Raw genomic sequence first — 70,522 nt, forward strand, 5'->3', positions numbered from 1 at the left:
ACGGTGGCTTGGCCAATGGAAGAATGCTGTCTACACCTGGGGTTAAATTGGCTTAACTATGCCCCTCACGTGTGGATTTTTCACACCGCTGAGTGATATAGCTGGGTCGATCTGACTTTTTAGTGTAGACCAGGCCTCTCGCAATTTTATCACAACTCCCATGATTTTCTTTAAGCCTCTTTAACCTTTGGGTGGGCTAGAGCAGCAGTTCTCAACCAGGCATCCAAGGCCCCCTGGGGGTTCCTGAGCAGGTTTCAGGGGGTCTGCCAAACAGGGCTGGCATTAGACTCATTGGGGCCCAGGGCAGAAAGCCCATGCTGCCCTGACCTCAACACCCGGGGCTGAAGGGCCCCATGCATTTGCCCTGCTTGCTTCCTGCTAATGCCGGCCCTGGCTTTTATATGCAGAAAAACAGTTGTGGTGGCACAGGTGGGCTGTGGAGTTTTCATCACATGTTGGGGGGTAGGAGGGCCTCAGAAAGGAAAAAGGTTGAGAACCCCTGGGCTAGAGTTTACTTCATTGGCCTTCTCCAGGGCGTAAAAAATCCAGCTCTCATAGAAAAGCACCTAGAAACCCAGGATTCAGTCACTAAGGATTTTCAGCAAGAATTGCATATGGTCAACCTCCCCACATTCAAGTCCAAAATGAACAAAAGGATTTAACAATTTTTAAATACCAACTTTATAAAAAATAAAGAAATAATAATATAATACTCAATTACTATAACTTAATTTCTACAACATAACATTTCTACTTTATAATCCACATACTGTTGAGATTGACAGTTTTGTAATAAATATATAAACCTTAGATTACTCAAACTGCAAGAAACTGTAAAGGACTTCCCATTCATGCTGTTTGCTTTCTCTTTGCATTTCAGTTCAGACAATGAAAAAAGACTAGTCGGTTACACATTAGTAACAAATCAGTTTCAAGCCAATTGCACCTTCTGGTTTTCAACTCCCTAGACACCAATGCTGGTTGCAAATACTGCAGGGGCTGGTTTATTTGCTTATAACCACCCTCCACAAAAAAATTTCCACTGGAATTTAAAAAGACAATTTTTTTTCTATTGATATGTTGTAAAAATTATTTAAAAACCCACAAAAACCTAACAATTAATAGCAGAGGCAGGATTTGATCTAACAGTGTCCCTATAAATAATTAGGGAAGAAAAGTATATGTATAGTGCCTAAAGTAATGAGACATCCCATCGTGGCTGGTGTCTCTAGATGCTACTGTAATAATAACCATTATTATATAATTAATAATAAATAAAACTGAATTAATATGGAATTAATGCTAATATTTAAAATCAAATTTATACAAGTTAAGAAGGAAGGTACTTTACATCTGGGGTCAGGCTTGAGTTATGAGAGATTACAAGTATCAGTTACAAGGTTCACAAGATACATACATAGTACAATTCAATTTAATTAATTTTAAACCAACAATTAAATTAATTAATTTTAATGAATAAATTAATTAATAAAACTGAATTAATATGGAATTGCTGAGATCCCATAAATAGTTATGCTCCTACTGTACATAGTACATACAAGCATTCAGTTCTAAACCAGTAACTGCTGGCTGGGGATTAGATTTCAACCAGATACAAGTCAGTGATGTCCCGCTCTCCGGTTTGATTCACCATCCTGACAGGTTTGTCGTTCAGTTTTGAGGTGCTGAGGAACCATCCTGGATGGGCAGCTGACTCAAAGCTGGAAGTGGAACCAGAACTGGTCTTGAAAAAGAGGAAACGCTCCTGATCCCCGGTCCTGATCTCCTTCATAGGCCCCTTCACCTTCTATGAGAAATAACAGAGGCCAGTTAGAAACAGGGGTGCTCTTTCCAAGGCTTTCATCCTGCAATGGGATGAATATGAGAAGGGGCTTCTAATTAGGACACAGAGCTAGCGTCTGCTCTCACTTGTGCCTATGCAACTATGATGTGGGTATCCCTGAGCAGAATTTGGTCCAAGGAAACACTGGGCTTGACTCTCCCCTGCCTTCCACTTTGGGCTGTCATTTACACCAGTGCAAAGTGGGTGTGAAATGCTGGCCCTCTGATTGTAATGAAAAAACCTGGTACACATAGACAGGAAACTCTGACCCTGACATCACAGGAGTTTCATACACCTGAGAAAGACTGTCCACCAAACAAGGAACCTATTCCTGCTCCTATTAAATGGGATTTCAATGTAAGAAGGATCAGTCCCAAAGGTAGACTACACAGAACTACACAGAAGCTGCAAAAGCATGGCTGCAGTTGTAAACCTTGATCACTAATGATACGTTTTTCACGGCAGCTGGGAGCAAGCCCACCAGTACTGTAGACAGGCTTGCACTAGCTCTGCTCAAACTACGACTTTAAAAATAACCATGTGGACATGGCAGCTCCGGCAGAGACTCGGGCTAGCCCCCTGGGCTCAGAACCAGGGGGTCGGCTGGGCTTGGAGGCCCAAGCTCCCCTTTTTAGCAGACTAGCTCAAACCCCGCTTGGGCAAGTCTGTCTACCCACACAAGGAGACTCACTGCCAGCTGCAGTATAGACATACCCCAAGGGCACAAGAGACAACATGATCTAATGAATTAGTGTGGTGCGATGGACTGGGATTCAGGAGACCTGGGTTCCTTTGAAAGTCACTTCTTATCTCTGCTTCTCCTTCCACTCTTTGTCTTCTGTATTTAGATGATAAAATCTTTGAGGAAGGAACCTTCTTATTACGTTACTGCACAGTGCCTACCACAACAGGGCTCTGATCTCAAATGAAGAATCAAGGTGCTACTGTAATAGCAATAAATGATAATAGTAATCATAAACAGTATCTGGGGAAACCAGTGAGTCCCATGTAAAGGTATCAATAAAAACTGGAGATGTGGATTGAATTTCAGTCACTGTGGAGTTTGTGATGATGCTAAAGATCTGCTAATCCCACTCACCTCCAGCTGCAGCACAGGGCTGCCTTCAGCCTTCACACAGCACAGATACAGATTGTTTTCCACAGTGTTACTTTCCACAATGTTCATAGCAACAGGACTGATGCGCTTTGGGGAGATGTGCGGTGAGCGATATAAATCCAGGTTTAATTTCACTGGGAAGAGAAAAGCAAGAGGAAATCCAGACTCAATTACAATAAAAAAAGCAGCCCGTCTGCCTGTGAAGATCTGGGAAGCACCATCACTTATAAATAGTGAGTGACGAACCTGAAATCCATGCACAATAGCTGCCATATCACTTTATCGGTGACACTGATAGCACTTTTAAAAATAACTGCACATCAGAGGTTCAGTTGTGCACTTTTACTCATCTGAGTAACGCCATCCACTTCAGTGGGACTGTGCCTGAAGACAAAATACTCTGAAGAAACAGGGGTTGGAAAATCAGATCTTAATAATAATCACGTGCAGAAAATGACATTAAAAGAACATTAGAGGTTGCAAAGTCAAGCACTCCAAAGGTAGGAAATGCCAGAATGCCTGTTGCAATCTGAATTCGGCCCCTGTGCCCATATCCATTATGATCGTATTTAATTACCTGATCACCTACTATTTTTTCCACAGGAGCCTTACCTCATTCAGTACGTAGGATGGACCTACTCTGAAGGTGAATCAGGGCTGTGAATAACCCTTGTCCAGCCAGACCTTACTTTCCCACAGGAGACTGCTGCTCAGGTAGAAGCTGATCAGACCACAGCTCCGCAGCAACCAGGAGGTGACTGAGCACCAGGTTGTTATGGACTGGGATGTAGGCAGTCTGGTCTAGTAGTCAGAGCAGGAGTCAGATTCGATGGGCGGAGCAGCCATACAGACTGGGGAATAAAGCCAAGGGCACCAGAGTCAACTGCCAGTTATCAGAACCAGGGGGTCAAGCCTGAGTCAGAACTAGAAATCGAAGCTGAGGGTCAGAGCCAGGATCAGATATCAAATGTCAGAGTCAAGGGTCAGAAGTCAGAGGCCAGAGCCAGGACTGGTCACTGAGGATTGGTGGCGAGGTGTGAGGGCAGGAACTGGAGGAGAGGTGAGGATCGAGTGTGCAGCAGCCTGGCTGGGGAGCAGGGCTTTCTTGTCAATTTCACGGCTTGGAACACAGTGTCTACACAGACACTGTGTCACCCTAACATCACCGACATAAGCCCTACGCCTCTCGTGGAGGTGGACTTCTTATGTCGGTGTAGTAGGGCACTTACATCGGCTGGAGCAAGGCTGTAGTGTACACACTGACATAATTAGGTCAACCTAAGGCCTGGTCTATACTACATAGGTAGGTCGACATACGGCAGGAGCAAAGGTAGGAACCAGGAGCAGTGCAGGAGACAGGCACAAGCAGGGTCCAATGCAGCCACAACAGGAAACCACCTTGTTTCTCAGACAAGCTTCCTGTGCTTCCTTCTGGCTTAGCATGGTTGGACCAAACGGTGGAGCCAGGAGAGCCTCCAATCAGGGCTCCCATGGGTGGAATCTTGGCTGAGGCTATAGCCCTAGTAACTCCTGGGCCCACATGGTTTCAGTGGACTCTGGGTGGAGGCCAGGATGCAGCAGCTGTCTGGGCCTCCCAGGCCCGACTTTGAGACCCGGCACACCATGCATTGCTCCTTCATCAACTGGGAGGTGAAGTTCGTCCCTTGCTCTCTTAGTATTTCTCTGGGGAGCCTCACTTGGGCAAATACTTCTGTGAGTTCATTAGCATCGACAGCCACCATTGCTGACCGGATGGGAATGGCCTCAGGGTAGCTGGTGGCACAGTCGAAGATTACAAGGATATATTTGTGCCCCACTGCAGACTTCTCTAATGGGCCCCCCAGATTAGAGGGTACCCCTACAATGAGTAGTGTTACTGGGGGGAACCTTTTTCTGGCCCATCCACTGGCACTCAGGGAATGATGCATAATAGTCCCACGCTTCTGGATGGACGCCCAGCCAGGAGAACTTGGTGGTCACTCTGTTAAGAGTCTTCTCTTGTCCTAATGACCCCCCACATGGTGCTGCATGGCCAGTTGAAGCACCCCTCTTTGAAACTTCCTTGGCCCTCAGAGCGCATTCTTACCTCCTCCACCTTGGGATCTTTCAATTCCTGATAGGTCTCCTCCTCTACCAGTTTGAAATGGGGCCACTGTTTCAACTGCTGAGAGTCTAATACTTTGTCAGCTGGGCAGGCGAGCTGCTCATAAACCCTACACAGGGTTGGTTCATTCCTTTCTTCTTCCACAAAGTTTACCTCACTAGACAGCAGGTCAAGGTGGAGAGGTGGCAGCGAGCCCCTACTACTCCAGCTGGGTTCAAGAGAATGGTCGTTCCCCACAAGGATGATCACTCTCCTGGGTCTTTGTCTTCCCTTGGAGCCTTCTCCTCTCAAGGCCCCTTCTCAGCCACCGTGGCCATCTCCTGCCTTCCTGGGCCTTCCTGCTCTGGCTTGGCACTTTCTATGGATGTGCTCCGCTACACGTTGAAAAAACAACGGAAGTCCTTGTGGCACTTAGAGACTAACAAATTTATTTGGGCATAAGTTTTCATGAGCTAAAACCCACTTCATCAGATGCATGGAGTGGAAAATACAGTAGGCAGGTATAAATATACAGCACATGAAAAGATGAGAGTTGCCTTACCAAGTGGAGGGTGGGGGTCAGTGGTAAGAAGGGCAGTTCAAAGAGGATGGATGTGACTTCTTCAAAAAAACTACCAACTGAGCCAGCGTATGACCACGTAGGCCAGGTCTTTGGCCATTCCTACCTGCACCGTTCTGCACAGTCAGTCATACTTCTCTCGTCAGGTAGGGTGTATGTTTCCATGGATGCACTGGAGGTAGATCATAACTCCAGATTTACCATTCGGCATCACCAGCTGTCCCCCGACTAAAGTCTGGCGACAGTCAGAGTCCATCAGTCCTTGTACTGATACTGCATCCATTTGCATGGGAACTAACATTTTCCTTGGGCCTCTCTTCTGAGCCCTGTTATAAGCTGCCCAGGCCTGACCATAATTACAGTCCATGAATGGACTCCTTTCTGAAATGGCCTTCCTGTCCACATACAGAATGGCCACCCGTGGGAGAAGTCGGATCCACTGTTGATATTCCCTTTGAATATGGCCACTCGGTTGCACCTGGATCCCTCCTGGCTGGCTGAGGGCAGGCTTCTGGGTTCCTCACTTGGCCTCTGGACCCCCTCTACTAGGGTTGGGTGTCCAAGTTCCTCTAGGTACCCTCAGCATGATGTGGGGGGTACATGAGGGCCGGGGGCACTCAGGGCTGACTTGGGACATCAGGTAACTCTCCACCAAAGCCTCTGCCTCTGCCAAGGTTTCCAGTCAATGTCTTAACACCCACTCACTCCGCCCACCCCCCGCCCCGGAGGAGAACTTGAGTGAACGGCTCCATGACGATCTTCTCTCCTACCTGGACCCCTAGGCATCCCTTGGGCTGGAGCCAATGCCAGCCAAGATCCTTCAGATTGTGGGTGACTGTCCGGGGTCAGGCTTTGGCTGGGAATTTCTGGCGGTAGAACTGCTGCAGGTAGGTTTCAGGGGAGATGTTCAGGTATTTCGGATGAGTGTAGCCAGTACGCTGCCTGGCCCAGCACGCTGTCAAGTAGTAGGCCAACAGGCTGGCCCAGTTTCCCTTGAGGCATTGGGCCGTGATGGCAACTCTCTCGAATGTGACAAGAAATGCCTCTAGGTTGTCTACAGGACCCGTTGTTGTCAGCTTTACCGGGATGGGTGGTACTAGATCAGCAGCCCCCCTCCATGGCTGTAGGAGCGTCGCCATCTGCCGGACGAGCGGCTGCTGTGCTTCTGCCATTTCCTTAATCAGCTGTTCCTCCCGCTGCTGGGCCACCTGCTGCTGCTGCTGGTTGAGGAGGACTCACTTCAGCAGTTTCTCCAAATCCATCTCTGGTTTTTGGTTTTACTTCCCCTCTTTCTCTGGCCTACCATCAGGCCTGGGACACTAGTGTGCCTGAATTCTCCACCAGATGTAACAGAGTCCCCAGAAGACCAGGTGGCCTAGTGGGTAATGCACCCAGTTTCCAGTCTCACACCTTCCAGCAGGAAGGGCTTTCAGTCCAGTTCCTTACCGTGGATGTGGCTTCACCTCAGGGTTTTCAATGTCCTCACCCTCCCCTTACTTGGCAGGGGTAGAAATTAGATTTATGCACCTCCAGCACCAAATGCAGTTGGCAAGGGAGCCCACTCCCCTGGGCACTGACCCAGGGCCCCATGAGAGACAACAGTGTCTGGAACTCTGGATTGCCCTCGGAGCTGCCTGCCTGGGTCACTTCCTACCATCCATCGCCCCCACACCTCCAAGTCCAATATAGGATTGCAAAAGAAAAGGAAAGACAATTAAAGCTTCAGCCCCAATGGGCTCAGCGCGCAGCCATCTTTCTCACAGGGTGGCTTCTTTGGCACCCTCAGAGTAGGTCCATCTTCCTCCCCAGCCTCCCTCTTCTGAGCTGGGTTGCTCCCTTGTATGTTTCCTCTCCAGTCGGCCCACGCTCCGGGCCCAGTATTACCCTTTAACCCCTTCTGGTCCAGCGTGGGGTGTGTACACCCCATCACACACCCTGAGGGGAGAACAAGAGGGATGAAGCCCAAAGAATAAGCGATTGAATCAACTGGTTGTGTGCAATGATATAGTGTGTAAATATATGTCAAGCAAGATCTTTTATGAAAGCCTGTAATGTTCCGAACTTGCTGGTAGTTAAGAGATCTGTAGCCAGGTTACGGCTGCGAATGACGCATGTGTAGAACACTGTAACTGTGGTGCAGCTGCAGCATCCCCTTGCCACAGGCAGTGAAGCAATAAAGCAGGGCCGGGCGCCTCCCCAGGCTAGCTGTTTACACAAAACCAACTTCAAGGACCCATCCATTGTCCAGCTAGGAAGACACAATGGTGGGCCATTAAAGTCAATGGAAAGCCGTCGAAGCCAAAAAGAAAATCTCAGGCCTTGTCTACGCTTGTCTATGCTGCCACTTTACAAGGATATCGGCCTCCATGACTGACGGTTACAGAGGGCGACTTAAGATTGTAGTGTAGACATGCCCTGTTTAGAAACAGGCCTGGTTTTGGGGTTTTTTATCCAGAAAGGGAGGACTAACATTGCAGTGGGGTGCTGTCCAGGAAACACTGGATCCTTTCTAGGACAGAGGGCACATGGTAACTTGGATTAGAAAAGGGAATTTAGCCAATGTAGACGTGTAAAGCCTGAGATTGCATCTTTACATTTGTTTCCTGTGTAACTTGTCAGCGTTTACTTTTCTGCACTATTCAATCTCGGAAGCTATGATTTTTCTATTCAATAAGCTGTTTGTTTATTTCTAATCCAGGCAGGTCTCTGGTGTCCAAACTGTGCAGAGTGTAGGTGTCCCAGAGTGAACTGATAATCGGGGGAGAGTTTCATGCCCTCGGGGTTGATGAACCAGAGTGGAAAAGTCCAAGTGTCTGTAATTAAGAACTCAGGGAGATGGATCTGGGGAGAATTGGGACCAGAAGGGGTAGCTGAGGTCACCCTGCAAGGAGTAACTAGGCTGGTAGAAGTGAGGGTGAGTCCTTGTGCTTGAAGGCCAACTACTGGTGTCAGAGCTCTCACTCATAGCAGCCCAGCATTAAGGGTCTCAAAATTACCCAGGCAGGCGGTGACTGACTCCCTCGCTGGTCTGGGTGATCCCCAGAACCTCACACCTATATCAGTAGGTAACTGAGCAAGAGGAGATAAACTGGGGGTGGGGCCAGAGGAAAGAAATATTTTGTAATTTACCTGCTTTGCTGATATTGGGGCCTTGTAAATGCACTGCCATCAGCTGGGCCTGGCTGCCGTGACGCCGCAAGACAAAACTCTTGTGTTCCTCATCTTGGACTGCGTACAGCTTGGAGCGGGTGTATTTGTAGATGAAGGTCTCTGCATGTGTGAAGGAGTTGTTGCTGAAGGACACGGGATCTGAAAACGTGGAGTGCATGACGACCAAGATCACAGAGTCACACACACAGCAACTGCCAGATTCAGAATTTACACCTGGCAAGAGGCACTTGTATCTGCTGCAGGGGCCCCAGGTTTCAAACTTGAGAGGCCTAATTCTCATCCCACTTAGCCCGTTGGGAATCTAGGAGCAGCTTGACTGAAGTCCATGGAGTTTGCATCAGTGTAAAATAGGTTTGAGGAGAGAATCAGGCCCTCCCCCTCCTCCCTTCCCCTCCCCGGGTTACCCATAGCACAAGAGCTGCAGAATTCCCCACAATTCAGTCACTAACAGGCCTGGCCCCTCTTATCTTTCTGTAGGGTCTTACACAGTTTGAAATCTCTCACTGGGACATGTCCCCCAGACCCTGGAATAGATGCACTGGTTAGTAAAGACAGTGCATCTCCTTTGCGTGGCATATTTGGCTAAGAAACTGGTGTACCTTTGCTTTCACTTTTCCACCTGCAGAGACAGCATCCATTGTGCGCTCAGTTCAATGCAGATAGTCAGAAGAGACACACACTCTGTGCTCTCTCACCGAGGCTTTCATTCTTTTTTGTACCCTTAATGTAGATTATAGGTCATCCTATGTAGGTTTTCCCACACACAGGAAAACTCTGTGCTGCTAAACATCATTAAGCCTGTAGACTGCACTGACTAAATTAATTCCTTTTAATTTTTCATGTCATTCAGTTTCTTCTGGAAAGGTCTGCTTCTGGAAAGCAGTGGAGTCTGATCTTAGATCTAAAATTCCCTGAGGCCTGGGAACGCACAGATTATCTCTACTCAAACAGCGTGCAGAAAAGGAAGCTGTCTATATCTGTACCTTCCACCAGCATCCTCATGAAGTCAATGTCTGTGAATGATCTGGCAAGCCGGTTCATCCTCCTTCTTGTCTCCTCTTGAGGCACCTCTGCAGCCCACCTGAAGGCCACCGAGTCAACTTGGTCAATGGCCTTCCAATGGCTGCCCAACTCCGACAGAGAGCGATTCTTGGGGAAGGGACAAGGACTGGAGTCATAGAAGGAGCTTTGTGGGGCAACGAAGCAGTGATTTCAACAGCCAGAAAACAAGATACATCCCCTCACTTCTCTCGTGCATGCTCTCATTCCGCTGCCTATGTGAGCTTCAACTAAGTTTGATCTAGATATGCCCCCAAGCCTCCCAGTCTAATCCACTATTTGGAGCCTTCCTTGTCCACAGGGACAACCGACCTTCATCCACAACAGCCTGCAGGGCTGAGACTGTTCCAGAGATGGGCCAGCAGAGCACCTTAACCTCTGCCACCAGGGACCAGGATGACTGTGATCACTGCAAAGCTGTAGCTCATGAAAGCTTATGCTCAAATAAATTGGTTAGTCTCTAAGGTGCCACAAGTCCTCCTTTTCTTTTTGCGAATACAGACTAACACGGCTGTTACTCTGAAACCTGGCTACCCCAGTTAACCCTTTCATAGAATCCAAGACCAGAAGGTACCATTGTAAGCCTCTAGTCTGAGCTTCTGTATCACACAGTCCAGAGAACTGCCCCATTTGCTGCTGCTCCAGAGTGTTTCTGAGCACAGAGCCTCAAGTCCAGCCCCGAGTCTTCCTAACACCCCTTTACTGCTCCTAAACCTTCCACATTAGGCACCAGTGTAGCATCGGTCTGGGGACCTCTTTGCAGGATAAGTGGGCTGCTCCTTCAGATTGGGCCCTGGTTCTGGTTCCTGGGAGGGTGGGAATCTGCACATCATGCTCTGTTGCTCTGGATTCTGATCTAGTCCCGGAACTGTTTGTTTCTGTCCACGTGGCTCTTTCGTTACTGTTAGTGTGAAAGGTGCTAATGGCTGTCACCTTGTAAGTCTAGCCCAAAGACAATCCCATTAAATCTCATGAACTCCCAGGGCTGTACCAATCACTCATAGACTGGAAGGAGCAAATAAGACCCTTCATGTAGCAGAGACAGCTACAAACAGTGGAGACTGCCCAAGGCACATGAAAGGCCTGAGAAAAACTGTGAGAGTTGAGGGAATTCCCTGATTGCAAACACAAGGGCTAGGATACTGGTTTTGCAGCCTGTGTGTAGGGTTTGTCTAATCCAGGCTAGCTATTCCTGAAAGTGGATTAAGCTAAACTGGAACAAGGCACTCATTCTGGAATAAGAGTGTTCTCACATGGAGTTAATCAGGAATAGTTATTGTGCTTTAAATTCACGCCCTACCTTAATCTGAATTAACTTTCAAGTGTAGACAAGCCCTTTCTTTTGTAAAAAAGGGACTGCTCAGTGCACAAGAAGCACATCCAATAAGTAAACAGGAAGTAAGTAATGGGTGGAGTGTGACTGTGCTCTGACTAACCCAGCGAACCCCTTGGTGACCACTTCACTACACCCTTCAAGGCAGAAAGCCTGGAGAAGCAGTCATAAGTGTGACTCTGAGAAGAAGCAGAGAGCAGATCTTCTTGGGCACAGAGCTCATTGGAGGGGCAGACTTGGGAATTTCTGAGCAAGGAAGCTGCCTGCTTCTTTTTGTTTCTGTGATGTTCAGGGAAACAGGACTTCGGGTCCATTCTTTGAAAATATCCCAAATTACACCAAAGAATATCCCTGACTTGTGTCATCCATTGCTCATCTTAACAGAAACAGCCCTGCATGCCCCCAAATATTGGCTACCACTCACGCCAAAGAGAGAACATTGCTATTTATTGTGGTAGCACCCAGAAGCCCTCCTTGAGAGTCGTCATGTGGGTGCTATACACACACATCGGAACACACAGGCCCTTCCCTGAAGCTAAATCAGAAATCACCCAGGATAGCGAATCTTACAATCATCTCAAAATTAAACTTGGCTCTTTACCTTCATCCGGCAGGGACAGTCAACTTCATGGTGGTAACTATGGGGGGAAAAAACAGACAAATCAAAGATAGCTCAGCATGATCTGTGCTAGCCTTGGTGAAATTGGTAATAAAAAAAGATGGTTTCTTCTTCAAGGCTTTATCCATGTGGATCAAATGGGATCCACACATAGTAGGGCTCAAAGAAGAACCACAGTGACTGTGATATAAGTAACTGTTCTTTTTATCATCCAAACGTTCGGGACATTTGAATGGAGTCATCATTAAGCACTGACAGGGAGCTCATTTCTGGACAAGACCAAATGGAGACAGCTACCTGTCCAGACAAGAAAGATACAAAGATGGCAGAGTGCCCTGAGAAGGTGGGCTTCTTGTAGGCGTGATGGGAAGAGCTTGGTTCTTCCCAGTCTGTAGCTGTAGGGCCTTCAATCACTCATCATGCCCAAGCATATTAAGGACAGGCAATTTAACCTTAACCAAAAGGCTCAAATTGGTGGTGTTTCCTTGTTGGACTCATGAAACCAAATTACCCCAATTAATTGGGTGCCACTCCCTGACTTCATTGGCGCTCCACCCACATCACCCAAGTGGGATTTGACTCTTGACTGCTACAGTGGCTAATTGATGTGCTCATCTAATGGTGCACTCAGCAACACTGTTCCCATCAAAGGCAATGGGTCACCTTCATTCCTATCCCTTCCCTGGGGGAAGGCTGTTTACAGCCTCTGTGCACAACATCTGCTCATGGATGCAATGCCAGATCCTAATCACAACTGCACCAGTGTAAATCCAGAGTGGCACCAATGAAGCCCGTGGAATTACTCCAGCCTCACCTTAAACTGAACTAAGAATCTGGTCCATAAACTCATCTCCAAAGGCAGCCCAACAACGACAGGGCAGACCTGAACCTCCAGTTTCTGAATGAGTAGGAACTGGTAATTACCTATCACATCCTATCAGCTCAGTGAGTGGGTCAGGTACTCTGGCCATTGCTGCTTCTGGAAGAGGAAAAACATTAGATTCAGCTCCAGGTATAATATTCATCTGAACAAGTGCCATCTAGCCCTCCTCATGCTATTTGGGAGCCAGCCCTGCAGGAAAGCCTCCTCTAGTTGATTGGCTTCTGATTCATAGAAAATCAGGGTTGGGAGGGACCTCAGGAGATCATCTAGTCCAACCCCATCCTCAAAGCAAGAGCTATCCTCAATTTCTGCCCCAGATCCCTAAATGTCCCCCTCAAGGACTGAACTCACAAACCTGGGTTTAGCAGGCCAATGCTCAAACCACTGAGCTATCCCTCCCACTGGGAGCTACCAGCCAGGCAACACTAAGTAACATTGCTATAACTAGAAATCAGGCTGTTCTCTGTTTTAACTTTTCTGTGGGAAACTGCCTCAAAAGACTGCACCACACAGACAACCAAGGGAGAAGAAAGGAAGAGGCCGCTGTCTGATGCACAGACGCCCCAGCTGAAGGGCACCACGGCAGAGAAAAGCGATGACAATACCTGTGTCTGCACAACTTCTTCGTGCAATTCAGGGTGTCTTCTGCTCCCTGTAGTTCTGAATGATTTCTTTGGAGTACGTCATCCAGCTTTATAGTGTCTCTAAAACTGGGAAATTCCCAGGGCTCAGTCTCTGATGCATTCTCTCAGATTGCATAATCCAGATGGGGATGGATCTCCCAGTCTATTCCACCAGGGTGAACCCAGGGCCACCCTTAGGATTTATGGGGCCCTATGCAGTGTTATTAAACTGGTGCCCCTATGCCTGACGGCAGCCCGGGTTCACATGTTTATTGTAGATAAGGGTGGTCTTTTGAAGGATTTATTTTAAAAACTGTATGTCTGAAGATCCTAGCATTTAAGGCTAAAGATGAATACTCAGATTGTGCATCTAAAAATCTATGCAAGGATTTTTTAGAGTTGTGATTTTATAATCTTCAGCAACACACTAATGAAATATTTTTAAACCAAATTTTAAACTAAGGTCCTGTAGGCTAACATGTTCTGAGTAAAAACAGATTCAAAATTTTTATGAAAGTTAATGTTTAAAATCAAATTTACACAAGTTAAGAGGGAAGGTACTGTACATCTGGGGTTGGGCTTGGGTTATGGGGGAACTGCAAGTATCGGTTACAAGGTTTACGAGGTACATACATATCACATAACCAGCATAGATCCAGATTGGGGTGTGGGAGTTTTTAAAGCGTCAGTGGATAGGTGGGCTCAGCTACGCCACCCATGGAATGTATTAAGTGTCCAAGTCAGTACTGGTTTAGAGAATAAGTACACGGGTGGGGTGCGTCCCTCCCTTCATCAGGGAAGGAAGTGGGTTATTTCCCTGGTTGGTGTTCTCTGTTACTCGACCTGATACTGACAGTGTCCTGTGATGTGTTCTGTGTAATGCACAACTGTTTTTGTCAGTAAATTCAGAAACTGAGAGTATATACCTGGGGGTTGTCAAATGCCTGTTAAATGGCTTCATTACCACTTGAATGGCTCTTTAACAACTTCAATATTGTGCTAATAGGTCTGGCAGGCTTTTCACTTTTAAGTACTACATCCCATCCAGAGGGAGACTCACCAGGCTGCAGCAGTCAGCTGTGGTGGGAGCCTGCAGGAAGGGTCAGAACAGGGATAGGAAGAGGCGGAAGGGTGGACACTAAGACCCAGAAGTGCTCCAAATTTTCTGGTGCCCTATGCAGCCACATAAGATTGGAAGAGGCCCTGGAGGTTTTTCGACTTCCTCTGTAGCATGGGGCACGGGTCACTTGCAGGAGGATTCTCTGCTCCTTGAAGTCTTTAAACCATGATTTGAGGACTTCAATAGCTCAGACATAGGTGAGAGGTTTTTCGCAGGAGTGGGTGGGTGAAATTCTGTGGCCTGCATTGTGCAGGAGGTCAGACTAGATGATCATAATGGTTCCTTCTGACCTTAGTATCTATGAATCTATGATTCAGAGGAAAGGCCACAAGGGGGCGCTGAAATGGTCTGGGCCAATGGTGGGCAACCTGCAGACCGCAGGCCCCATGCGGCCCACCAGGGTAATCCGCTGGCGGGCCGCGAGACTGTTTACATTGACCGTCCGCAGGCATGGCCGCCCGCAGCTCCCAGTGGCCGCAGTTTGCTGTTCCCAGCCAATGGGATCTGCAGGAAGTGGTGCGGGGCCGCAGGGATCTGACAGGTGTTCATCCAACCTGTTCTTAAAAGCCTCCAAAGATGGGGATTCCACAACCTCCCTTGGAAGCCTGGTCCAGAGCTTAGCTATCTATATAGTTAGAAAGCTTCTCTTAATATTTAACCTAAATCTTCCTCGCTGCAGATTAAGCCCGTTACATCTTGTCCTGCCTTCAGTACACATGGAGAACAATTGATCGCTGCCTTCTCTATAACAGCCCTGAACATGTCTGAAGATTTTTATCAGGTCCCACCTCAATCTTCTTTTCTCAAGGCTAAACAGGCCCAGTGTTTTTAACCTTTCCTCACAGGTCAGGCTTTCTAAACCTTTGATCATTTCTGTTGCTCTCCTCTGGACCCTCTCCAATTTATTCTCATCTTTCCTAAAGCACCCAAAACCGGACATAGTACTCATGCGAAGGCTTCACCAATGCCAAATAAAGGGGGGCATTTACCTCCTGTTTCTTACATACAACTCTCCTATTCATACACCCCAGAATCGTAGTAGCTTTTTTCACAATTGCATCACAGTGTTGACTCATATTCAATTTGTGATCCACTATAAGCCCCAGAGCCTTTGCAGCAGTAGCCAGTTATTCCCCTTGCTGTTGTGCTTTTGATTTCTTTCCTAAAAGTAGTACTTTGCACTTGTCATTATTGAATTTCATCTTGCTGAATTCAGACCAATGCTCCAATTTGACAAAGTCACTTTGAATTTTAAACCTGTCCTCCAAAGTGCTTGCAACCCCTCCCAGCTTGGTGTCATCTGCACATACTCTCCACTCCATTGTCCAAGTCATTAATGACAATATTGAATTGTACCAGATGCAGGACTGACCCCTGCAGGGACCAACTAGAGATGGCCTCCCAGTTTGACAGTGAACCTTTGATAACTACTCTTCAAGTGCAGTCGTTCAAACAGTTCTGCACCCACCTTATAGTGATTTCATCTATACCCCATTTCCCTAGTTTGCTTATGAGAATGTCTTGTGGGACTGTGACAAAAGCCTTATAAAAATCAAAACATATCACATCGATTGCTTCCCCTCAGCCACTAGGCCAGTAATGCTGTCAAAGAAAGACATGATTTGTTCCTGCTGACTATTCCTTATAGCCCTGTTATCCTCTAGGTACTTACAAATTGACTGTTAAATGATTTGTTTCAGTATCATTGAAGTTGGGCTGACCAGTCTATAATTTTCCAGGTCCTCTTTGTTCCCCTTTTTAAAGAGGAATCCTGTGTTTCCCCTCTGAGGCCAAACAAACGAACTCCCCGCAGGGTGATGAAGAGTCAGTAAACCAGCCTCATTTCTCAGTGAGTCAGGTTCACGTCTTTATTTTTGTGGCGTCATGAAGCTAAGTCACGAAGCTACTACATGGAACCTTCTAAGAAAAAGTGAGGCCAGGTCAGACTAGCTGTAATGGCTCTTTCTGGCGTTTGAATCTATGCAACAAAAATATGGTCGAGATCACAATTTTGAAGATAAAAAGTAAAAAGGCAGGCAGAAATAAAATCCATTCAGTCCTTCTTTATCCTTCATCACACAGTAAGGAAACAGCATGGGCTGTTTATTTCCTCATTGCAGCTCAGCCTCCAGGCAGATTCCACAGTGTTTCCCTTTGCCAAGTACATTTGCATATTTCATCATAGGAGGAACAATATGCAAAAACAGGAAGGTGAAGCAAACCCGGATGCTTCAACATGTCACAGACTGTGTCTGCATCAACTCTCATTGGGCTTCCCTGATTTCCCTGTGGCAGGCAAAGTAAAGAGTCGTGGGGGCCAGAATTTCCCCGGGGTGTAGCATGTCTCTGCAGAACCCATGATTTTGCTCAATGAAAATATTTATAGCTATGGTGAGGGCATACGCCTCTAATGTCTAATTACCAATTTGCACGATTTTGATTAAGGGTGTGGTTTAAAACAGTGCAAGTTTGCATATGAGTAGGAGTGGCTTATTTCCATTCAGCTTAATCTGAAAAGAACCCCCCCACTCCCCAAATTATTTAAATCAGATCCGCTTTCTTGTGTAATAAATTATAAATAATAGTAATAATAATAATACCACGCTCTTTTGTTGCACTTTTCAGCCATAGATCTCAAAGCATTTTGCAAAAGTGGGTCAGTAGAACTATCCCCTTTATATAGATGGAGAAAATGAGGCAGGGAGCGGGAAAGTAACTTGCCCACGGCCACCCAGCAGGGCAGTGGCAGAGTTGGAAATAGAACCCAGGTCTCCTGCGTCCCAGCCCAGTGTAGTTAAACCTAAGGTAAGGCCTGAGATAAACTTGGGAAACATCTGCGTGTAGACACAGCAAACTGTTCCTTTAAACCACCAGAGCAACGGGGAACGAAGAGGGATGGACAGTTTGAACTGGGCTGTGCTTGGGAAAAAGTTTGAACAATGGGACATGTGGATCCCCTGAGAGCTGAAGGGATCACTTGGGGCATATGGCCTCATGCATGATGGTTCAGTGCTTCCTCCTTGGCTTTGAGACACTGCCGCTCTGCTCTGCCCAGAATCCTCATCCCAGCCCTGTTACACTGCAGGGTGGGGGGAAGTTTAGTCTGGCCTCGACACATTTATCTAGGACAAGGGGAGGTTGCTCCAGAGAGGTGATCAGCTGGCTAGTTTTACTGCACACAAGGAAAGATCAGAGCGTACTGATCAGCAGTCAAAGCAAGGGCGTGTGTGCATAAAGAGACGTACAGTGCGCTGTCTTTGGGAATGGCTGGTTAGCATTTCAGGGCACTGATTAAAAATTCCAATAGTGTAGTGCCAGTTACTGGGCATGAAGCTTTTTTTAAGCCCAAATTTTGCTTTTCATTTGTGCTTTAGCAAGAGAGTCTATTGCAGGGGTGGCCAAAGCACGGCTCGCGAGCCACATGCGGAAGGGTTAGGAAGTATGGGCTGGATGAATGCACTATAAGGTGGGTAGAAAGCTGGCTAGATTGTCGGGCTCAACGGGTAGTGATCAATGGCTCCATGTCTAGTTGGCAGCCGGTATCAAGTGGAGTGCCCCAAGGGTCGGTCCTGGGGCTGGTTTTATTCAATATCTTCATAAATGATCTGGAGGATGGTGTGGATTGCACTCTCAGCAAATTTGCAGATGATACTAAACTGGGAGGAGTGGTAGATACGCTGGAGGGGAGGGATAGGATACAGAAGGACCTAGACCAATTGGAAGATTGGGCCAAAAGGAATCTGATGAGGTTCAATAAGGATAAGTGCAGGGTCCTGCACTTAGGACGGAAGAACCCAATGCACAGCTACAGACTAGGGACCGAATGGCTAGGCAGCAGTTCTGCGGAAAAGGACCTAGGGGTGACAGTGGACGAGAAGCTGGATATGAGTCAGCAGTGTGCCCTTGTTGCCAAGAAGGCCAATGGCATTTTGGGATGTATAAGTAGGGGCATTGCCAGCAGATCGAGGGACGTGATCGTTCCCCTCTATTCGACATTGGTGAGGCCTCATCTGGAGTACTGTGTCCAGTTTTGGGCCCCACACTTCAAGAAGGATGTGGATAAATTGGAGAGAGTCCAGCGAAGGGCAACAAAAATGATTAGGGGACTGGAACACATGACTTATGAGGAGAGGCTGAGGGAGCTGGGATTGTTTAGCCTGCAGAAGAGAAGAATGAGGGGGGATTTGATAGCTGCTTTCAACTACCTGAAAGGGGGTTCCAAAGAGGATGGCTCTAGACTGTTCTCAATGGTAGCAGATGACAGAACGAGGAGTAATGGTCTCAAGTTGCAGTGGGGGAGGTTTAGATTGGATATTAGGAAAAACTTTTTCACTAAGAGGGTGGTGAAACACTGGAATGCGTTACCTAGGGAGGTGGTAGAATCTCCTTCCTTAGAGGTTTTTAAGGTCAGGCTTGACAAAGCCCTGGCTGGGATGATTTAACTGGGAATTGGTCCTGCTTTGAGCAGGGGGTTGGACTAGATGACCTTCTGGGGTCCCTTCCAACCCTGATATTCTATGATTCTATGATTCTATGATTCCTTTACAGGTAAAGCGTGGCTTGCAGAACCTCCCCCCATCCTCCGCCTACCAGAATTGGGAGGTGTGTGTTCAGGGCTTCTGCCCTCCAGCGGCGTGGTGGGGCTAGGGGCTTCAGCCCTGTGGGGGGCACCTGCTGGGATTTGGGGCTTCAGCCCCACTCTTGCTGAAGTCCCAAGCCCCAGCAGGTGCCTGCTGCAGGGTTTCAGCCCCGAGCCCCACCACCCCGCTGCAGGGCAGAAGGCCCGAGTCCTGGCAGACTCACCCAGCTCTCGAACTTCTGCAGATTATCGTATGTGGCTTGGAGCATCAGTAAATTTGTCCACCCCGGTCTATTGAAATGCCAGCCTGAATGACAAGCTATGCTCAGTCCAATATTTGCATTTGGTTTACAAGCAATCAGCCCTACATCTACCCTCCTTGCAAGCCCGGATGGTCTCCTACACTTTTCATAGGCACAACTCTACAAACACTCCTGTAGGTCTGTACAATCCCATGCAGTGAACCCCTGCAGAGCCCTGCTATCGACTGGTGCTGCCCAGCGCTGAGTGCTTTAGGAAAATCTTTCCCCAAGCTCGATCTGCAGCCAACACCAGATCTCTTGTGCCGCAGTCGGAAAAAACCTGTCTGATCCCACAATGCTTTGCATGTTCTCCCACAATGCACTGGGCTGGCAGTGGCTGGAGGGAGCGCGGGAATGTGGGACAGGCTGGTGCTTAGCCGCAATGTTTGACTGCCCTCCAAGTTCAGGCCTTGGGCAGAGAAGCTGGATGATTTAGTTGGGGATTGGTCCTGCTGTGAGCAGGGGGTTGGACTAGATGACCTCCTGAGGTTACAAAGGTGAGTAACAAATGGATATAAACTGGCCACTAGGAAATTTAGATTAGAAATTAGACGAAGGTTTCTAACCATCAGAGGAGTGAAGTTTTGGAATAGCCTTCCGAGGGAAGTAGTGGGGGCAAAAGATCTATCTTGCTTTAAGATTAAACTCGATAAGTTTATGGAGGAGATGGTATGATTGGATAACATGGTTTTGGTAATTAAATATTCATGGTAAATAGGCCCAATGGCCTGTGATGGGTTTTTAGATGGGGTAAGATCCAAGTTACCCGGGAAAGAATTTTCTGTAGTATCTGGCTGATGAATCTTGCCCATATGCTCAGGGTTTAGCTGATCGCCATATTTGGGGTCGGGAAGGAATTTTCCTCCAGGGCAGATTGGAAGGCCCTGGAGGTTTTTCGCCTTCCTCTGTAGCATGGGGCACGGGTCACTTGCTGGAGGATTCTCTGCTCCTTGAGGTCTTCAAACTACAATTTGAGGACTTCAATAGCAGAGATATAGGTGTGAGGTCTTTTTTAGGAGTGGTGGGTGAAATTCTGTGGCCTGCGTTGTGCAGGAGGTCAGACTAGATGATCATAATGGTCCCTTCTGGCCTAAATATCTATGAATCTATGAATCTATGAAACAAAGGCTGAGGTAACAAAGGTGATGTTGTGGTGGGCGTCTGCTATAGACCTGAGGTTACAAAGGTGAGTTACAAAGGCTGAGGTTACAAAGGTGAGTTACAAAGGCTGAGGTAACAAGGGCGATGTTGTGGTGGGCATCTGCTATAGACCACCAGACCAGGAGGAGGAGGTAGATGAGGGTTTCTTCAGACAATTGACTGAAGTTTCCACAACACAGGCCCTGGTTCTCCTGGGGGACTTCCATCACTTTCATCTGCTGGGGGACTGACATCTGCTGGGATTGCAATGCAGCAGTGCACAGACAATCCAGGACGTTTTTGGAGAGTGTTGGGGACAACTTCTGGGTGCAACTACTGGAGGAACCAACCAGGGGGGCCGTTCGCCTCTTGACCTGCTGCTTACAAACGGGGAAGAATTGGAAGGGGAAGTAGACGTGGGTGGCAACCTGGGCAGCAGTGACCATGAGATGGTCGAGTTCAGGATCCTGACAAAAGGAAGAAAAGAGCAGTAGAATACGGACCCTGGACTTCAGAAAAGCAGACTTTGACTCCCTCAGGGAACTGATGGGCAAGGAACATAGGGCCCTCTGTTGAAGCCGTGAAACTGACAAGAAAGCCCTGCTCCTGGCTACCCAGTTGGCTGCTGCTGGGTCTCCGCTTGTAGCTGGGCTGCTCCCCATGCTCCCAACTTGGGCTGCTGCCCAAGCTCCCCAGTCCCTACTGGGGGCTGTGCTGCCCCCCAGGGTCCTGGCTCCCCATTCCCTATTGGAAGCATGGCAGCCAACCAGACTCCAGGTATGGCTCTACCCACCGAAGGTGAGAAGCCCTGGGCATCTCCCCCCGCCAGCTCCTGGCTGTGAGCAGGGAGGTGAGAAGCCCCAGGGGGCAGGTGAGCTCCTGGGGGGAGCTGTGCAGAGCTGAGAGCTCCTCCTTCAGTCAGTGTAAGTCCTCTTGGTGAGGACATGCACCACCGACAGAAGGAGGGTAGTTTGGACATCAGCCACTACATCAATTACTGCAGTGGCTGTAAGTTGACCTAACCTAGGTCAATTTAAGATTGTAGTGTAGACATGCCTTTAGATCCAGACCCTGCAAGGTATTTAGAAGACCAGCACCCATTGATTTCAGGATTTTGAGGATCTGGGCCTAAGTATCTCTGTACCTTAGTTCCTCATCTGTAAAGGGGAGAGAATAGCACTGCACCGCTGCACGGGGAGTTGTGAGGATAAAGATATTAATTGCTGTGAAGCGCTCAAACACCTTTTAACATGGTTAAAGCTGCCCTCAGCAAACCAGGACACTCCACCAGAGAAGTAGGTCGCATCATGGAATGGGCCACCCATATATCCTGAGGGAAAAAATCCATCTGGCCGCAAACGCCTAATTATCACCTACCACCCCACACAGGACCCATATGGGGTATCACTAAACTATTACAATCCATATAGATATTCAATAGATACTCAATAGATACTCAATCCAAATAGATACTCAATGGGGACCACATCCTGAAAGAGATCTTCCCTGAACCCCCTCCGTAGCCTTCAGACAATCCCCAACCTCATCAAGCTTATCATTAGAAGCAAGCTCCCCACACACCAGGATCCACCAACTCAAAGCAGTACCAGACCATGCTAGAACAGCTGCAAAAGCTGTAGGCATCTCTCCACTGCTACGATGATCAACACCCCCCACAACACACCACTCAAGATCTGTGGGTCCTACACATGCCAATCACAATATGTGGCTTACCTCATCCCATGCACTAAATACCACACCAACAAGCTTTGTGGGTGAAACCAGCCAGCCAGTCGCTCTGCTCTCAAATGAACTCACACAGGAAAATGATAAAAGACAAAAACACCAGATCATCCATGGGAGAATGCTCTTCACAAAATGATGACTCCATATCTGACCTCTCAGTCCTCATCCTCCATATTTCCCCATGTTTATTCCCCCCCCCCCCCCCCCGGCCACTGTTCCTCAGATGTTCTTGTCAACTGCTGGAAATGGCCCATCTTGATCATCACTACAAAAGGTTCCCCGCCCCCCACTCTCCTGCTGGTAATAGCTCACCTTAAGTGATCACTCTGGTTACAGTGCGTATGGTAACACCCATTGTTTCATGTTCTCTATGTATATAAATCTCCTCACTGTATTTTCCACTGAATGCATCCGATGAAGTGAGCTGTAGCTCACGAAAGCTTATGCTCAAATAAATTGGTTAGTCTCTAAGGTGCCACAAGTACTCCTTTTCTTTTTGCGAATACAGACTAACACGGCTGCTACTCTGATAACCTTGCTAGACACTATTAATAAAGACACTGGATTTCTGGCTTATTACAACACTCTGTAACCCATTAACCCCCCTTTTTTTGTCCTATGACTTTAGGGTTGTTAACTACCCACTTCACCTCGAATGGTCTCTTACACTACGAATTCGCTCCTTATGCTAAACAATCTGTTCCATCTTGTATGTAGCTGCGACACTCTGAGTGCCTTCCCAGCCCTGAAGAAGAGCTCTGTGTAGCTCGAAAGCTTGTCTCTTTCACCAACAGAAGTTGTCCAATAAAAGATATTACCTCCCACCCCTTGTCTCTCTAATCGATAGACAAATTCAGGCTAGAAATAAAGAACAAATGTTTAACAGTGAGGGGTAATTAACCAGTGGAACAGCTTACCTAGGGATGTGGTGCTATATTCATCACTGTAGAGTATTAAAGACAAAGTTGGACATCTTCCTGAAAGCTACACTGTAGCCCAAGCAGGAGTTTTGGATGCAGGAGTCACTGGGGAAGGTTCTCTGACCTGGGCTCTGGAGGTGGTCAGACTGGGAGATCAGAATGGGTCCCTTTCTGGCCTTGATTGTGACTCTGATTGTCCCCTTGGTTTGGCTGCAGGAGGGTAAAGCTGGGACTGATTTCTCTGCAGCTCATGGCCTGCTTTAATAGCCCAAACAATAAAGCTGTTGCTTTCATGACCGGAAACACTGTGATGGGTTTATTCACCCTTCCTACAACAGCTGCAGATGCAGACATCACTTCAAGACAAAAGACAGCATGTTACGAGAATGAACTCGTTGTCTGACCTTTGCAAGTTTTACGTGTGCCAGGGACCATATATTATGAATTGCAGCTGAAGCACACGTAGGCTGGGACTGAATCTGCAACCTTCAGCTCCAAAGGCATGAGCTCCCTTGCTGCCTGAGCTAAAGGCAAAGTCCCCTAGCAGTTGGTAAGTCACAAGCTTTTATCGCTAATTTGCTGCGAGCAGCCACTAGGGGGAGACATTGCTCCACACACAAAGGCGATGCCGTTGTAACACCGACAGACCTCGGTGGGCAGGATCGAACCGGGGACCTCTGAAACTTAGCGCATGAGGTAGAAGCCAACTGGCGGTTAGTTAAGGCTGTAGAACAGACTCATTTAACTCTCTCTCTAAGTGGTCTCAGTGCCACTAGATGGGACAGAACATCACCCCCAGGAGGTGTTTGGGTTACACCTTGCAGCAGCGTGTAGAATGCAGCCACTGCTCCCCGAGCATGCGTATAAATAGCAGTGTAGATGGTGAGGCACTGCTCAGATGAGACACACCAGCACCCTTGGGGAGGTGCCCCACATGGCTCTCCCCGCCCAAGCAGTGCCTCCCATGTCTACACTAAAAGAAAAGGAGGACTTGTGGCACCTTAGAGACTAACCAATTTATTAGAGCATGAGCTTTCGTGAGCTACAGCTCACTTCATCGGATGCATATCGTGGAAACTGCTGCAGGCTTTATATATACACAGAGAATATGAACCAATACCTCCTCCCACCCCACTGTCCTGCTGGTAATAGCTTATCTAAAGTGATCATCAGGTGGGCCATTTCCAGCACAAATCCAGGTTTTCTCACCCTCCACACCCCCCACAAATTCACTCTCCTGCTGGTGATAGCCCATCCAAAGTGACAACTCTTTACACAAGGTGCATGACAATCAAGTTGGGCTATTTCCTGCACAAATCCAGGTTTTCTCACATCCCCCCACCCCCATACACACACAAACTCACTCTCCTGCTGGTAATAGCTCATCCAAACTGACCACTCTTCAAGTTAAAATCCAAGTTAAACCAGAACATCTGGGGGGGGGGGGGGGGGGGAGGAAAAAAACAAGAGGAAACAGGCTACCTTGCATAATGACTTAGCCACTCCAAGTCTCTATTTAAGCCTAAATTAATAGTATCCAATTTGCAAATGAATTCCAATTCAGCAGTTTCTCGCTGGAGTCTGGATTTGAAGTTTTTTTGTTTTAAGATAGCGACCTTCATGTCTGTGATTGCGTGACCAGAGAGATTGAAGTGTTCTCCGACTGGTTTATGAATGTTATAATTCTTGACATCTGATTTGTGTCCATTTATTCTTTTACGTAGAGACTGTCCAGTTTGACCAATGTACATGGCAGAGGGGCATTGCTGGCACATGATGGCATATATCACATTGGTGGATGTGCAGGTGAACGAGCCTCTGATAGTGTGGCTGATGTGATTAGGCCCTGTGATGGTGTCCCCTGAATAGATATGTGCGCACAGTTGGCAACGGGCTTTGTTGCAAGGATAAGTTCCTGGGTTAGTGGTTCTGTTGTGTGGTATGTGGTTGTTGGTGAGTATTTGCCTCAGGTTGCGGGGCTATCTGTAGGCAAGGACTGGCCTGTCTCCCAAGATTTGTGAGAGTGTTGGGTCATCCTTCAGGATAGGTTGTAGATCCTTAATAATGCGTTGGAGGGGTTTTAGTTGGGGGCTGAAGGTGACGGCTAGTGGCGTTCTGTTATTTTCTTTGTTAGGCCTGTCCTGTAGTAGGTAACTTCTGGGAACTCTTCTGGCTCTATCAATCTGTTTCTTTACTTCTGCAGGTGGGTATTGTTATTACCAGCAGGACAGTGGGGTGGGAGGAGGTATTGTTTCATATTCTCTGTGTATATATAAAGCCTGCTGCAGTTTCCACGATATGCATCTGAGGAAGTGAGCTGTAGCTCACGAAAGCTCATGCTCTAATAAATTGTTAGTCTCTAAGGTGCCACAAGTCCTCCTTTTCTTTTTGCGAATACAGACTAACACGGCTGTTACTCTGAAACATGTCTACACTGCTATTTCTAGCAGTTTAGCGTCTCACTGTCTCCCTGCTTCTAGACCTTGTCCGCACCGCAGAGAAAGACTCCTGCTGCCGGACCCTTTCCCTGCTGCCTCCTCCCTTGCCAGAATCTTTCATTGCCTCATACACATGCTGCAGTGCGGACACACAGCCTGCTTTTCGCTGTGGCGTGTAGCTACATACACCCTACTACATGATAGAACCTGGAAATCCCAGATGGCGTCTCTGTCCAACAGCCCTCAAGAGCCAGCACAAATTTCAGATGGTCTGCTCACGTGTTCAGGAGCTGAGCCAAAACTGCCAGTGCCATGGGTGGGTTGCCAGATTTTTGAGTGGATTGGGGGGGGGGGGGAATGCTGAGCAGGGTGGGCTGGGAGATTCATTTGCGGTGCCCAAAATACTTAACAGGCCCCTTTGCATGGTGGATAGGAAACTGTGTAACAATGACAAGCTGTCGCTTTAAGTCTATAAGGGGATTTCTGGTCCTGCTGGTAGGTAGGGTGCTCTACAGGGAAGCCTGTGATTGGAATGTCATACAGTCAGTCTCCAAAGAGCCAGCCTAGAGTAAAAGGCAGGGTGAGTTGGGCCTCGCCACTGTAGGGAGCAGCCTGCTTTGTCTCCCGCTGCTTTTGCAATGACTGGGGCGTGGGTGGTCAGGTCTACTGGTTGGAGCAGAAGTCAGGCCTAGTGGTCGGAGCAGAGGGTCAAAACCAAAGACAGCATCAAATACCAAGCTGAAGGTCAGAGTCAGATGCCATGCCAGGGGTCAGAGTCAGAGACAACATCAAGTACTAGGGGTAAGGCGGAGGAGCAGGGGAGCAGGAACTGGGAGTAGATGGGACTCTGGAACAGAAGGACAGGAACCAGGAGTAGGTTGGGAAGCAGGAACCAGCAGCAATATAAGGCTCAGGCAAGCAGGAGGGGTCCATAGTAGCCTCCAAGGATTTCTCCAGTTGCTCAGACAACTTCCTATTGTTACCTCCTGGTTTATATAGCGCTCCTTAGCCAATTCGGGGGCTGGAGGCTTCCCCCAATCAAGAGCTTTGGGGGCGGGTCTCTGTGTGAGCTAGCCCTTCCCTAGCTACTCAGGTGAGCTGCTGGTGGCAGTCATGGCCCGAGTGCTGTGTGGGGACCCAGAGGTCTGGGTTCCAGGCGTGGGATTCCCGTACAGCTTTTGGTCCTTGTGTTAGGGTTCTGGATTTTAAGACACAAAGCGGTGTCATGTTGCAGCCTTCCAGCCAGACTATGGCATTTTGTATCTAACTTCTCTGTGTGTGATGTGAACACAGCAGAGGTGTAGCAGCCTCAGTGCAAGAGGTGCAAATACAAGAGCATCCTGCTGTAAAAGGAAACCACCCCCAGGAGTCAGACATGTGGGCTGGGGCACGCTGCTCTGTGTTTCCAACGCACCGTTTGGAGGAGGCTGAACACTAGCACAAGCGGTGATTTTCCAAGGGGGCTCTTGCCTGGAGCTGTGGAGGGAGCCCAGGGACAGGCTAACGTTGTCCCTGGGGTAGCTTTACAGAAGCCAAAGGGTTAATGTCAAGGCTGGATGTGGCTGATCACAGCTTTATTGCTCAGAATCAAAGTTCCGGTGACATACGTCATTTTGTTAGGAAGCGCCGTACTGTTCCACACGGTTAGCTAAGCCTGGAGCTCCAGCAAGGCCTGCGCTGTATACTCTGGGGATGCCGTGAGCTGAGACTAAGGCTCAGGCCGGAATTTCATAGATGGCCCCTTGCTTGTTTTCTCAGATCATCTGATCTGAGTGCAAGAGGTGCAACAGCAGAGTGGCGAACAGAGGGAGTTTGCCTGGGATCTGTCTGAGAGGAGGTACGCTGCGTCCTGCATTGGGAGGCTGTGTTGGTGAGTATCTGAGTGTCTGTTGCGGGGACAGTTTGTCAGTTTGTCCATGTGCTTGGTTATTTGAAAAGTGTGAATTGGGAGTGCTTTGTTCCAGGTGAGCACTGAGTGGGCCTGACTGTTATAAAAAGCCAGTCAGCTGCGAACCAGCGGAGCGGCAAACAGCGGAGAGGCTAACAGAAGGAGTTTGCCTGGGGAGAGCCCACTGAGGCTTTCATCTTGCAGGCATCTCTGAGTAGTTACTACAACTCCTGAGGAAGCTCGTAGAAGGAAGGTAATATGGATGGGGAGCATTCAGCTGTTGTGAGGGCCCCCTGCACTGGATGTGCCATGTTTGTCTTTCTTCCACAGGACAGAAGCGACTTTGTCTGTACAAAGTGCAAGCTGGTCTCCATACTGGAAGAGAAGGTTCAAGGTCTGCAGAAACAAGCATCCACCCTGTGTTGCATAAGAGAAACTGAAGATTTCCTGGACAGACGTCAGGATATGCTTCTACGGGTACAACATTCTGAAGATTCAGAGCAGGCTGCACACTGGGGACAGAAGGACGGTGAAGAAATTTGGCGGCATGTGACCTCCAGAAGAAGAAAGGGGAGGGTCCATGTACCAGCAGTGCAGATACAGGTAAGCAACCATTTTCATGTTCTCTCCACAGGTACTAATGTGGAGAGTGGACCAGATGATAAGTCTGAGGGAAGGGAGCAGAAGGAGACTCCGCCGATTGGAAGGTGTGGGATGCACTGTCCTAGGGTTGGCAGTTCCACGACCACCGCTCCCAAGGGAAGGAGGCGGGTGGTGGTGGTCAGGGACTCTCTTCTCAGGGGAACTGAGTCATCGATCTGCCACCCCGACCGGGAAAACCGAGAAGTCTGCTGCTTGCCAGGAGCTAGGATTCACGATGTGATGGACAGACTGCCGAAACTCATCAAGCCCTCGGATCGCTACCCCTTCCTGCTTCTCCATGTGGGCACCAGTGACACTGCCAAGAATGACCTTGAGCGGATCACTGCGGACTCCGGGAAGAAGGATAAAGGAGTTTGAGGCACAAGTGGTGTTCTCGTCCATCCTCCCCGTGGAAGGAAAAGGCCTGGGTAGAGACCGTCGAATCATTGAAGTCAACGAATGGCTATGCAGGTGGTGTCGGAGAGAAGGCTTTGGATTCTTTGACCATGGGATGGCGTTCCAAGAAGGAGGAGTGCTGGGCAAAGACGGGCTCCACCTAACGAAGAGAGGGAAGAGCATCTTCGCAAGCAGGCTGGCTAACCTAGTGTGACAGGGTTGGGACTCACCACTGCAGCGCCTCCTGCTGTTGACTCCGGGAATTAGCTCAGTTCATGCGGAGCGCCCTCTGCCGGTGGTGTCCCATCCATCCCTCACCCTAGATTGGTGTCTGGACCCTCGTTGCTCCCAGCTTGTGGCGTCCTCTTCAGGACGCTGCCCTCTGGCAGTGCCCGCTGCTCCAGTCTCACCCCCTTCCGGGGGTTTGGTGTTATCTAGCAGTCCTTCTCTTCTCCCCAGCCACAATGGCCAACCACACCCCAAAGTCTAACACCTTTTGGCAGGGGTTTGGTGCAGTCCTTGATGGCCACTCCTAACGGTCAGGTGGAAGTGCAAGGAGGAAGGGGGGGGGACCCAGGGACCCTTTGACGGCAGCCTTCCTGCCTGCTCTCCTTCTCTCCCTTTGTCCGTCTCTCTCCCTGGGCTATTTCCCCTTCAGCCCCTTTGCACTGGCTAGGCCCTTTTTCTCAGGGCCCGCAGCCCAGCAGGATACCAGGCGGGAGTTCCCTTCTGCTCCCCCCACCTGCCCAGCACTGCGCTATCCCTGGTGCTAGTCTCCTCGCACCAGAGACAGACTTTCGCCCTCTGAAGGCCTGAAAGAGACTGCCAGCTTCCTTCCTGGGCAGCCTTTATATAGGGCCTAGCCTAGCCCTGATTGGCTGGCTGTAATACTGGCCCTGATTGGCTTTCTAACAGGCCCTCCCTGATTGGTTGCTGCCTTGCACAGCCGCTCTGGTCTGTTGTAGCCCAATCTGGCTTGGGGGTGGGGCATTGCCCCACCACACCTAGTGAGGAGGGCTTTAAACTAGGTTCACCAGGGAAAGGAGACCAAAGCCCTGAGGTAAGTGGGGAAGTTGGGTACTGGGAGGACGCACGAGCAGGAGAGTGCAAGAGGGGAGGGCTCCTGCCTCATAGTGAGAAAGTGGGATGATCAGCGGTTGTCTCAAGTGCCTATAGGCTTGTCACAAATGCACAAAGCCTAGGACACAAGCAGGGAGAACTGGAAGTCCTGGCACAGTCAAGGAATTATGATGTGATTGGAATAACAGAGACTTTGTGGGATAACTCACATGACTGGAGTACTGGATGGATATAAATGGTTCAGGAAGGACAGGCAGGGCAGAAAAGGTGGGGGAGTTGCACTGTATGTAAGGGAGCAGTATGACTGCTCAGAGCTCAAGTATGAAACTGCAGAAAAACCTGAGTGTCTCTGGATTTAAGTTTAGAAGTGTGAGCAACAAGGGTGCTGTCATGGTGGGAGTCTGCTATAGACCACCGGAACAGGGGGATGAGGCGGATGAGACTTTCTTCCGGCAACTAACAGAAGTTACTAGATCGCAGGCCCTGGTGCTCATGGGAGACTTCAGTCACCCTGATATCTTCTGGGAGAGCAATACAGCAGTGCACAGACAATCCAGGAAGTTTTTGGAAAGGGTAGGGGACAATTTCCTGGTGCAAGTGCTGGAGGAACCAACTAGGGGCAGAGCTCTTCTTGACCTGCTGCTCACAAACTGGGAAGAATTAGTAGGGGAAGCAAAAGTGGATGGGAACCTGGGAGGCAGTGACCATGAGATGATCGAGTTCAGGATCCTGACACAAGGAAGAAAGGAAAGCAGCAGAATACGGACCCTGGACTTCAGAAAAGCAGACTTTGACTCCCTCAGGGAACTGATGGGCAGGATGCCCTGGGACAATAACATGAGGGGGAAAGGAGTCCAGGAGAGCTGGCTGTATTTTAAAGAATCCTTATTGAGGTTACAGGAATAAACCATCCCGACGTGTAGAAAAGAATAGTAAATATGGCAGGCAATCAGCTTGGCTCAACAGAGAAGTCCTTCCTGATCTTGAACACAAAAAAGAAGCTTACAAGAAGTGGAAGATTGGACAAATGACCAGGGAGGAGTATAACAATATTGCTCAGACTTGCAGGAGTGAAATCAGAAAGGCCAAATCACACTTGGAGTTGCAGCTAGCAAGAGATGTTAAGAGTAACAAGAAGGGTTTCTTCAGGTATGTTAGCAACAAGAAGAAAGTCAAGGAAAGTGTGGGCCCCTTACTGAATGAGGGACGCAACCTAGTGACAGAGGATGTGGAAAAAGCTAATGTACTCAATGGTTTTTTGCCTCTGTCTTCACAAACAAGGTCAGCTCCCAGACTGCTGCACTGAGCAGCACAGCATGGGAAGGAGGTGACCAGGCCTCTGTGGAGAATGAAGTGGTTCAGGACTATATAGAAAAGCTGGATGAGCACAAGTCCATAGGGCTGGATGTGCTGCATCTAAGAGTGCTAAAGGAGTTGGCGGATGTGATTGCAGAGCCATTGGCCATTATCTGTGAAAACTCATGGCGATCGGGGAGGTCCTGGACGACAGGAAAAAGGCTAATGTAGTGCCCATCTTTAAAAAAGGGAAGAAGGAGGATCCGGGGAACTACAGGCCAGTCAACCTCACCTAAGTCCCCGGAAAAATCATGGAGCATTTCCTCAAGGAATCAATTCTGAAGCACTTAGAGGAGACGAAAGTGATCAGGAACAGCCAGCATGGATTCACCAAGGGCAAGTCATGCCTGACTAATCTAATTGCCTTCTATGACGAGATAACTGGCTCTGTGGATGAGAGGAAAGCAGTGGACGTGTTATTCCTTGACTTTAGCAAAGCTTTTGACTTGGTCTCCCACAGTATTCTTGCCAGCAAGTTAAAGAAGTATGGGCTGGATGAATGGACTATAAGGTGGATAGAAAGCTGGCTAGATCGTTGGGCTCAATGGGTAGTGATCAATGGCTCCATGTCTAGTGGCAGCCGGTATCAAGCGGAGTGCCCCAAGGGTCGGTCCTGGGGCCGGTTTTGTTCAATATCTTCATTAATGATCTGGAGGATGGTGTGGATTGCACCCTCAGCAAGTTTGCGGATGACACTAAACTGGGAGGAGAGGTAGATACGTTGGAGGGGAGGGATAGGATACAGAGGGACCTAGACAAATTAGAGGATTGGACCAAAAGAAATCTGATGAGGTTCAACAAGGACAGGTGCAGAGTCCTGCACTTAGGACGGAAGAATCCCATGCATCGCTACAGACTAGGGACCGAATGGCTCGGCAGCAGTTCTGCAGAAAAGGACCTAGGGGTTACAGTGGACGAGAAGCTGGATATGAGTCAACAGTGTGCCCTTGTTGCCAAGGCTGAATAAGTAGGGGCATTGCCAGCAGACTGAGGGATGTGATCGTTCCCCTCTATTCGATGTTGGTGAATCATAGAATCATAGAATATTAGGGTTGGAAGGGACCTCAGGAGGTCATCTAGTCCAACCCCTGCTCAAAGCAGGACCAATCCCCAACTAAATCATCCCAGCCAGGGCTTTGTCAAGCCGGGACTTAAAAACCTCTAAGGAAGGAGATTCCACCACCTCCCTAGGTAACCCATTCCAGTGTTTCACACCCTCCTAGTGAAAAAGTTCCAACCTAAACCTCCCCCATTGCAACTTGAGACCATTACTCCTCGTTCTGTCATCTGCTATCACTGAGAACAGTCTAGATCCATCCTCTTTGGAACCCCCTCTCAGGTAGTTGAAAGCAGCTATCAAATCCCCCCTCATTCTTCTCTTCCGCAGACTAAACAATCCCAGTTCCCTCAGCCTTTCCTCATAAGTCATGTGTTCCAGTCCCCTAATCATTTTTGTTGCCCTCTGCTGGACATTTTCCAATTTCTCCACATCCTTCTTGTAGTGTGGGGCCTAAAACTGGACACAGTACTCCAGATGAGGCCTCTCCAATGTCAAATAGAGGGGAATAATCACATCCCTCAATCTGCTGGCAATGCCCCTACTTATACAGCCCAAAATGCCATTGGCCTTCTTGGCAACAAGGGCACACTGTTGACTTATATCCAGCTTCTGTCCCCTGTCACCCCTAGGTCCTTTTCTGCAGAACTGCTGCCTAGCCACTCGGTCCCTAGTCTGTAGTGGTGCATGGGATTCTTCCGTCCTAAGTGCAGGACTCTGCACTTGTCCTTGTTGAACCTCATCAGATTTCTTTTGGTCCAATCCTCTAATTTGTCTAGGTCCCTCTGTATCCTATCCCTACCCTCCAGTGTATCTACCTCTCCTCCCAGTTTAGTGTCATCTGTAAACTTGCTGAGGATGCAGCCCACACCATCCTCCAGATCATTAATGAAGATATTGAACAAAACTGGCCCCAGAACCTTGGGGCACTCTGCTTGATACCAGCTGCCAACTAGACATGGAGCCATTGATCACCCGACGATCTAGCCAGTTTCTATCCACCTTGTACTCTTAACTGGCAGCCATCCGGATTTCTCCCCTCTGGTTCATCAGTCCCATGAAACCTGCCCCCAATTACCAGTTCACTCTGGGATACCCACACTCCAAGCAGTTTGGACCCCAGAGACCTGTCTGGGGTAGAAACAAACAAAATGTTTATTGAATAGAAATATCACAGTTTCCGAGATGAAATAGTGCAGAAAAGCAAACACAGACAAGTTATACAGAAAACAAACGTGTAGATGCAATCTCAGGCTTTAGCTAAATTGCCTTTGCTAATCCAAGTTACCTGGGGTCTCTGACCAGGTTCCCCAATTGCCCTTGGTCCTGGAAAGGATCCAATGTTTCACGGACAGCGCCCACCCCACTTAAACACTGTCCCTCCCTTTCTGAATTAAAAAATCTCACACACTCAAACCTGGTTTAGAAAAGGCTTTTTTTCCTCTCTTTTTTCCTCTTTCTCCTGGCGTGATGAGTCATGACTCATGGTTATTCACAGCTGGGGAAACTCTCTCCTTTCTTAATTTATGGAGACTGGGGTTTTCTCTTCGATGATGTTCCATTAACTCTGAGTACTTGTAGTTGGTTTTGTGGGAGGTGCCAGGTTTCTTCACCCCCTTGCTAGGCGGTGATGCTGTAGTTGCATCACAGCAACTTTGTACACACATACACACATGCAGACATTGACATTCTCAGATGTGGTATATCTTGACCTTAGTAAGGGTTTGTGATACTGTCTTGCATGACCTTCTCATAAACAAACTAGGGAAATGCAACCTAGCTGGAGCTACTATTAGGTGGGTGCAAAACTGGTTGGAAAACCATTCCCAGAACGTAGTTATCAGTGGTTCAAAGTGAAGCTCAAAGGGCATAACGAGTGGGGTCCCGCAGGGATCAGTTGTGGATCCGGTCCTGTTCTGTATCTTCATCAGTGAGTTAGATAATGTCATAGAGAGTACACTTATAAAGTTTGTGGACAGTACCAAGCTGCGAGGGGTTGCAAGTGCTTTAGAGGACAGGATTATAATTCAAAATGATCTGGACAAACTGGAGAAATGGTCTGAAGTAAATAGGATGAAATTCAATAAGGACAGGATGATTTAGTTGGGGTTGGTCCTGCTTTGAGCAGGGGGTTGGACTAGATGACCTCCTGAGGTCCCTTCCAACCCTGATATTCTATGATTCTATGATTCTAAGGACAAATGCAAAGTACTCCACGTAGGAAGGGACAATCAGTTGCACACATACAAAATGGGAAATGATTGCCTAGGAAGAAGTACTGCGGAAAGGGATCTTGGGGTCATAGTAAATCACAAGCTAAATATGAGTCAACAATGTAACACTGTTGTAAAACAAAGCAAACATCATGCTGGGCTGTATTAGCAGGAGTGTTGTAAGCCAGACACAAAGTAATTATCCTGCTCTACGCGGCACTGATTAGGCCTCAGTTGGAGTATTGTGTCCAGTTCTGGGCCCCACATTCCATGAAAGATGTGGACAAATGGGAGAAAGTCCAGAGAAGAGCAACAAAAATGACTAAAGGTCGAGAAAACATGACTTATTAGGGATGATTGACAAAATTGGGTTTGTTTAGGCTGGAGAAGAGAAGACTGAGAGGAGACATGATAACAGTTTTCAAATACACAAAAGGTTGTTACAAGGAGGAGGGAGAAAATTTTTTTCATTAACCTCTGAGGATAGGACAATTAGCAATGGGTTTAAATTGCAGCATAGACGGTTTAGGTTGCACATTAGGAAAAACTTTTTCACTAGGAGGGTGGTGAAGCACTGGAATGCATTATCTAGGGAGGTGGTGGAATCTCCTTCCTTTGAGGTTTTTAAGTCCTGGCTTGACAAAGCCCTGGCTGGGATGATTTAGTTGGGGATTGGTCTTGCTTTGAGCAGGGGGTTGGACTAGATGACCTCCTGAGGTCCCTTCCAACCCTGATATTCTATGATTCTATGATAATACTTACTTAGTCCTGCCATGAGTGCAGGGAACTGGACTAGATGACCTCTCAAAGTCCCTTCCAGTTCTATGATTCTATAACCACAGCCTGTATTCAGATCTCCTAATGACCATCAATTTCAGAACATTACAAGCTTTCACTGATGAGGTTCTGAAATTGATGGTCATTAGGAGGTCAGTGTACAGGCTGTGGTTATGAATGTATGCATGTGTGTACAAAGTTGAAGTTTTAACTGTGATTCAATAAGCAATTGAATCAGCTGGTTATTCTTTGGCATTCAGACCCACTGTTCTCCCCTTAGGGTGTCTGGACCCTGATTGTCATATGCATATTCGCCAGCACCGCTACGGTGACTCATGGGAGTTGTAGGTTGCACAGGTGCCAGCTTCTTCCTTGCCCCGAGGGTGCTCAACCCCCACTCTGCACCACGCCTCCCCTTCCCCTAAGACCACACCCCTGCCCCACCACTTCCTGCCCCTGCTCCGTCCCAGGCCCCGCCCTCACTCCACCACTTTCCCCAAGATCCCACCCTGCCCTGCTGCACACCCGCCCCACCTCTTCCCACCTACTTCCACCCCTTTCCTGGAGCTCACACTGTCCCTGCTCCTCCCACTCCCTCCCAGCACCTCCTGCAAGCCGCAGAACAGCTGATCGTGGTGGGCGGGAAGCACTGGGAGGGAGAGGGAGGAGTTGATCAGTGGGGCCACTGGCAGGCGGGAGGCGCTTGCAGGGAGGGGAGGAGGTGGGTGCTAAGCACCCACTAATTTTTTTCCGTGAGGCTCAAAGAGCACCCATGGAGTCAGAGCCCATGGTAAGTTTTCTTATCTCACACCCATATTCTGCTCTGTGTGCCAGGCTCCCTGACTGGACTACATCTCCCATTGTGCACTGTGATCTCTGGTTGAATGAATGTGGTGCCTCACGGGAGTCATGTCCCCATGGTGCCTCATGGGAGATATAGTCAGATGGAGAGCCCAGCCCATAGGGAAAAAAGGGGGTATGAGGCACTCTAATGCCAACTCCCATGACGCACTGCGGCAGCTCAGAGGAACACAGATTAGTAGTAAACTAGACTGAAACAAAATGTTTCAACGTTTGAGAACTGACATTTTTTGAAACTTTCTGCTGGGTCCAAAATTTTGATATTTTGACTTTTCACCTTGATTAGGTACAAAAACAACTATAGGTTTTCCAACAGCTCTGGAAATCAGTTTCTTCATTCTCTGCCTAGTTGGATATCCCATATTGCATTGCTGAGGTTGCTCTGTGATATCTTCTGCTGAGGTACAATGGGAGACCTATTTCCCCATGCTAAGTCCCCCCCCGCCCCCCCCCCCCGTACTGTGACTCACACCTTCTTGTCAACTCTTTGAAATGGGCCATCCTGATTATCACTACAAAAGTTTTTTTCTCTCCTGCTGATAATAGCTCACCTTAACTGATTGGTCTCTTTATAGTTGGTATGGCAACACCCATTGTTTCATGTTCTCTGTGTATATATCTCTTCCTACTGTATTTTCCACAGCATGCATCCGATGAAGTGGGTTTTAGCCCATGAAAGCTTATGCCCAAATACATTTGTTAGTCTCTAAGGTGCCACAAGTAAGCCTCATTTTTTTTTGCTGATACAGACTAACACGGCTACCACTCTGATATATGTTTAAGGTCTACTATGCCCCTTAGCTGAGAGCAATAGCAGAATCATAAACCTCTTCTACACTAGAGGGAGATAGAAACCCATCCTCTCAGTGTGGTGATACATGATATTACTTAGTCCTGCCTTGAGTGCAGGGCACTGGACTAGATGACCTCTGGGGTCTGAGATGCTAATGACTAGTGTAGATTCCCCGACTCGTGGAAGCCCATTGCTTTTTAACTCTGTTGGTCCCAGACCTGCTGTCGCTTACACCAGTGTAAACCAGGAGTGACCCTACAAATGTCAATGGTGCGTGGCATGCAGCTGGTGTTCAAGAGAGGAGAGGCCAGCTGTGGGGGTGTTATTTTGGCCAAGAGAACAAATACAATGCTGATGAAGATTGCAGTCCCATTGTGCTAGGTGCTGTGCAGACAAATAGCAAGGGATAGCTGGGAGAACTTAAAGTCTAAAGAGACAACAGGGTGGGTGGGGAGGAGTGACTTGCCCATACAGAGCGGAGTGGTCGCACTGGGAAGTGAGCCCAGCTCCCCTGCTGCCTGTTGTTTGCCCAAGCAGATTGCTTAGCCAGGAAAGGCCCTTGGAATCCTTTTGTGTCACTCAGCACCTGTTCCTGCCCATCTACTGGTTGGTACTGACCAGACGCATCCACTTGAGAATTTCCCGAGGAGGAGAGCTCCATGAATATGGGCACACTAGCTTTTCAGGGAAGAGAATTGCCCGACAGCGCAGGGAATATTATTCCTAACGGATCATTTCATCCCTGCTCCTGAAGAATAGCTATAAACTCATTATGCTTGTTTGCACTCAGGCCTTTTTACGCAGCCCTAGTGTAAATGGAAATGTAGTCCGGGCTGCCCCACTGAGTAACCCAGACCAGGGAACCTGGCCCAGTGATTTCTGCAGCCAGACAAATAAACTGTAGTTAGAGCCTGGCTTCCAGTCTTGTTTTGAAGACATCACCAGACTGTGAATTCACCACATCCATGGCAGTGGGTAATTACAAATCTATGAGGTATTTCTAGTCTGAATTTGTCGAGCTTCAACTTCGAGCCCTGGGATCTATTTATGCCTTTTTCTGCTAGATTAAAAAGCTGTCCACTATCGGAACTCTCTTCCCTTGGTAGTTTGTTCCAGGGCCAGTCACCCTCACTCTTAAAAAAAAAATTGCACCTTAGTTCCAATTTGAATTTTTCTACCTTTGTGTCCCAGCCATGGGATGTTCTGCCTTTATCTGCGAGGCGAAACTTACTAGGGATCTCTCCCTGGGGGGCTGTTTTCAGTTTATACAGTTTGAAACAGTGACGTTCCTGGAACCCCCAATTCCGACAGAAAGAAGAGTTTGCCTGTTACGACACACTGTTGTGTCTATGCAACCGCTTTTCTCAGAACACAGCCCGGTGTCACCAAGTTTGTGGATTACACTGACCTCGCTCAGAGTCAGAGAGGTTAAGCCCAGAAGGGTGATCTCATCTGACCTCCACGATAGCACAGGTCACCAGCACCACCCAGCACCTGCACACTGAACTCACATTGCCTGACTCTGCCTGGACCCGCCTGCCCTTAAAGGACCAGTCACCCTGTGACAGGCCTGGGTGCAAAGCCTCCCACTGTTGGAGGGGGTGGGAAGCCCCCTGAGCTGGCCCCTCTGCACACTGCTTGCATGTGTGGTTCAGGTAGGGGGCAGGTCTGGGAGCATGGCCAGGTTTCTAGAGGTAGCTCCCCCTTTGGGGATCTCTCGTGCCGTGTTCCAGGTGGATTCCTCCCCAGCACATGATGCAGCCAGCATAGAGCCCTCAGTCCGCTGATTGTCAAAGGGATGGTGCTGGAGCTGACGTGGGGGCGGGAGTGTAATCTTTTAGATGGCTGCCCTTGAATTGAGGTGATGCGGGGGTGGGGGAGTGCCCCATCTAGTTGCCAGCAACAGGAACATAATGCTGGCAGCGGAGCCAGTCTGAAGTGGCAGGGGAGAGGGTGTGAGATGGAGGGGAAATGAATGGACCCAGTTCTGCTTCTAGCAGGGAAAAGGTCAGGTTTGAGAACATTGTGATGTTACACGCCATATTCTTTATGGAAATATGCTTATGATATGGATATGACATAACTGAGATGTACTGCTCATGTAAGGTATCATTGGAAAGGTTATGATTTACTGAATGTGATTATCCAATTTGTATGCATATATCATTTCTGTATCTGAAGTTAGGAATATTGACTTTGTATCTGTATTTCAAATGGGTTACTTTGGGTGTCACCCCCAACTAGCCCTTCAGGTACAACAATGAGAAAGCCAGACAGTGCTTAATAGCCCATTAGTAAAGACAATGGTCTGTAAAAGAGCTCAGTCTTCAGCCTATGAGCAATCGCTGCCACAGCCCTGCAGAGACATGGGTCCGAGTCACCTGGTACTGGACACCCCTCCTTTCCTTTTGGAATGCCAGTGTTTTTCCACTGGAAGAGAAAGGGTTCCTGCCTTACACAAGAGCTATATAGGGCAGGGGAGTGACATCATGGTTCTCCTCTGCCTCCCCACCCAAAGAGACAGTGAAAAACACCTGGAAGGAAGCACTGAACTGTGGGGAGAAGGGTTGAACCCAAGCTGGAAGAGCCTCTAGCTTGTGAGTAATAATACCTGAGGTCTCAAGCTGCGGACCAGTGCAGCTGCCCTTCAAGACTTTCTGTAATCTGCCTGTAATAATATCTAAGGGTGAGAAATCGCTATTTGTAACCAATTTCTTTAGTGAAACAAGCTTAGTTTGCATGTTTTGTTTTATTTGCTTAGTAATCTGCTTCGTTCTGTTTGCTCTCTCTTTAACCACTTCAAATTCACTGTTTGTAGTTAATAAATTTATTTCTTGTTTATAATATAACCCCGTTTGTGCAAGTCATAATTGGGGGGTGGGGTGGGGGGAAGAGACTGTGCATACCTTCCTCCACATTGAGGGAGGAGTCGGATTTCACAATATACCTTTGGGTCTTCACTCCAAGGGAGGTGGACACCAGAGTGCTGGGGCGAGTCCCTTAAGACGAGTCTTCCCAGAGCTGATCTCCATGTGCCTGTGTGTGCACTGGAGGAGGCTTAATAGCCTGGCTCAGCAAGCCAGGTAAAAAGGTGCCCAGGCGGGCAGAACAGGCAGGCTCAGTGGTATCCCAGCAGATCAGATGGCATCTTAAAGGGAGGCAACCCGCCACAAACCTGCTTATCACTCGGGCTATTCATGCAATGTCCTTCCCACAGTTCATCAGTGGGGACCAAACCGGAGACAAGCAATGCCAAAAGCATGAGCTTTTAGCATTTGTGACAAAGTTCCTCCTCTGTCTTGGTGGGTCCTGCGCTTATTGGCGGATTTGCTCGCCTCAGAGATTCACAGCCGCCCTCAGTTTGGCCACTTTTGTTAGTTCACTCAGCTAACCTCATCGCTGGCCAGCATGGGGAAAGAGAGGAGAACAATCCCCGCAGTCTCTGCTGACCCATCTAGTGGGTCAGGGGATAGGCCAGGGACCTTCCCCTTTGGTAGGACCCACAGTCCAGGTCACCTCCTCTTGTCTCAAATAGGGAGTTGAGGGGAACCCGCCCTCTACTCCAGGTTCCAGCCCAGGGCCCTGTGGATTGCAACTGTCTACAGTGTCTCTTGTAACAGCTGCGTGACAGCTACAACTCCCTGGGCTACTTCCCCATGGCCTCCTCCCAACACCTTCTTTACCCTCACTGCAGGATCTTCCGCCTGAAGCCTGATCATGCTTGTACTCCTCAGTCCTCCAGCAGCCTGCCTTCTCACTCCCTGCTCCTTGCACACCCTCCCCTAACTGATGGGAGGTCCTTTCTAAACCAGGTGTCCTGATTAGTCTGCCTGCCATAATTGATTCTAGTATGATCTTAATTGGCTCCAGATGTCGTAATTAGCTTGCCTGTCTTAATGGGTTCTAGCAGGTTCTTGATTGTTCTAGGGCAGCCCCTTGCCAGGTCACTCAGGGAACAGGAAACTATTCATCCAGTCGCCTGTATATTTGCCTTGGACCAGACTCCTGCACCCCTGGTCTGGGTCTGTCACATACTGGAACTAAAGGAGTAGCTTCATTAGCTCCCAGTAGTAGTAGGCTATTATTTTCTTTACGTACCAGTCACTCCACAGTGACATAGGGCGCTTAGCCAGTGCCTGACACGCAGGTATCCCCTTTTGGTTAGTGAATCGTTCAGGAACCGATGCTGATTTCTACAAATTGATCTGAGATGCATCAGTATAGTTTGGACAGATGATTTTCAGCTCTTGGGAGTGGTTGTTTATCCAAATCACATCGAATTGTTTCGACACCCTGGTTGGATGACGGAACCTTTTAAAACAGAAAAGTAACAAATAGCCAATAATGAATTTTTCAGTAGGGATTTTTGGCTGTGGAATCCATCAGTGCTAAAATTCCCCCAAATTCATCTTCCAGGAGCATTTTGACAACTGTCCAAACACTCGCAATGAGCAAACGCTAGAACCCCATGAAATGTGGCAAATCCTTCATTCGGCATATTGGGCTGTATTAGTAGGAGCATTGCCAGCAGATCGAGGGAAGTGACCGTTCCCCTCTATTCGACACTGGTGAGGCTACACCTGGAGTATTGCATCCAGTTTTGGTCCCCCCACTACAGAAGGGATGTGGACAAATTGGAGAGAGTCCAGCGGAGGGCAACAAAAATGATTAGAGGTCTGGAACACATGACTTATGAGGAGAGGCTGCGGGAACTGGAGTTATTTAGTCTGCAGAAGAGAAGAGTGAGGGGGGATTTGATAGCTGCTTTCAACTACCTGAAAGGGGGTTCCAAAGAGGATGGAGTTCAGCTGTTCTTAGTGGTGGCAGATGACAGAACAAGGAGCAATGGTCTCAAGTTGCATCGGGGGAGGTCTAGGTTGGATATTAGGAAACTCTATTTCACTAGGAGGGTGGTGAAACACTGGAATGCGTTACCTAGGGAGGGGGTGGAATCTCCTTCCTTAGAGGTTTTTAAGGTCAGGCTTGACAAAGCCCTGGCTGGGATGATTTAGTTGGGGATTGGTCCTGCTTTGAGCAGGGGGTTGGACTAGATGACCTCCTGAGTTCCCTTCCAACCCTGATAGTCTATGTTTCTATGATTCTATGAAAATAGCTGGGAAACAGGATTTTCTTTGACTTCCGGTCCGACCCAATTTGTTGACTGCCATGCACACAGGCAACAAAAGTTACAAGCAGAACAATGTGATCACCAATACAGATTTGTTTATTAAAAATCAGGCCAGCAATATTAAATTGGTCAATAAATAAATTCCAAAAATACCCTCATTTATAATTAACATGTTAACAGAAGTTACCAACAGTGAAATAGTTAGAGCAATTTAATTTTGAATTAAAACAACACAATAGCATGTTTACAGAAAAAAAAAATCACGCTGCACGATGATGGCCATTCCTCCGTCTCTAATATTTATATTATTTAATGTATGTGTATATTAGTCTCACAGCAAAATGACTGACCAAGTATTATTCTTTTCTGAACTACAATCAGTTACTTACATAGTAAAAAACATCCTGATTGGTTAATAATTTAGATTGGTTAATAATTAAATCCCACAGTGTTTTAATATCATAAGCTGAAAAGACACAATAAAAAGCCACATGTGGCTTGCAAGCCTTAGTCTTGCTGCTTTAAACTCATGGGCAAAGGTCTGGCTTCCATAGGGCACAGGGAACAAATTCCTAACGCAGCTGGGTCCTGCTGAGTAATTGAGTAACTTTACCCAAGTCTCTAAGGCCAGGCTCCGCAAAGGTATTTAGGCACTGAACTGCCAGTGGGAGTTAGGAGCCTACATATCTTTGCGGAGCTGGGCCTGAGAGTTTGCAGAATCAGGGCCTGATGGTGTGATATGAACAATAATAATTAATGAGGCCCTCCGGGTACAACACAGATAATTTACATGAAATTAATATACAATGATCCTGCAACGCAGAATGGAAACCCCCCGCAAATCTGCATGGTTGGGCTGATACAGCTTATGAGAAAGGAGAGGTTAAAGTGGGTCTGGGGGAGATCCACAAGCCAGGGGCCGATCCACAAGCCAGGGGCCATCGGCCTTAGCTTGCTCACCGAAGCTGTGGAAGGTGGGAGAGAAGAGACAACCACTAAGATAAGCCTCTAATAAAGAGGGCTCTAATATAGAGCTCTCACGCCAGTAAGAGGTTAATTCTAGATGCTGGAGCTGGATCAGACCCACTGGCCCATGCTCTAGGATAGGGCAGGGCACAAAGCAAACAGAAAGACACAATACATACATGTTAGAGATGTGTTACAGTCACGTTCTGAGCCATGAGCCAGGGCTCACTCAGAAATACAACCATTCCCCCATGTACTTAGTACATACAAAGATTCTGCTGAAACCAGTAACTGCCGGTTTGGGATGTGCGCTCAGTGCTTGGACTGGGTGAGGAAGTAGTTGGTGATGAACACTTCCCCAAGCCGGTTGGTGATGCCAACGGGCTGGTTGTTCTGGGGGGAGGTGCAGATGTACCAGCCACGGTGGGCGGCTGACTCGAACTGGGCCGTGCTCTCGTTTTCTACCTTGTAGAAGATGAAGCGCTCCAGCTCGGCTCCGTCAACATCCTTCAGGATATCGGCCTCCTGTGGCACAAAGGGCAGCCCGGTTAGAAAGAGAGGCCAGAGGAGAGAGCTATGCCAGGCCTCTCTTTCTAACCGGGTCTAGCAGGAAGAGCTCTCTTGGTTCCCACTCCAGTGTGCTACCCATTGCCCTACACTGCTGCTTAGATTGCCTGGGGAGGAGGACTGGGCAGGGAGCTCTGGGGTTGGCATCCACAGAAATCCAGTGCTGCTGGAGGCTGGGAATGTCCCCCAAGCAGCCTGGAATTATACTAGTTCTCACCCAGGGGGAAGGGAGAAGTGGAAGTGATGGGTTCAGGTACTGGGTGATCCCACAACATGTGGGGGCCTGATCAGAGCCAGGGTGAGTCCCAGTCCGATCTGCTAGCAGGAGTAGAGTAGCCCATTAGCCCTGCAGGAGCTGGAATCGAGCCTGGCTCATGCATCATCCACAGAACGATTTACTAAACTCTGGCTTTGCAAGCTTTATCGCTGGGGCTGGCGCATGAGGCAGACGGATCCCCACTCAGCTTGCAGGGCCCAGCGGTGGTTTATAGGGCTGGCAACTTTGCTGGGGCCCTGGCGTGACAAAGAGAGAACGCCCGTGGAGACCACAAACCCTCCTCCGAGCAGAAACCCACTTTACTTCCTGAGTGGGCGGCTCTTGGTTTCTCAGAAAGCGAGTGGCAAAGCAGATGCCAGAGCCTGGAACACCCCCGCCCCCTTACCTCCAGTTGCAGCACCGGCTGCTGGCCATTTTGCACACAGGACAGGTAGAGACTTCTCCCCTTGATGCCCAGAGCGACCGGAAACCTCATGGAGCTCTGGTTGCTTGTGCCGCTTTTCGGTCTATAGAGAGCCATGTTTAACTTCACTGCAAGATGGGGAAATACGGAATCAGCAACGGCACAAAGAACGGCTGTCTGCATTCTGCGGGGAGAGATGCAGCCAGCGCCGGGAGCTAACTAGGGGAGCCACTCCACAGGCTGCCTTGCCATGTGTTCAGAATGTCCTGGGCCAAAGCCATTCAGTGTGTACGCCCCCAGGGTTCCCCCGGTGTCTCACTGGGGGCTTGGAACATACGAAAGCTCAGATTCTCCAGTCCAGCGGCCCCAGGTGGAAATCAGGGACCTGAGTACAGGATTCAGACCAGCTGCTTTGGCAGATGTGAGGAGCAAGGAGTTCAACACAGAGGAAGGGCCCTCTCTTGGGATTGCCTGGGGGACCACCCTGGCCTTTGATAAGAGATTGGCATGGCCTGGCTATCTCTGTGATTGGCCTGGATGTTCTCAGGGCCAGTTGAGATTGGAAACCAGAGCTGTTAAAACTGATCCAGCCTGGAAACTTCATCAGATCAGGTTTCTCAGAGGGCTTCTGGTATCACCCAGATTAGAAATAATGTAGCCCAAAAACAGAGGAGCAGAGTGCATGGGAGAGTGCCAGGGATTCGGGTCCTTCATTGGGGGAAAGTCAAAGGTTAGGCTAGCATTTTGGGTGAAGGTTTGGGCTGATGCTCGGGTATTGTCCAGACCTTACCTTGGTGTCTGATGCTGGGGCCTTGCAAATGCATCGCCACCAGCTGGGCGGGAGCCTCCAGCTTGAAGCACTTCTGGTCAGTGTCCCGAATTTCGTAAGAGATGGATCTGAAGTAGCGGTAGATGGAATCCACCGTGTGGGTGACATTGTGACTCTCGAATGAGATGGTCTCTGAAAACAAGAATGCGAACAAGGGTTAATATCTACTCGCATTCTCTGAGCCCATGCTCGCCGCTCCTGCACGTGGTCCCCAGAGTGACTCAGAGTGCAAGGAACTGATCGGTGTGTTTGTGATTTAATCAACATTGCCAAGATGTGTGTCATAGGCCCCGTACAGCTAACAGCTAATGGGGATTCCCCCTTTTCCTTAGTGGCAGGGCCTGTGCTGTGGGGTCAGGGGTTGGAGTCCTGCCTTGGTTCTCACTGCGGAGTTCCTGGCAGCTGTGAATTTGCAGCAACACTCAGTTAAAGTATTTAGAGCCTGGTAGCTGCTGGGGACTGAAGAGCTGCCTGTGACCCACAGTGATGGGTGCCTTTCCCTGACTGGAGCAAAGGGTCATATTGGCCACCCCTTCCCTATCCAAGGGACTTGACCTCTCACCCTTCCAGGAACCAGTCTCATACACCCGGTGCTCCTGCTGGGATGCAGGGGGAATGAACTGGTAACAATCAGACTCTGCCGTTCTCAACCATCGATCTCAAAACACTTGATAATCAGCTCCATTGCATTGGTGGCGAAACTTAAGGCTGAGTGAGGGGAATGCACTTGGACAGGTCCCACGGTTCAGGCACTAGCCTAGACCTTAGCAGACCTGGGTTCAGTTCCCTGCTCTGCCATTGACTTCCTGTGTGACCGTGGGCATGTCACTTTGTCCATCTGTGCCTCAGTTTCCCCAAGTGTAGAATGTGGAGAATAGCCCAGCCCCACAGGGGTGCTGTGGGATAAAGGCATTAAAGATTGTGAGATGTTCAGGCCCAGGGCCTCAAAGCTATGAGGCACCTAACTCGCATTGATTTCAATACCTTTGAGGATCTGAGCCTTAGACAATCTGGTGTCATGTAAATGCCTTTGGTAGCTCTCTAGCTCGAGACTTGCCCCCCGACGCACAGAGCTGGCATTAGTGGGGCTCCAAAGCCCCTTGTGTGTCCCCCCTCAGCCCCAACCCTTGGACGGGGTCACTTAGCTCCAGGGATCCCCTGGGGCCGTACCAAAGACAGTATCGAAGATGCCCGTCAAATCATCGTCCGTGAATGGTCTTGCTTTCAATGCCTTCTTCATCTTCTCTGTGGCGATCACCAGCACCACGGATCTGCGGAAGACCTTGGGAGAGGTCTGCTCTGTGAACTGCAACTGGATGCCCAGGCTGCAGGCTGAGCAGCTCTGGGACAGGGAGCAGGGGCTCGAGCCTTGGTTGGAGCTCTGTGGGCAAGGAAAGCCCTGTGAAACAAGCTGCTGCCCCACCCTCCCGTAAGAGCTGCTTTAGCCTCAGCAGCCGCCAAGGCCGAGTCAGGTTCTTCCCCCTCCATGAGGCGGGCCAGCGGTAGGAATCTCCTCTCAGATCCACCCCAGGGCTCCTGTCAGTGCCTGTTCTGTGCTGAGAGCACCCATGGGTGAAACATGACTCCACTGATGCCAATGTGCCAGTGTGAGCCGCGAATCCCCTGCCCCTACTTCCCCCCAGCAGGTGACAGGAGAAGCGTCTGCCCATGTCCCTCAAGGTGTCTTCTAGATTGATGGATCCAGGGAGACTGGAGCAAACCATCCCCCAGCAATCCTGGCCACTTGCCACCTGCCTAGCCAGCACCACCACTGATTGCAAGCCAGCCTCCTTCGCTTTCCCCTGGAGGGTGGGGGCTGAATGGTGAGGGGACGCTAACAGCAGGTAGTGAATGCCAGCTGCTGCTGGACATGCTTTTGCTATAGCCCTGCTCTCTGCATTCACTCAGTCATGCAGTTTCACTGGGCCAGACATTCCATGGCCCCTAGGCCCAAGGAGGACACTATCCCACTATCACGTGGGAGCTAACTGGGGCCTGACCCCTCTTTCACCAGGGTATAAAATCCCCAGGAAGGGCTGTTGGACTGAGACACCGATCCTTACCTTCCCCAAGTAGCGGTGGTCGACTTCGTAGAACTGTTCATCGTTCACACTGTAAGCGAGGGACAAACAAACAAAGCCAGTTATTCCCCAAAGAAGAGATTCTACAGCAGTTACAGATTCAGGACGAGTGGCGAAGGCATTTACACTTATCGTAAGCTAAGGAGACTTAACTCGACAAAGATTTGCGGGCATTGCTATGCTGGTTTGGGCTGAAGCTGGCCTTAAGCAGTACCTAGGCCTCGTGCTGTTTCTTTGCATTGGGGTGAATTTCACGGTGAAACTCCAGCAAGAATCCCCAGCTCTGAGACCCTAGAACATGGGGAGTCAGTAAATCCAGGGTTACCTGCAGAACTCCATCAACTCCTCCTGTACATCAGGAACGGCTGCCATAGCTGCTTCTCGCTTATGAAACCTAAGAGGCGAAAAAAACAAAGATGTTCACCCTTGCACCCTGTGCACCTACAGCCAGCCATGGAGAAAGAGAGACTGTCTCCTAACATACAGGCCACTGAAATCGGTCAGACGTGTGTCCCCTTATGCCACCGCTGAATCTGTCCTTGTAGCAATAAAGACAGGGAGCTGGTGGCAGAAAACCTGGACACAGGAATACTGGCAAGACTTTAAATGAAGATAACGTGCTTATTTGCTGTAATAATAGGGTGAATTGATATGCTTGCTATTTTGATACTATGGTGAGAAGAGAAATAAATCTGTATCTAGGTGAGAACGTATTGTGAAAGCAAGCAAGCCAGCTGGATTGCCCTGTAGATCAATTGATCAATCAAGGATTGATAGATATTGCATGCCAGCTAGTCTTTAAAAACAAATATTTGTCAGAGATGCTGAGTGCTTGCAGCTCCCAATGATTTCAGCTCAGCACCTCTGAGAATCAAGCTGTACCTGAGTTCAAAGCCCCAAATATGGTTTGCACCATCTATTACAAAGTTCTTCTAAAACAGCATGCCATGTATTTCTATATGCCTCCACTGCAGGCGAGGCTGCCTCGTAAATCAGCAATGTCTGCTGATCAGGAACTCCCAACCCCAAGTGCCAGCTTGATATTGCCAGCTGCAAATGAGCCCTGAGCACAATACCTGTGTGATGCGTGCCGCTGGCCCTTCCTACTTCCTGGAGGACTGATCTCTGTCTCTCTCTTTGAGTGTCTCAGTGTTGACTGGTTCCTTGTAGCTGATGGAGGAGCATGATATAGAGGGCAGAAGAGGAAGAAGGTGTGGTTTAGCTGGGAACTTCCCCAGAGATATGGGGACATAAAGATATTCTTGTAAATTTCACAAGTGGGTGAAGTACACGAAAAAAGGAAACTTGGTGATCAATACTGAGAAACTAACTCGGCCTGAGAAGGAGACCCCCCCCCAAAGGAGCATGCAAATGAAGGATGAAAACTGTCCCCACTGCACTTCAATTCCACGAGGTGTATGCCCCACATATGTCCCACTTCAGCCCTTTGGACAGATGTGGGACATAGACCTTATGCTGTCTCTCTACGAGGGGGCAAATTCTGCCCCAAGAAATTTCACTGTGGCCCAGGCAAGCCCTCAGGTTTCCTCCCAGTCCAAACCAGGAACATGATGAGGACGCCATCTCACTTCAGTCGTGGCAAGCTCCTTGAGTCCCTTTCCTGCTAATGTTTCTATTCCCAGAGAAGACGCACTGCCTCCTGTCTCTTCAGTCCGCCAGCATACCCGCCTACTGATCACATAGGCTTGCTCTGAATGATCTGCTAGCTGAATCTCTCTGTAATCATAGAATCATAGAATCATAGAATATCAGGGTTGGAAGGGACCCCAGAAGGTCATCTAGTCCAACCCCCTGCTCAAAGCAGGACCAATTCCCAGTTAAATCATCCCAGCCAGGGCTTTGTCAAGCCTGACCTTAAAAACCTCTAAGGAAGGAGATTCTACCACCTCCCTAGGTAACGCATTCCAGTGTTTCACCACCCTCTTAGTGAAAAAGTTTTTCCTAATATCCAATCTAAACCTCCCCCACTGCAACTTGAGACCATTACTCCTCGTTCTGTCATCTGCTACCATTGAGAACAGTCTAGAGCCATCCTCTTTGGAACCCCCTTTCAGGTAGTTGAAAGCAGCTATCAAATCCCCCCTCATTCTTCTCTTCTGCAGGCTAAACAATCCCAGCTCACTCAGCCTCTCCTCATAAGTCATGTGTTCCAGACCCCTAATCATTTTTGTTGCCCATCGCTGGACTCTCTCCAATTTATCCACATCCTTCTTGAAGTGTGGGGCCCAAAACTGGACACAGTACTCCAGATGAGGCCTCACCAATGTCGAATAGAGGGGAATGATCACGTCCCTCGATCTGCTCGCTATGCCCCTACTTATACATCCCAAAATGCCATTGGCCTTCTTGGCAACAAGGGCACACTGCTGATTCATATCCAGCTTCTCGTCCACTGTCACCCCTAGGTCCTTTTCCGCAGAACTGCTGCCTAGCCATTCGGTCCCTAGTCTGTAGCGGTGCATTGGGTTCTTCCGTCCTAAGTGCAGGACCTTGCACTTATCCTTATTGAACCTCATCAGATTTCTTTTGGCCCAATCCTCCAATTTGTCTAGGTCCTTCTGTATCCTATCCCTCCCCTCCAGCGTATCTACCACTCCTCCCAGTTTAGTATCATCCGCAAATTTGCTGAGAGTGCAATCCACACCATCCTCCAGATCATTTATGAAGATATTGAACAAAACCGGCCCCAGGACCGACCCTTGGGGCACTCCACTTGATACCGGCTGCCAACTAGACATGGAGCCATTGATCACTACCCGTTGAGCCCGACAATCTAGCCAGCTTTCTACCCACCTTATAGTGCATTCATCCAGCCCATACTTCCTTAACTTGCTGACAAGAATACTGTGGGAGACCGTGTCAAAGCTTTGCTAAAGTCAAGAAACAATACATCCACTGCTTTCCCTTCATCCACAGAACCAGTAATCTCATCATAAAAGGCAAGATTAGATTAGTCAGGCATGACCTTCCCTTGGTGAATCCATGCTGGCTGTTCCTGATCACTTTCCTCTCATGCAAGTGCTTCAGGATTGATTCTTTGAGGACCTGCTCCATGATTTTTCCAGGGACTGAGGTGAGGCTAACTGGCCTGTAGTTCCCAGGATCCTCCTTCTTCCCTTTTTTAAAGATTGGCACTACATTAGCCTTTTTCCAGTCATCCGGGACTTCCCCCGTTCGCCACGAGTTTTCAAAGATAATGGCCAATGGCTCTGCAATCACAGCTGCCAATTCCTTCAGCACTCTCGGATGCAACTCGTCCGGCCCCATGGACTTGTGCACGTCCAGCTTTTCTAAATAGTCCCTAACCACCTCTATCTCCACAGAGGGCTGGCCATCTCTTCCCCATTTTGTGATGCCCAGCGCAGCAGTCTGGGAGCTGACCTTGTTAGTGAAAACAGAGGCAAAAAAAGCATTGAGTACATTAGCCTTTTCCACATCCTCTGTCACTAGGTTGCCTCCCTCATTCAGTAAGGGGCCCACACTTTCCTTGGCTTTCTTCTTGTTGCTAACATACCTGAAGAAACCCTTCTTCTTCCTCTTGACATCTCTGGCTAGCTGCAGCTCCAGGTGCGATTTGGCCCTCCTGATATCATTCCTACATGCCCGAGCAATATTTTTATACTCTTCCCTGGTCATATGTCCAACCTTCCACTTCTTGTAAGCTTCTTTTTTTATGTTTAAGATCTGCTAGGATTTCACCATTAAGCCAAGCTGGTCGCCTGCCATATTTACTATTCTTTCGACTCATCGGGATGGTTTGTCCCTGTAACCTCAACAGGGATTCCTTGAAATACAGCCAGCTCTCCTGGACTCCTTTCCCCTTCAAGTTAGTCCCCCAGGGGATCCTGGCCATCCGTTCCCTGAGGGAGTCGAAGTCTGCTTTCCTGAAGTCCAGGGTCCGTATCCTGCTGCTTACCTTTCTTCCCTGCGTCAGGATCCTGAACTCAACCAACTCATGGTCACTGCCTCCCAGATTCCCATCCACTTTTGCTTCCCCCACTAATTCTACCCGGTTTGTGAGCAGCAGGTCAAGAAAAGCGCCCCCCCAGTTGGCTCCTCTAGCACTTGCGCCAGGAAATTGTCCCCTACGCTTTCCAAAAACTTCCTGGATTGTCTATGCACCGCTGTATTGCTCTCCCAGCAGATATCAGGAAAATTAAAGTCACCCATGAGAATCAGGGCATGCGATCTAGTAGCTTCCGTGAGCTGCCGGAAGAAAGCCTCATCTACCTCATCCCCCTGGTCCTGCAGAATCACTGCAGAAGATGCGGCTCTGCCTAGGACAAGATGTTTAACCCTGTTTGCCAGGAGGCCGGTGGAGCCTACCCACCTTACTACACCGCCAGAGCATGATTGTTAACAAGATTCACTGCTACAAGTGTGAGGTCCAGTCCTGGGTGCAGCTGAGCGCTGGCAGTTTTCATTAACTCCAGGAAGAACTGTGTGTATGGCTAGAGGAAGCTTTTTTTGGCAAAAAATAAATTAACCAAAAAATGCACTTTTTGGGACATCAATTCAGGTTGAGTTTGGGGAACAGTTTCACAGAAAAAACTGAGAACAAACATTTTGGAAATGTCAAAACTTTTCATTTAGACAAAACAACCTGAGATGAACTATTGTGAAATGACATTTTTGAAACTTGTTTGGAGTGTTGCGCTTGCTGGGTTGGTCCCAGGATATGAGAGACACAAGGTGGCTGAAGCCATAACTTCTGCTGCTGAAAGTGACAAGGTCTGAGTTTACAGAGAGCTCTTCTTCAGGTCTGGGAATGGCACCTAGAACGTCACAGCTAATACAAAGGTGGAACAGTTAAGGAGTTAACACACGTTGCAAGAGAACATTCAAGGTGAAGTGGGCAATCAATACCTCCAAAGTCATAGGAAAAAGAAGAGTTCCTGGGTTACAGATTGTTGAAATGACCCATAAATCTAGAGTCTTTATTCACTCCATGATTTTTGGAGCCTAGCAGACTTAGGAATGGAACTTCCCCGGATCATCTTTTGAAGGTGTTGTGCAGTTTGAAACTAAGTGTCAAATCAAAAATGACATTTTTAAATGGAAAAATGTCAAAAATATTTTTAGGATTTGAAATGTGTTTCAAAATGCTGATCCGAACAAACAGTCACCCAAACCAAATTTCTCCAGTTTTTTGACTTGGCGAGAAACCCCCCACAAATTCAGACCCGGTTATAAACAAACCAAATTTTCTTTTTCGGATTTGTCTGTTCAGACACCAAACTGAAAAAACAACTATTCGTTCAGCTCAAATTGCGAGTAGTCGGCTCCATTCAGGATCAGGCCCAGTCTCTGCTAAGTCTAGTGTGCTGAAATGCTTGGGAGGTGGGAGAAGGACATTACCGTGAAGAAAATTTAAGGCAAGGAAATGGGTGCAGAATAAATAATACTAATTAACATCTCGCCCCTCCCCCAGCCCCTCCCGGACTCTTATATAGACAAATTTTCATCAGTAGCCTTTGGGTATGTCTATGCTGCAATTAGACACCCCAGCTTTCCCCAGGCCAGCTGACTTGGGCTCACATGGTGCAGGCTAAAGGGCTGTTTAATTGCAGTGTAGAAGTCTGGGCTCGGCCTGGAGCCCAGGTTCTAGGACCCTGTGACCCTTGCTCCTTTCTGCCCCCCCACCCTCCACCCCAGCCCCAAAACTGGAGACACTCCGCCCCCCACCACCAGGGCCACAGTGGGGAGTGAGAGCTCCCAGAGCCCTGAGGCCGTGGCAGGGAACGAAAGCTCCTGCAGTCCTGGGGCCACAGCCACACTGGGGCTTCCCTCACCCTGCCTGCCTGCCCAGCACTTCTGTCGGGTACGAGGGTCAGGGTGCTGGGGCTTCCCCTGCCCACTCTGTGTCTTCTGCCAGGGCTCCAGGCTTCCTCCACCCTGCGGTGGGTTTCTGCTTGGGTAATTATTTTTCTGGGGGCCCCCAAAAGGGTCCCAGCTGAGGGGAGGGGGAACTGGCTGGAATAGAGGGCAAGGAGGGCATGGGCTGGCAAAGAGCTGACCAGAGTGGAGTGTGGGGGGTGGCTGGGTATACGGCTCAGCCTATGGAAACAAGGAAGCAAGGACCCTGTAGTAAGCTGCTGCCTCTCATCTCTTCAGGAAGCAGCAGGGTGTGCCAGAGATGTTCCTCTGGCAGCAGCAGCAAACAGAAACTCTGGGGCTGATGTTAGTGGAAATCTGGCATTTCCAGGTTTCTGATTATCTCCAAAATCAATAGGGCTCTTCCTACTGCTCCCTCAAACATTCCCTGGCATTTGGGAATGGATTGGATGTGGGTTTCAGAAGTTACCAAGCCACGGACAGAGAAACAAACAGAGAAATGCCAGCTAGCGAGACATCAGTCCCAGTGTAAATGAAAAGAACCCTGGAGACTGGGACTAGTTCTGGTGGCTGCACTTCAGAAAAGATGTTGACAAACTGCAAAAGACTGAAATACCCAAAACACAGGGCCTGGTAATAATGGGGGGCTTTAACTACCCAGACACCTGTTGGGAAAGTTATATGGCAAAACACAACATTTCCAATATGTTCTTGGAACGTATCAGGGACAACTTTTTGTTCCAGACAGTAGAGGATGTAACCAGGGGGACAGACATGATAGAGTTGATTCTGTCTAATAGGGAGGAATTGGCAGGGAATCTGAAGGTGAAAGGCAGTCTGGGTGACAGCAATGATGAAATGATAGACTTAATGATCCTAAGGAAAGGAAGGAGTCAGAGCAGCAGAATAAGGATAACGGACTTCAAAAAAGCAGACTGATAAACTCAGAGGACTGGTAGGTAAAATCCTATGGGAAGAAAATCTAAAGGAAAAAGGAGTTCAGGAGACCTGGCAGTTCCTCAAAGAGACAATATTAATGGCACAACTGCAAACTCTCCCGATGCAAAGGAAAGCTAGGAAGAACAGTAAAACAAAATGAGTTACACCTGATCAGGAACATTAAAAGCAATAAGAAGAGTTTATTAACGTACATACCCTGATGGGTTCAGTCACAGAGATCCCCTGGGGACTGTCACCTGATGTGTTGAAAATACCTCAGCCTGTTTTCCCTGCCAGCCTGGGACTTCCAGAACCCTGTCTTGTTGAGCCAGACATGCTAGCCTGGTACAACACAGACCCACGGTCTGGACTACGCCCCCAAAGCTGCAGGCTTTAAGTGAAAACTGCTCAGCAGGTTACCTGTCTCCAGCACCCAGACACCCAGCTCCCAATGGGATCCAAACCCCAGATAAATCCATTTTACTCTGTATAAAGCTTATACAGGGTAAATTCATAAATTGTCCACCCTCTATAACACTGATAGAGAGATATGCATAGCTGTTTGCTCCCCCAGGGATTAATCACTTATTCTGGGTATTAATTAATAAACAAAAGTGATTTTTGTTAATTATAAAAAGTAGGATTTAAGTGGTTTCAAGTAATAACAGACAGAACAAAGTAAGTCATAAAGCAAAAGAAAAGAAAACACGCAAGTCTAAGTCTAATACATTAAGAAACTGTTTACAGGTAATATCTCACTCTCAGAGATGATCCAATAAGCTTCTTTCACAGACTAGACTCCTTCCTAGCCTGGGCACAATCCTTTCCCCTGGTACAGTCCTTGTTAGTTCCAGCAGACATCTTAGGTGGTAAACAGGGGCTTTCTCATGACTGGCCACCCTCTTTGTCCAGCTCCACACGATTTTATAGCTTTGGCACAAGGTAGGAATCTTTGTGGGTCCTAACCCCTCCTTCTAAATGGAAAAGTACCAGATTTAAGATGGATTCCAGTATCAGGTGACATGGTCACATGTCCTATGAGACCCCAGCCTCCATTCTTCCTAGGCTGGCCCGCACATGCACAAGAAGGTTTGCAAGTAAACAGAACCATTGGCAGGTCATTGATTCTGAAGCACCCGTAATGGCTTCCACTTAATATGTTTACATCAGTGATACAAGTTTATGTCTTATTCTCCTAACTCCAGACCTAGAAATAACACACGCAAACAAATGGGATGAGCACACTTAGTAGATTATAAACTTTGTAATGATACCTTACAAGAGACCTTTTGCATAAAGCATATTCCAGTTATATCATATTCAGATTCATAAGCATATTTTCATAAAGCATATAATAGAATCATAGAATATCAGGGTTGGAAGGGACCTCAGGAGGTCATCTAGTCCAACCCCCTGCTCAAAGCAGGACCAATCCCCAGCTAAATCATCCCAGCCAGGGCTTTGTCAAGCCTGACCTTAAAAACTTCAAAGGGAGGAGATTCCACCACCTCCCTAGGCAATGCATTGCAGTGCTTCACCACCCTTCTAGTGAAAAAGTTTTTCTAATATCCAACCTAAACCTCCCCCACTGCAACTTGAGACCATTACTCCTTGTTCTGTCATCTGCTACCACTGAGAACAGTCTAGATCCATCCTCTTTGGAACCCCCTTTCAGGGAGTTGAAAGCAGCTATCAAATCCCCCCTCATTCTTCTCGTCTGCAGACTAAACAATCCCAGTTCCCTCAGCCTCTCCTCATAAGTCATGTGTTCCAGTCCCCTAATCATTTTTGTTGCCCTCCACTGGATGTTTTCCAATTTTTCCACACCCTTCTTGTAGTGTGGGGCCCAAAACTGGACACAGTACTCCAGATGAGGCCTCACCAATGTCGAATAGAGGGGAACGATCACGTCCCTCAATCTGCTAGTAATGCCCCTACATATACAGCCCAAAATGCCATTGGCCTTCTTGGCAACAAGGGCACACTGTTGACTCATATCCAGCTTCTTGTCCACTGTAACCCCTAGGTCCTTTTCTGCAGAACTGCTGCCTAGCCACTCGGTCCCTAGCCTGTAGCGGTGCATTGGATTCTTCCATCCTAAGCACAGGACTCTGCACTTGTCCTTGTTGAACCTCATCAGATTTCTTTTGGCCCAATCCTCTAATTTGTCTAGGGCCCTCTGTATCCTAACCCTACCCTCCAGCGTATCTACCTCTCCTCCCAGTTTAGTGTCATCTGCAAACTTGCTGAGGGCGCAATCCACACCATCCTCTAGATCATTTATGAAGATATTGAACAACACCGGCCCAAGGACCGACCCTTGGGGCACTCCACTTGATACCGGCTGCCAACTAGACATGGAGCCATTGATCACTACCCGTTGAGCCCGACAATCTAGCCAACTTTCTATCCACCTTATAGTCCATTCATCCAGCCCATACTTCTTTAACTTGCTGGCAAGAATACTGTGGGAGACCATGTCAAAAGCTTTGCTAAAGTCAAGGAATAACACATCCACTGCTTTCCCCTCATCCACAGAGCCAGTTATCTCGTCATAGAAGGCAATTAGATTAGTCAGGCATGACTTGCCCTTGGTGAATCCATGCTGGCTGTTCCTGATCACTTTCGTCTCCTCTAAGTGCTTCAGAATTGATTCCTTGAGGACCTGCTCCATGATTTTTCCGGGGACTTAGGTGAGGTTGACCGGCCTGTAGTTCCCCAGATCCTCCTTCCTTTTTTTAAAGATGGCCACTACATTAGCCTTTTTCCAGTCATCCAGGATTTCCCCCGATCACCATGAGTTTTCAAAGATAATGGCCAATGGCTCTGCAATCACATCCGCCAACTCCTTTAGCACTCTCCAATGCAACGCATCCGGCCCCATGGACTTGTGCTCGTCCAGCTTTTCTAAATAGTCCCGAATCACTTCTCTCTCCTCAGAGGCCTGGTCACCTCCTGCCCAGGCTGTGCTGCCCAGTGCAGTAGTCTGGGAGCTGACCTTGGAGTGCAACGTCACACATACATTACAAGTAAGAGAAAGATGAAGAAAACCGTAGGTTCGCTACTTAGTGGGGATGGAGAGCTAATAACAGATGACATCAAGAAAGCTAAGGTGTGTAATGCCTATTTTGCTTCAGTCTTCACTAAAACGGTTAATGGTGACCAGATACTCAACACAATAAAAATTGAGAACCGGGGGGAAGGAACATGGGCCAAAGTAGGGAAAGAACAGGTTTAAGAATATTTAGATAAGTTAGATGTATTCAACTCAACAGGGCCTGGTGAAATTCAACCTAGGATACTTAAGGAAATAGCTGAAGCAATTTTGAAGCTATTAGCAATTTTCTTTGAGAACTGCTGGAGGACAGGAGAGGTCCTGGAAAACTGGAGAAGGACAAACATAGTACCTATCTTTAAGAAGGGGAACAAGGAGTACCTGGGGAATTATAGACCAGTCAGTCTAATTTCAGTACCTGGAAAGTTACTGGAGCAAATTATTAAAACAAACAATTTGTAAGCACCTGAAGGAGAATAGGGTTATGAGGAATAGTCAGCATGAATTTGTTGAGAACAATCATGCAAAACCAACTTAATTTCCTTCTGTGACAGGGTTAGTGACCTAGTGGATGGGGGACGTAGTAGATGTGATACAGCTTGATTTTAGAATGACTTTTGACACAGTTCCGCATGACATTCTCATAAGCAACCTAGGGAAATGTGGTCCAGATGAATTTACTGTAAGGTGGGTGAACAACTGGTTGAAAGACCATACTCAAAGAGTGGATATCAATGGTTTGCTGCCAAATTGGGAGGGTGTATCTAATGGGGTCTCACAGGGGTCAATCCTGGGTCCGGTACTATTCAATATTTTCATTAATGACTTGGATAATTGAGTGGAGAGTAGGCTTATAAAATTTGCAGACACCAAGCTAGGAAGGGTTGCAATCACTTTGGAAGACAGGGATAGAACTCAAAAGGACCTTGACAAATTGGAGAATTGGTCTGAAATCAACAAGGTGAAATTCAATAAAGACAGTGCAAAGTACTTCAGCGAGGAAGGAAAAAACTCACATGTACAACTACAAACTGGGGAATAACTGGCTAGGTGGTCACACGGCTGGAAAGGATCTGGGAGGTTATGATGGACCACAAACTGCACAGGAGTCATCAGTGTGATGCAGCTGCACAAAAGGCTAATATGATACCAGGGTGTGTTAACAGGAGTGTGGCATGTAAAACACAAGAGGTCATTGTCCCGCTCTGCTCGGCACTGGTGAGGCCCCAGCTGGAGCGCGGCTTCCAGTTATGGGCACCACCATTTAGGAAGAATGTGCAGAAATGGGAAAGAGTCCAGAGGAGAGGAATCACTCTGTGAAACTCTGGAGCCATGTTATGTCAGACTCGAGGAGCACAACTCTAGGAATTAAAATATTGATGACATTATGGCATCATTTGCGTGCAGAGACTCCAAGCCACAGCCTCTTCCTTGAGCTTTGGGGTTAAAACGCTGGCCTGTGATACCAGAGCTCTTACTTCCGTTCTTGGGTTTACCCCATATGCTCTGTTTGACGTGGGGCCAGGCCTCCCCTCCAGGACCCACAGCTGGGACTGGAGCTTCAGAACAGCTCGGCTCCCACTTTGGCCTTTCACATGTGCAGCATTCAGAGCTCTGTTGGGAAGCCCTGGCCATTTATTCTGGTGCTCTAAGGGGAGCTGAGCTCTTAATTGCCCAGTATCTCGGCTCCCCACCTTCCTCCCACCCTCGGTCTGGCTTGTCTTTTTAGACTGTAAGCTCGCTGTCACACTTATGTTCTGATGATGTCTCTGCAGCACCTGGCACAAGGGGGAGGGGCTCATTTCCGTTAGAACTTCTGTGTGCTCCTGTAATACAAACCACATGGCTAACCACAGATGCTCATCTATCATGAATCAGCCCCCCCAAATTCAGCAGATGGTCTTAAACAAATCATGCAATCTGACAAGTAATTAAATCTGGGTTTTGTTTATATTTGAGCCAGTAGTGAATCATAATGTCCAGCGTTTTCTGTAACCACATGGGTTATAAAATGACATTGTTGTTTTAAAAGAAAGCTGACTGGTCTGGAAATGAAATACATGATGAAATCAATGCCGTACAAATGATACTAAGGAAAACTAGTAGCCTGGAGGCTTTGTCTGCACTGGACGATTTTATTCCCCCTTCCCTCGCAATGGTTAAGTGCTAGTGTGCTGGTGGAAGCACAGATGGAAGTACTAGAGTAGACCAGGTGCAGATATTTTGGTGCCTACCCTCCCAGCACAGAGAAAGCACTAGTGATTTCAGTGGGAGCTGCATCTCTGTACACCCCGGGCTCTCTGACCCAGTTCTACCAAGGCTGGGGAAAGTCAGCTCTGTGCAATGAGGAAGAAACTTTGCTGGCTGCATGCAATGAATCAGTGATTTCCCCACCCAGTTTGGCTCGCTACCCCTCCCCTTCTCTTTGCTGAACTGAAATGGCCCATTGTGCAAAGCTGGCAAACCGGGTTGTGATTGCACAGCTCTTCTGGAATAACTAACTGATAATAGCTAGGCTGGTAGATGCAGCAGGGAGCCGGGAGCACTGGCCACGGCGCAAGACCTGAGGCCTGAACCAAAGTCAGCAAAAGCCAGGCTATGAGCAGAAGGCAGATGTTGTCATGAAGCAGACGTTTGCCTACAAGTTCATTGTCCGGCAGAGGAACTTGGGAAGAACACAGGCCCACCTAAGAAGTATGAGGTATTCATGGAAACACCTTCCAGAAGGCTAGGACAGGTACACCCCAACAGAGAGGCATGGCATAAACCCATTCCTTGGAGAGGTACAGGACCACACCGCCCCCGCCCCCGCCCCAGACAAGGACAGGAGGACAGAATTTTGCATGGAGATGTTTTGTTCGAACCAGCACGTACAAAGTGAAGGGCTGGTAACTAACCATATCAGGAACATGATATGTAACTTGTTTGTATCAACGTATAAAACAGAAATTATAGGGGGCACCTTTGTCCAGCCGAGGGGTCAGCAGAAAGTTCCACCGCTGACTGAGCAGGTACCATTTTCATGGACATACATGTGGTAGCATACCCATGACCACAGAGCCAGGGTGCTAGGACCGTGCCTCATCGACAACTAACCTGGCCGAGCGCCTTCGCCACCGAACCACGTCTGTGGTCTTTCTGGGTAGGACACTCAAGGTCTGCTGGGCCAGCTACCTACGCAGAGCTGGGACGGCATATAGAGAGAACACACACATGCCCGCCGGCTGACAACAGTAGAATTCAGCTAGTCGGGAATGATTCTAACTTGACTTATCTGAGGAATAAAAGTGATTTTATTCCAGAAAGAAGTATCTGTGGGGGAACTATTTCTGAAGAGCTATTGCAGAGTATACCAATCTATTTCCCCATGTAGTTCAAGGCCAGAATTTGTCTGGCTTCAGCTTCCATAGAATCATAGAATATCAGTGTTGGAAGGGTCGTCAGGAGGTCATCTAGTCCAACCCCCTGCTCAAAGCAGGACCAATCCCCAACTAAATCAATTCCATCCATTCCATCTTGTTCTGCCTTTTTTTGGCTACAGTAAACAGCCTTCTGCTATCAGAAATCTTTCCTCGTGTAGACACTTACAGACTGTGATCAGGTCACCACTGAACCTTCTGAGGGGGCAAAGATAATAACAGCAAACGTGGAAATAGCAGAAGTGCTAAATGACTTTTTTGTTTCAGTTTTCACCAAAAAGGTTAGTAGCGGTCAGATGTCTACTATAACGAACACCAGTGAAAATGAGGTAGATCTGGGGCTAAAACAGGGAAAGACCAAGTTAAAGATTACTTACAAATTAGATGTCTTCAAGTTGGCAAGTCCTGATGAAATACTCCTAAAATATTCAAGCAGCTGCCTGAGGAGATATCTGAGCTATTAGCAATTATCTTCGAAAAGACATGGAAGACGGGAGAGATTCCAGAGGACTGGAAGAGGGCAAATATAGTGCCCATCTATAAAAAGGGAAATAAGGACAACCTGGGGAATTACAGACCAGTCAGCTTAACTTCTGTACCCGGAAAGATAATGGAGCAAATAATTAAGCAATCAACTTGCAAGCACCTAGAAGATAATAAGATGATAAGTAACAGTCAGCATGGATTTGTCATGAACAGACCATGTCAAACCAACCTAATAGCTTTCTTTGACAGGGTAACAAGCCTTGTGGATATGGGGGAAGTGATAGACGTGGTATATCTTGTCTTTAGCATGGCATTTCATACTGTCTCGCATGACCTTCTCATAAGCTAACTAGGGAAATACAACTTATATCAATGGTTCTCAAACTTTTTGAACTGGCGACTCCTTTCAGACAGTAAGCCTCTGAGTATGACCACCCCCCCATTAAAAATTAAAAACTCATTTTTAATATGTAACACTATTTAAATGACAATTTTATAACCCTGTTGTTTAAAATGAATTTACCTTTTCTCACCGCTTTTAAATTAAGACTGTCACGGAGTCCCCGGGCAATGCTCTGGGACTGCTCCCTCTGAAGCCAGGCAGGACTCTAGTGAAGTCTCCTCTCTGTGAGAAGGCTGTCTTCAGGGCAAGAAGCTCACACAACTTCCACCTTCCTGGGTCTGAACTTGGAGCATTCAGCATCCTCTGCCCCTCTGTGCGCTTCCCACAGCAAGTCTGCCCAGGCGGGGTCCTGGGGAAGCCAGAGGGTCCTGCACCCCAGCTCCGCAGTCAGACATGACTCTTAGCCAGCCAGTCAAACAGAGGTTTATTAGATGACAGGAACATGATCTAAAACAGAGCTTGTAGGTACAGAGAACAGGACCCCTCCGCCGGGTCCATTTTGGGGGGCAGTGAGCCAGACAACCACGTCTGCATTTCACTCCACATCCCCAGCCAGCCCTCAACTCACTCACTCTCCAGCCCCTCCTCCTCTGGGCTTTGTCCCTTTCCCGGGCCAGGAGGTCACCTGATTCCTTTGTTCTCCCACCCTTTAGCTCTCACCTTGCAGGGGGGAAGGGCCCAGGCCATCAGTTGCCAGGAGACAGAGTGTCGACCATTTATGTATACTGGCCCTTTGCTCTGCAACAATCACACCCCCTTATCCCACCCCCTAGAGACTTAAGAAATGCATAAGGGAAACTGAGGCACCCCTACAGTATTCAGAGGAAACATTAAGAATAGTCCCACTTCGTCACATTGACTAAAACACATTTTTATTGAATTATTGTTATAAGCAGAAAAGTTATTTTTTAAAAAGCAGTTACTGTTTAATACTGGGGGGGTGGGGCATGAAGAAACTTTATTAATAGCACTTTTCACAGAAGACTTACTAGTGCCCCATTGCCATCCTTACTTCTGCACTGCTGCTGGTGGCAGGCACTGTCTTCAGAGCTGGGGGGCCAGAGCGCGAAGGCAGCGTCACTGCCAGCAGCAGCGCAGAACTGCGGAAGTAAGGGTGGCACTGCAATATCATACCAACCTTAGTTCTGGGTAACATTTGACCTTTGAGCATTAGCTGCTCACGGGGTGCTCTGGTTTAGCAGCCTGATCACAGAACGTGCTTCACCAGATCACACAGCAGGTGGGGCAAGTTCTCAGATAACACAGCACCTGAATTGCCAACGGGGGGCCTTGTCTGGGGGCCAGGTGGCATGTCAGGGGAAGGGCCAGCAGTGGTCTGGCAGGGGGTGTGAGTAGCAAGGTCAGAAACGGGCGCAACTGTACCCTCCAGGGCTTGTTGGCAAATTCAGTCTTTGCGAACAGGGTCAAACAGGTCTTATCATCACTGGTAAAGAGGGCTTAATAAACCAGAGATGGACGTTATGAAAATCAACGTACCTAGCAATGACTTTTCCTACTGGGAAGGGGAAGCCTCGAAAGCCGTTATGAGATGGACTTATCTGGGGAGCATCATTCGCGATAAGGGTGATTGCACATCTGAAGGAAAGCCCAGCATCGGAAAAGCAAAAACTGTGTTTCAAAACCTCAAGGCAGGCTGGAAGGCAGGCGTGATGGATCCTTCCTAAAAGTTTTTTTGGGGGGTGAGGCCCTGCCCCCTCTGTGGCCCTGCCCCACCCCTTATCCCTGAGGCCCCACCCTCCCAGTCAATCTGGAAGTCGGAGCCAGGTGGGGAAGTACCCTCTACCGGGGTCATGGGCTGGAAGCTGCTCTTGGGCTCCCACATCCCAGGCAGGTGGAGTGTCCACAGCTGCCCAGGCTTCCCGGGCCACTCTTATCCAGGCTGGGCTCCAGCTTCCAGTCTGGCTGGACGCAGGGCCTCGGGGAGTGAAAAGGAGAGGCAGGGAGCTGGGCCCATGATGAAAAGTGGACGGGCCAGGTCGTGTGGCCCCCCCCGTTCCGGCACCCCTGTTGAAGGGCCAGTGTGGTCAGTGAAAACACCAAACTTTAAGGTCTTTAGAAGCAATATTCTGGATGAATGGACTATAAGGTGGATAGAAAGCTGGTTAGATTGTCAGGCTCAACTGGTAGTGATCAATGGCTCCATGTCTAGTTGGCAGCCGGTATCAAGTGGAGTGCCCCAAGGGTCGGTTCAAGAAGGACAAGTGCAGAGTCCTGTGCTTAGGATGGAAGAATCCCATGCACCACTACAGACTAGGGACCGAATGGCTCGGCAGCAGTTCTGCAGAAAAGGACCTAGGGGTTACAGTGGACAAGAAGCTGGATATGAGTCAGCAGTGTGCCCTTGTTGCCAAGAAGGCCAATGGCATTTTGGGATGTATAAGTAGGGGCATTACTAGCAGATTGAGGGACGTGATCGTTCCCCTCTATCCAACATTGGTGAAGCCTCATCTGAAGTACTGTGTCCAGTTTTGGGTCCCACACTACAAGAAGGATGTGAAAAAATTGGAAAACGTCCAGCAACAAAAATGATTAGGGGACTGGAACACATGACTTATGAGGAGAGGCTGAGGGAACTGGGATTGTTAAGTCTGCAGAAGAGAAGAATGAGGGGGGATTTGATAGCTGCTTTCAACCATCTGAAAGGGGGTTCCATAGAGGATGGATCTAGACTGTTCTCAGTGGTTCCAGATGACAGAACAAGGAGTAATGGTCTCAAGTTGCCGTGGGGGAAGTTTAGGTTGGATATTAGGAAAAACTTTTTCACTAGGAGGGTGGTGAAGCACTGCAATGCGTTACCTAGGGAGGTGGTGGAATCTCCTTCCTTAGATATTTTTAAGGTCAGGCTTGACAAAGCCCTGGCTGGGATGATTTAGCTGGGGATTGGTTCTGCTTTGAGCAGGGGGTTGGACTAGATGACCTCCTGAAGTCCCTTCCAACCCTGATATTCTATGATTCTATGAAGGGGCCTGATTCCTCTCTCACCTGCACCAGGTGTAAATCAGGTACACTTGCGCTGACATCTGTGGAGTTGTAAACAAGCTTGAGATCTGGAGCAGGCCTGGAAGAGAGACTGTCAGTGTGAGATTAGAATCTATCTATGGCACTTAATACTTGAGCAGCTCACAATCTTTATCCTCAGCACTCCAGGGAGTTGTTAATACAAAAGAGAGAGACTGAGGGGAGGTGGTAGAGACAGAGGAAGAAGTGATTTATTATAAGCTGAGAAATGGGAGGAGGTGGAGTTGATGAGTTCGGGGAATACAGGAGAGCCTGGCTGCTGAATTCTACAGCCCACGTGCACAATTCTGGGCTCAGTTCATTGGCATCATGAACGTGGTACCAGTGCAGTGTGGGTATGAAATGCGATGGTGCAGGTTGGGCTCAGCTGGCACCAGTGGGCAAAGGGACAGTAGTATAAGGTGCTGTCAATGCCAATGGCCAGTGGGGATGTTAATCGCTGTGTCTGGGCTCCCAGCTCTGCATCACCGCTGGCAGCAGGAGACAATCACCAGGCACTGGGCCAGGGAGCCGCATGGAGCCACAGACTGGAGGAGGATAGGGTCTTACAAGCCAATCATGGAGAACAAGAGATGAGGTAGCCAGGGCTAGTTTGGGGTTTGCCGAAGCTCATGGCTGGATTTAGGAGTTTCTAACCCAGAGGTGGTTCCAATCCAGCTGAGTCCCACTGATCTGAACCCTCATAATGGCACTGGGTTTCCTCCATGTCTATTAGTGACATCCCAGCAAATGCAGCAGATGCTGGAGTCCTTGCTCAGGCAAATGTCCCCAGAGATCAAGAGGAGCTTCGCCTGAGTAGGGACTGGGTAAAGCCCACCAGGCATTGGCCCTGCTGGTGCATTATGGGAAAATGGAGGACTGTCATGGGGGAACAGCCGAACTAGCAGAGCAGGGGGCAGTGGGCCTGGAGGAGGGCTGGGAGGGCAGCAGAGTGTCTGCGCTCACGATCTCCGACAATAACTTCCTACTAAGACATAAACAGACGCTGCTCCCATGTCTGAGACCCTCGGCTCCCCCAAGAAAGAGAAATCTCACGACTCCTTGTTCTTTCCCCAGTGACCCCGTCTCCATGGCAGGATCGGCCTCCACACACACAGTACTGATCTGCGCTCATGTCACCCCGCCCCATGTATAAATGGCCGAGAGTCCCAGCCGAGCCCAGGGTCAGGGGCAGCCGGATACGCAGAGTGCAGGCCATAGTGGGTCCCAAAGGGGCACAGCCTCCTGGTGGGGACACAGCCTGGCCTCCTGGACCCACTCTAGGGCCCACTCTGCAGTGGCTATTCCCTGGCTCTACCCTCAGGGACCTGTCCTGGGCAGAGCAGCGAGGGGCAGGTTTGCCAGTGGCCCACTGGGTTAAGGGGCGGTCAGTTACTAACTGACCCTGGTGTCTGTCTCATTCCCTGGCTCTGTCCTGGCTGGAGAAACCCCCCTTGCCCAGCACATCCTGCCAGCAGCTAACAGGCACTGTGAGGCCTGGATCCCGCTGCGTAGGGCAGCCTGGGCTGGCTGAGCCCTGTCGGTGCAGCTGGGGTGACGTCCTGGCCTTGGCTAGCCAGCCCGGAGTCTTCTCAGAGCGGCAGAGAGGGGTCACTGCCCATAGCCCCCACGGCTGCATCCTGGGGCCAGGCCCTAGTAGGGAAGCATCCCACCCCCGGCAGCATCACCAGGGACCGGTCCATGCCGTTCCTCCTGCTGCGGCCACAGAGTGGGCGGCCCCTTTGGCAATTCCATGGGGAGCTGTCCCGTAGCCGGGCCAAGGGGGGTGAGACGGGGAACAAGCCCTGATTTGCTGCCCATCGAGATCCAAGCCAATCAGGTTGCTTGACAGGTGGGTCTCAACTGCCCATCGCCACACACCCAATGCCATGAGCTTCTGGCTGCCAAAATCTAAATGGGGCAGTGGGCCAAAGATGGGCCCTGCTCTGCCCCCCCACCCCTTCCTGGCTCAGCAGGGCCAATGGGGCTCCCCCTATGGGACCAGCCTGCCTGAGAGCTGGTGTTCATCTGTCCTTCCCAGTCACCCCGCTCCTGCCAGGACACGACAGGCACCGCGGACACATCCACAGCATGGTCGGGAGCTGGGCGGACGCCAGGACCCTGTTCCCAGCCTGGCAACAGCGATCCGGTGAATCTATTCGATAAGTTCTTTAAACAGAGTAAGAACCCATGGGATCCCGCTTTCTGGGGGCTGACTCTCCTCCACTCCGGGGCACGGCCCACCTTGCCCTGGCCAGTGCCCTGCCGCAGCCCAGCAGCCTGCTGAGCCCAAGTCTAGCGTTAGATCTCAACATGCCTGACTCCAGGAATACCCAGCCAGGGGAGGAGAGAGGGGACGGGGGGCGAGAGGTTCCGGGGGGACGGCAGCGGTGGGGGGGCGCTGGGAGGGACAGGGTGCACAGACAGAGCAGGCGGGGAGTGGGGGCAGAGTGCAGATCTCTTTACCCCGAGCACCCTCCTCTCCTGCCCTGCTCTTCCTTCGCCATGCTCTGTTTCAGGACCTGCCATCATGGCTGTGCCAGGGCCCAGCCGATTCACCCTGCATGACACCAGCCAGAAAGTCATCTGCTGCCACCACAACCACCTCTTGGCTCCCCCCAGACTGCCAGTGCCCCCCCCCAGGTGGGCTGCAGGCCAGCTCCTCCATGCCGTACCAGCTCCTCCGTGCTCCGCCAGCTGCTCCCGTGCTGTGCTGCGTGGCTGGCCTTCCTGGCGAAAACAGGCCCTGATACCCAAGCAGACACAGGTGTGGGAAGGCAGGGGGACAGGGACATTGTGGGGCCAAAACAGCTCCCAGGGTCACTTTGCCATATTCAGAGACAAAGAGCCCACCCCATGCAGCTTGTGGCTGGCTGCCTCCCGCCCCTGCCTTGTGGGGGGCATCACAGACCAGCCACAGTTACCCCACCTGTGCAAGGGATTCTCCCCTGGCTGCCACACAGGGACGTGGGTCCTTGCCCCAGGCAGCTGGCAGTCCCAGTGGCCGAGGGCCAGGCCCAGGCCAGGAGATGGGCTGCGCTGCAGGGGAGGGGAGCGATGCAGGGGAGGTTCTGACACCCCCAACTCGTCTGTAGCTCACCTCCCATCCCACTCCCCTCCTCAGTGCTCTGTGTTCCCAGAGAAGACCAGCGTGGTGCCCAACCAGTTCATGGACCCCAGCCATTTCCCCATCATTATGGGCGTCGATGGGGGGCCTTGCTGTCTGTCCTGCAGCACTTCAGCCCAGCCCACCTTCATGCTGGAGGTGAGCACCCATCACTGGGGAGTCAGGCCTGGGGCATTCTAACATCTTCCTAGCATGACCACGCTGCTGCCTCCCATCCCGTTCCCCATCGCCTACTCCCAGCCCGCTTCCTGTCCCCCTTCCCCCCACTCCTCCAACCCTCCTGTGCTGCTCCTGTCCCCCTTCCCCCATTGGCCAGCTCCCAACCCCTCCCATTCCCTATCACCTGACCCCCATCCCCCGTCCTGCTCCCTGTCACCCCTTCTTCCCCCACCCCTCCCACTTCCCAATCTCCTAGCCCTGCCCCTAGGCACGCTGCCAACCCCCCACTCCACAATCTCTCCCGCATCTCTCCTGCCCCACGCCCCATCCCCTCCCCAGTATCCCAGCCCCACCTCCCCGTCACCTGTCCCTCTCCCCGCATCTCCCAGCAGAGCCTTTGGACTCAGCAGATCCACTCCCCTTGCGCCCTGTCTTCCGATCTGCCAACTTCTGTGACTGCAAAGAGTAGCCCTGGGGCGTCAGAAGAGTCATCACCTGATGCCCAGGGGCCTTTCAGTGAGGGCAGTGGGGTCTTATGGACACAAGCGAGGGCAGGGGGCGACATGGGGCCTAGGTGCCAGGACAATAGGCAAGGCCCAAACACACACACCTGCTCCTGCCCTGAGGGGCTTAGAACAGCCCAGGAGAGGGCTGGGGCTGGGGCAAGCAGCAGGGCCGGCTCTACAGGTTTTGCCACCCCAAGCTATGAAAAAAACTGCCACCGCGGCCGGCAAAAGGGACAAGCTGCCGCCGATTTGCCGCCGCTCCGGGCAGAACAGAGAAGCTGCCGCCGAATTGCCGCCGTGGCCGCAGGGACTGCCGCCCCTTTCTATCTGCTGCCCCACGCGCCTGCTTGGGGCCCTGGTGCCTGGAGCCGGCCCTGGCAAGCAGCCTAGGCTGAGTCGGGCAGTCGGCTCATCTGGGGCCATGCCCCAGTTAGGGCTCAGCTGGCCTCATAAGTAGGCAGTGAGCCAGGAGCTGACACGCTCTGTCTCTAGCCTTTGGAGAGGGAGGGACCTGGCTGCAGGGAGCAGAGAGTACCTAGATTGGAGCAGGGCTGGGGAAAGGCCAAGGGAGCTGGGGAGCTCTGGCCAGGAAAATCCCAGGCTGCGGCCTAGTGGAAGGCCAGGCAGGTACTGGAGTTGCAAAGGGGCAGCTCATGGGTAGGCCGAGGCAGCAGGTCCAAACCCCTCCTTGCCAGTGATGAGTGGCTTTTACACTGCAGTCTGCCCCCGATACAAGGGGCTAGTTGGAGACTGGCAGTAGCCTTACACTAAGGCAAGGTGGGAATAGTGGGTTGGGGTTCCCCTGGGGGGAAATGCTGAGAGACAGTGGGTGTACTGCCAGGGGGCAGCCATCCAAGAGACAAGCGGCACTAGGTCCAGGAGGCATGTGGGGCCAGCGGTAAGGCGGATCACCGGCCTGCAGAGGATGCCCTGGAGCCTGGTGAGCTAATTCCCGACGAAGACCAGCAGGAGGTGCCGCAAAGGTGAGTCCACTCCCTTACAGGGCCCCAGACTCTATTCATGGTGCTAATGCTCAAGCCAGAAACAACCCCATGTTCCAATTCCCCCTCGCCTTCTAAGTGCCCCCTTTCTGCTGGGCACAATAATGCCAGTGTTACTGCCTCAGTTTACTGCCTCAGGGCTCCCCAAGAGTCCAGCACAAGTTCTCGTGGGTCTGGTAACACACTGTCCCCAGGGCCAGTTTATGATCTCACACAGTGCAACTAGCCATTGAGAGCCCCAAACACTGTCCCTTTATCCCACATGTGGTGCACACACTCCTCAGACCCGGTCCAACAACACACCTCGTACCCCAGCTCCCACATCAACTGCCACACCCAGGAGTCCTTCGGTTTTCTCCCAGTCTTTGATCCAGCCAGCCCTGCCCTTCTGGCTGGAGTCCTTCCCAGGTTCTGCCTGGCTTCCAAGCCTCTGCCTGGGAAACGTAGCAGAGAAGACCCTCTGGCCGGTGTCCCGGCCCTCTGGCCTTCTCAGCTTCGTGGCCATGGCTTGGCAGGTCAGCCGGCTAGCCCATCCACTGCCCTACGCCTTTCTCAGGGACTGCCCGCCCCGTCACAGCCATCTTCCTCTCACTTATTAGGAACAGATGCTGCCCCATCCTTTCAGTCAGGTGAACTGGGACCCAGGGTTGCTGGACCCACGTCACTAACAGAGGCTGAGCTCCTGGGTTCGATTTCTGGCACTGATGGGGGCGGGGAAGGAGGAGGTCAGGAAAAGAGCCTGTTGCTTTGGGATTTAGCTGGTTAGTCTCTAAGGTGCCACAAGTACTCCTTTTCTTATTTCTAACTGGCCTCTCTCGTCCCGCCCACCAGGACAAGAAAATCATGGACTTGTACCAGAATAGCTGGGAAGCCGAGCGTTTCACCTTTACCTGCTCTGCCAGCAGCAGCACCCTTCGCTTTGAGTTGGTCGCCTTCCCGGGCTGGTACCTGAGCACATCCCCCAGAAATGACCAGCCCCTCTGGGTGACCAACTGCCTCGGGGAGGCCGAAATCACCAACTTCTACTTCAAGAAAGTTTAAAGTTGCAGAGGCCGGGGTCCTGTCCCCAGGCTGCCCCCTCCCCAGTGTAGCATGGGGGAGTTTTTCCATTGACACTAGTGCACCTGAAATACACTTGCGATTCCTGAGCAGGTGGCGATCGGATGACCCTGGCTAGATCCAGCTCTTACCTGCATCCATGCAGAGCCCCAGGGCACTTGGCTAAGAGCAGAGTTGCTTTCAGAATCACCCCGTGACCCCAGTGTTACACAGGAGAAGGTTTTCCTATGGTATTGTATGGTCTTCAAAAAGAAACTGAAGAACTACAAAAAGAACAGGAGGACTTGTGGCACCTTAGAGACTAACAAATTTATTTGAGCATAAGCTTTCGTGAGCTACAGCTCAAATAAATTTGTTAGTCTGTAAGGGTACAAGTCTGCATTAACTCTGCAGTGAAGCTAAACTGGAAAAAGATATTCTTATACTGAAAGAAGACTATCCCCAAGGGAGTTATACCAGTATAACTATAGGAGTTTAAACTCAGACCTTAGCTTATACCTCGTATAACATTCCCATGTAGATAAGGCCTTAGCATACCAAAGAGACATTTAAGAGGTGACCAGATCACCGTCTACAAGTGCCTACAAAAGGGAAGAGATTTCTGATGTGGTTTAGAAGTTCAGC

At 49.3% G+C, this 70,522-nt stretch overlaps 2 protein-coding genes across 4 annotated transcripts; both read right to left on the reverse strand.

The window, feature by feature from the left end:
- Nucleotides 1-1,597: 1,597 nt before the first annotated feature.
- Nucleotides 1,598-23,194, reverse strand: LOC140903671 (interleukin-1 receptor antagonist protein-like). Its single transcript, XM_073325331.1, has 7 exons — nucleotides 23,116-23,194; nucleotides 12,730-12,784; nucleotides 11,788-11,824; nucleotides 9,778-9,943; nucleotides 8,753-8,932; nucleotides 2,943-3,094; nucleotides 1,598-1,807 (listed from the first exon to the last, which is right to left on the reverse strand). The coding sequence occupies exons 2-7, from the start codon at nucleotides 12,774-12,776 to the stop codon at nucleotides 1,598-1,600; spliced, it is 792 nt and encodes a 263-aa protein (XP_073181432.1). The 5' UTR covers nucleotides 12,777-12,784; nucleotides 23,116-23,194.
- Nucleotides 23,195-41,861: 18,667 nt separating this feature from the next.
- Nucleotides 41,862-64,049, reverse strand: LOC140903601 (interleukin-1 beta-like). 3 transcript variants are annotated; one of them, XM_073325127.1, is made up of 9 exons: nucleotides 61,149-61,242; nucleotides 54,425-54,639; nucleotides 47,947-48,040; nucleotides 47,196-47,264; nucleotides 46,853-46,901; nucleotides 45,960-46,170; nucleotides 44,751-44,921; nucleotides 43,943-44,088; nucleotides 41,862-43,238 (listed from the first exon to the last, which is right to left on the reverse strand). In XM_073325127.1, the coding sequence occupies exons 4-9, from the start codon at nucleotides 47,240-47,242 to the stop codon at nucleotides 43,026-43,028; spliced, it is 837 nt and encodes a 278-aa protein (XP_073181228.1). In that variant the 5' UTR covers nucleotides 47,243-47,264; nucleotides 47,947-48,040; nucleotides 54,425-54,639; nucleotides 61,149-61,242; the 3' UTR covers nucleotides 41,862-43,025. The 3 variants fall into 3 exon arrangements, with proteins under 3 accessions (XP_073181228.1, XP_073181229.1, XP_073181227.1); XM_073325128.1 differs by lacking the exons at nucleotides 54,425-54,639; nucleotides 61,149-61,242 and adding an exon at nucleotides 64,032-64,049; XM_073325126.1 differs by lacking the exons at nucleotides 54,425-54,639; nucleotides 61,149-61,242 and having other exon boundaries at nucleotides 47,947-48,183.
- Nucleotides 64,050-70,522: the final 6,473 nt, after the last annotated feature.

This window comes from Lepidochelys kempii, chromosome 26, assembly GCF_965140265.1.
Source record: "Lepidochelys kempii isolate rLepKem1 chromosome 26, rLepKem1.hap2, whole genome shotgun sequence".
NCBI lineage: Eukaryota > Metazoa > Chordata > Testudines > Cheloniidae > Lepidochelys > Lepidochelys kempii.

What these genes read in the sequence shown, in the direction of transcription:
- LOC140903601 (XM_073325126.1), bottom strand. Translation starts at nt 48,122, where the DNA reads ATGTCCCCATATCTCTGGGGAAGTTCCCAGCTAAACCACACCTTCTTC. An exon ending in CCCCAGCATCAGACACCAAG is followed by an intron (nt 44,089 to 44,750) that starts GTAAGGTCTGGA and finishes CCCATCTTGCAG; the next exon opens with TGAAGTTAAACATGGCTCTC. An exon ending in AGCCGGTGCTGCAACTGGAG is followed by an intron (nt 43,239 to 43,942) that starts GTAAGGGGGCGG and finishes TTTGTGCCACAG; the next exon opens with GAGGCCGATATCCTGAAGGA.
- LOC140903671 (XM_073325331.1), bottom strand. Translation starts at nt 12,776, where the DNA reads ATGGCCAGAGTACCTGACCCACTCACTGAGCTGATAGGATGTGATAG. An exon ending in GAGCTGATAGGATGTGATAG is followed by an intron (nt 11,825 to 12,729) that starts GTAATTACCAGT and finishes TTCCCCCCATAG; the next exon opens with TTACCACCATGAAGTTGACT. An exon ending in CCCCAATATCAGCAAAGCAG is followed by an intron (nt 3,095 to 8,752) that starts GTAAATTACAAA and finishes TTCTCTTCCCAG; the next exon opens with TGAAATTAAACCTGGATTTA.